Here is a 72,089-nt window from a genome sequence, read left to right on the forward strand (position 1 = left end):
CAAACAAGAAATAGATCAGTTCTGTGAAGACTGAACCCAGTCAAATTATCTCACCCCTCATTGGATCAAGTTGGCCTGCTCCTTCTCCAAAGTCCTGCCAGAAGAAAATTAAATCCCCTCTGGAGGAACATAACATAATACAGAACTGTTGTATTTTTCATATATAATTTCTGACATCCCAACACAAAATGCCAGGTTGTTAGTATACGGAGCCAAATGTTGAAAATAGAAAGTAATAGATAAAAACCTACCACAGGAGATCCAGATATTGACATTATCTGATGTAGATTTTTAAATAACTATAATTAATATATTCAAGAAAATAGATTGCAAAATGGAGAATTTCATCGAAGAACTGTAATCAAACAAAATAATCTGATGGAAATTTTAGATACAAAAAAATTGAAAAAATAATAAGTAGATCTAGCAGTGGATTAGAAACATAGTAGTAGAGATTAGTGAATTGGAAGATAAGTTAGCCCAAAATATCTAAACTGAAGCACAAAGAATAAAAAGGGTGGAATACACAGAAAAGAGCATACAAAAAATATAGGACATGGTGATAAATTCTAACATATTGGAGTTACAAAAGAGAGAAGAAAGGGAATGGAACATAACCAGCATTTGAAAAGATGTTGACTAAGGATTTTCCAATACAGATGCAAAGTTACTTAGGATCAGATGCAAGAATCTCTACAAACATCAAGGAGGATAAATACAAAGATATCTATAACTAGACACACCATAATAAAACTGCTAAAAAATGAAAGAAGAAGAGAAAAATCTAATACAGTGGAGTTTTCAATAGAAGAGGCAGGTATCAGGGCAATAGCATCTTAAAATTCTAAAAGAAATAACTAACCAACCTAAAAGTCAAAGGAATGTGAAAATGAATGTAAAATGAAATGCTTCAAAAGTACATGTGAAATATAGATGGTTTGAGACAAACAGACACAGAGAATTTGTTACCAGCAGCCCAAACTGAAAGAGAAACTGAAAGGATTCCTTTAGAGAGCATTCCAGAAGGCAGCATAAAATGGGCAGGAAAAAAATGAGTAATGGAAAGGAAAAATAGGTAAGTCTAAATGAATATTGATCATGTAATACAATAATAATATCTAGAATCTTTTTTTTTTGTTTTGTTTTTTGTTTTTTTTGTTTTTTTTGTTTTTTTTGTTTTTTGTTTTTTTTGTGTTTTTTTTGTTTGTTTGTTTTTGTTTTTTTTTTGAGGCGGAGTCTCCCTCTGTTGCCCAGGTTGGAGTGCAGTGGCGCGATCTCGGCTCACTGCAAGCTCCGCCTCCCGGGTCGGAGTCTGGCTCTGTTGTCCAGGCTGGAGTGCAGTGGCCAGATCTCAGCTCACTGCAAGCTCCGCCTCCCGGGTTTACGCCATTCTCCTGCCTCAGCCTCCCGAGTAGCTGGGACTACAGGCGCCCGCCACCTCGCCCGGCTAGTTTTTTGTATTTTTTAGTAGAGACGGGGTTTCACCATGTTAGCCAGGATGGTCTCGATCTCCTGACCTCGTGATTCGCCCGTCTCGGCCTCCCAAAGTGCTGGGATTACAGGCTTGAGCCACTGCGCCCGGCCAATATCTAGAATTTTATATAAATGATATATGCTCTTAATAACATGGACTCAAAATATATAATGACTGTTTGCCTTTTCATCACTCATTTCTCCTCTTAAATACTACCTACTTAGTTAGAGGCCTTCCCTGGCTACCCTATGAAAATACTCTATTACCTCTTACCCTACAGTCACTCTCTGTACCAACAGAGGATTCTGATTCTCACCTTCCCCCAGGAATCCTCAGTTTCCTTCCTTCAGAACTTCTTTCTCTAATTCTTCCATAGCTTCATTAGGTAACTTCTTGCATGTGATGCTGTGTTCGCCACTGCATTTAACAAGCAGCGTAAGCATAAGCCCCTGACCATAGCAGTCTGCAACATAGAATGAACAATGGCATCTGAGACTTATCTAAAAATCCAGTAAATACTTATATACTTAATTATATAGTTAAATACTTAATTTTAAAGCAAAATGTATAGTTAGTGGAAGTAATAAGATTCCAAAAATCAGGAAGATTAACACCATGACAGAGTGTACAGCACCAAGATGCTGAGAATATGAATCTTTTTATTCCTGCATTGAATTTTCTTAACATGAGTTCTGCCTCAAATCTAAAGTTCAAGAGTCCTAAAGTATAGCAGTCAATTCTTATTCTACTATTGGCCCATAAGTCCAGCAAAAACACATTATTGAGAGAGATTCTACACTATTATTAATTTTCTGTAAGCTTTGAAGCTCTTTTTCTCATTGAATCTTTAGAATATAATGCAATCATTAGTATTGTACTTTATCATTGGTAATACATTTTTACATTTTCTGACCTCGCTGGATCAAAAAAACTACCCTCAGAGGGGCACTTGGTGAGTTTTGTAGTATGAATGAGAAAACTGAGATTCAGAGAGGTTAAGGGACATGCTCAAGGTTGAATAGCATGTAAATATCAGATTTGAGGCTTTTTATCATCTACTCTGCTTTTAGATTATAACCTCTAATAGTTACATATTACATTCCAATTTATATAATTTGTTTATAAATATATGTGTGCACATACATTACAGTTGATATTTCAGGTTCTTTGACATATAGTGGCAAATAAACCACCTAAATAAGCTGGCAATTTTGGAAGGTTTGAGATATGAAAATAGAACCCCTGGGTAGATACTAGGGGTGCTGTTAAACATCCTACAATGCATGGGACAGCTTCCCAGAACAAAGAATTACTCAGCCCAAAATGTCAATAGTGCTGAGGTTACAAGACCCTAATCTAAAGTAGTTAAGGTCTCTTGAGGGGTAGGAGTACCTCACTTTCTCTGCCAAGCCACCACTACTGCACCCTGGTTCCATTTAACCAACTAGACCAATTTGCTAAAGATCCCAAACAAGCCTGAACTTAGTGAAATTAAATCCATACTTCAGTGATAAAACCATGGAGAAAGCAGCAAGGAAATTGCCATAAAAGTCAAGATGGCAATTATATTTAGGAAGGAGGGGAGGGGTTATGATTAAAAAGGTGAGTGCAGAAGACTCCCACAGTGGCCGGCAATACTGTATTTCTTGACTTGAGTGCTGGTTTCTGAGATTCATTTTGTGATAATTCATTAAACTTTTCTTTATAGTTTATGCAGTTTTCTTGATGTGAGTTGTATTTCACAATAATAAAAGGTTTTCAGAAAACGCGCTTCAGTGATTATCCTAGTTGTTTCCTGAAATAACTAGGATAAAGAAATATTACTGCCATGAATAAGCCAACTGTATTTATATTGAATAACAAAGAATCAGAAAATGGTAGAAGCCCAATACTTAAACTAGAAATCGTGGTACAACTTCCAGCTCATCTTTCCTCTAGGTTCCCAAATCTGGTTATTTACTGAACTCTATATATGCATGTAGGCACGCATGCATGCACATACACACAGACACACACACACAAACTTGAATACTAAATTATTAACAGAGATTGCAAAGTAACTGTCAAAGAGGCCAAATCCCCAATAGCTAATGATCAGTGCATTACTTCCTAAAACCCAGTGATTCCCAGCCAGAGGAGGTGAGAGCAGGTCCAGCTGGAAAGGAGATAGCAAAATAACCTGTAAAGTATTAGTATTTCTCTTTTTTTTAAGTTCTGGGATACATGTGCAGAATGTGCAGGCTTGTTACATAGGTATACATGTGCCATGGTGGTTTGCTACACCCATCAACCCGTCAACTACATTAGGTATTTCTCCTAACGCTATCCCTCACCTTGCCCACTACCCCCCGACAGACCCTAGTGTGTGATGTTCCCCTCCCTGTGCCCATATGTTCTCATCATTCAACTCCCACTTATGAGTGAGAACATGTGGTGTTTGGTTTTCTGTTCCTGTGTTACTTTGTTGAGAATGATGGTTTCCAGCTTCATCCATGTCCCTGCAAAAGACATGAACTCATTCTTTTTTATGGCTGCAGAGCATTCCATGGTGTATATGTGCCACATATTCTTTATCCAGTCTATCATTGATGGGCATTTGGGTTGGTTCCAAGTCTTTGCTATTGTGAATAGTGCTGCAATAAACATATGTGTGCATGTGTCTTCATAGCAGAATAATTTATAATCCTTTGGGTATATACCCAGTAATGGGATTGCTGGATCAAATGGTATTTCTAGTTCTAGATCCGTGAGGCATCGCCACACTGTCTTCCACAATGGTTGAACTAATTTACACCCCCACCAACAGCGCAAAAGTGTTCCTATTTCTCCACATCCTCTCCAGCATCTGTTGTTTTGTGACTTTTTAATGATCACCATTCTAACTGGTGTGAGATGGTAGCTCATTGTGGTTTTGATTTGCATTTCTCTAATGACCAGTGATGATAAGCTTTTTTTCATATATTTGTTGGCTGCATAAATGTTTTCTTTTGTGAAGTATCTGTTCATATCCTTCCCCCACTATTTGATGGGTTTTTTTTTCTTGTAAATTTGTTTAAGTTCCTTGTAGATTCTGGATATGAGCCCTGAGCCCTTTGTCAGATGGATAGATTGCAAAATTTTTCTCCCATTCTGTAGGTTGCCTGTTCATTCTTATGATTGTTTCTTTTCTTTTGCTGTGCAGAAGCTCTTTAGTTTAATTAGATCCCATTTGTCAATTTTGGCTATTGTTGCAGTTGCTTTTGGTATTTTAGTCATGAAGTCTTTGCCCATGCTTATGTCCTGAATGGTATTGCCTAGGTTTTCTTCTAGGGTTTTTATGGTCTTAGGTCTTATATTTAAATCTTTAATCCATCTTGAGTTAATTTTTGTATAAGGTGTAAGGAAGGAGTCTGGTTTCAGTTTTTTACATATGGCTAGTGAGTTTTCCCAACACCATTTATTAAATAGAGAATCCTTTCCCCATTGCTTGTTTTTGTCAGGTTTGTGAAATATCAGATGGTTGTAGATGTGTGGTGTTATTTCTGAGGCCTCTGTTCTGTTCCATTGGTCTGTATATCTGTTTTGGTACCAGTACTATGCTGTTTTGGTTACTGTAGCCTTGTATTATAGTTTGAAGTCAGGTAGCATGATGTCTCCAGCTTTGTTCTTTTTGCTTAGGATTGTCTTGGCTATACGAGTTCTTTTTTGGTTCCATATGAAATCTAAAGCAGCTTTTTCTAATTTTGTGAAGAAAGTAAATGGTAGCTTGATGAGAATAGCATTGAATCTGTAAATTACTTTGGGCAGTATGGCCATTTTCATGATATTGACTCTTCATATCCTTGAGTATGGAATATTTTTCCATTTGTTTGTGTCCTCTCTTATTTCCTTGAGCAGTTGTTTGTAGTTCTCCTTGAAGAGGTCCTTCACATCCCTTTAAGTTGTATTTCTAGGTATTTTATTCTCTTTGTAGCAGTTGTGAATGGAGTTCACTCATGATTTGGCTCTCTGTTTGTCTATTATTGGTGTATAGAAATGCTTATGATTTTTGCACATTGATTTTTGTATCCTGAGGCTGCTGAATTTGCTTATCAGCTTGAGGAATTTTGGGGTTGAGACGATGGGGTTTTCTAAATATACAATCATGTCATCTGCAAACAAAGACAATTTGACTTCCTCTCTTCCTATTTGAATACCCTTTATTTCTTTCTCTTGCCTCATTGCTCTGGCCAGAACTTCTAATACTATGTTGAATAGGAGTGGTGAGAGAGGGTGTCCCTGTGTTATGTGGGTTTTCAAAGGGAATGCTTCCAGCTTTTGTCCATTCAGTATGATATTGGCTGTGGGCGTGTCATAAATAGCTCTTACGATTTTGAGATATGTTCCATCAATGCCTAGTTTATTGAGCATTTTTAGCATGAAAGGGTGTTGAATTTTATCAAAGGACTTTTCTGCATCTATTGAGATAATTGTGTGGTTTTTGTCATTGGTTCTGTTTATGTGATGAATTATGTTTATTGATTTGTATATGTTGAACCAACCTTGCATCCCAGGGATGAAGCTGACTTGACTGTGGTGGATAAGCTTTTTAATGTGCTGTTGGATTCGATTTACAAGTATTTTATAAAGGATTTTCGCACTGATGCTCATCAGGGATGTTGGCCTGAAATTTTCTTTTTTTGTTGTGTCTTTGCCAGGTTTTGGTATCAGGATGATGCTGGCTTCATAAAATGGGTTAGGGAGGAGTCCTTCTTTTTCTATTGTTTGGAATAGCTTCAGAAAGAATGGTACCAGCTCCTCTTTGTACCTCTGGTAGAATACAGCTGGGAATTCATCTGGTCCTGGGCTTTTATTGATTGTTAGGCTATTAATTACTGCCTCAATTTCAGAACTTTTCATTGCTGTATTCAGAGATTCAACTTCTTCCTGGTTTAGTCTTGGGAGGGTGTATGTTTCCAGCAATTTATCCATTTCTTCTAGATTTTCTAGTTTATTTGCGTAGAGATGTTTATCGTATTCTGATGGTAGTTTGTATTTCTGTGGGATCAGTGGTGATATTCCCTTTATCATTTTTTATTGTGTCTATTTGATTCTTCTCTCTTTTCTGCATTATTAGTCTTGCTAGCAGTCTATCTATTTTGTTAATCTTTTCAAAAATACAGCTCCTGGATTCAATGATTTTTTGGAGGGTTTTTGTGTCTCTATCTCCTTCAGTTCTGCTCTGATCTTAGTTATTTCTTGTCTTCTGCTAGTGTTTGAATTTGTTTGCTCTTGCTTCTCTAGTTCTTTTAATTGTGATGTTAGGGTGTCGATTTTAGATCTTTCCCACTTTCTTCTTTGGGAATTTAGTGCTATAAATTTCCCTCTAAATACTGCTTTAGCCGTGTCCCAACTTCTTGTATGTTGTGTCTTTTTTCTCATTGGTTTCAAAGAACTTCTTTATTTCGGACTTAATTTCGTTATTTACCCAGTAGTCATTCAGGAGTGGGTTGTTCAGTTTCCATGTAGTTGTGCAGTTTTGAGTGAGTTTCTTAATCCTAAGTTCTATTTGATTGCACTGTGGTCTGAGAGACTGTTTGTTATAATTTTTGTTCTTCTGCATTTGCCGTGGAGTGTTGTGAAGACCGTGGGAAAAGCGTAGTACCTAAGCTGTAGTGCACCACATCGTTACTCACAGCACTGTCCCTTAAGGCTTCCCTTGGCTAGGGGAGGGAGTTCCACAGCCCCTTGCACTTCCCCCTCCCATGCCCCACCCCCCACCCCCGCCTGCCTCTCCCTCTCTCCCCCTCACTTCTCCCTCCGCCCCCCCATGCTTCTGCTCACCCTCCAGTGGGCTGCATCCACTGGTTAACCAGTCCCAGTGAAATGAACCGGCTACCTGGGTAAGAAATGCAGAAATCACTCACCTTCTGCATTGGTCTCACTGGGAGCTGCAGACTGGAGCTGTTTCTATTCTTCCATCTTTTTCCCTTGCCATATTTTTTGTTGTGCCTCAGGACACCATTCCAGAGGCCACCACTGCTAAGTCTTTTGGGTGTTTAATATTCACCCTCATATTTCTAAATAACATGCTCATATTGTAGACATTATCTCCTTAATTTCTTGTTAGGTAGATGAAAGTTTTCTGAACTTTTCTATGATAGATTTGTAACATTTTTTTTTAAATCCATAGACCACATTTATATTAATATGAAATATGAATATTCTTTATTCTTCAGCCAAGGAGTAAACTTTAATGATGACGTTTTCTAGTTCAACTTTTGTTTTTCCCTGAGTAAATATCACATTATTTTTCATTTGCTTAATTTTCTATAAATCCAATGCTTATTTATTTTTTACCAGGTGGTTCAATACAACTATCTGATGTCTATTAATATTGTCTCAAAGTATTGAAATGGATACTGTATTGCTTCCATTATTTCCTCTTGGAGACTTCACTCTTACTACCTCTTCTCTCTTCTGCTTTCTGGCATTGACACAAAGCTATTGCTTGGAACTGTTCTATACTCAGGAAAAATTCTGATGTCCTTCTTGTATGTTCAATTTTGATTTACTTCCTCACTTTGCTGGAACACATGCTCCAGCATCTAACTAAGAAAATCCTGCCACATCTAAACATGTCTTAAGTTTACTCTCAGACATGACTGGTTAGGAAATTCTGATTTGGAAATCATTTCCCTTCAGAATTTTGAAAGCGACATTTTGTCTATTAGCTTCTTGTGTTGCTGTTGAGAAGGCTGATGCATTGTTGATTCTTGATTTTTTTTACATTGTCTTTTTTTTTTCCTCTCAATACTTTGTTTGTTTGAGACGCATTCTTGCTCTGTTGCCCAGGCTGGAGTGCAATAGCACAATCTTAGCTCACTGCAAACTCCACCTCCTGGATTCAAGTGATTCTCCTGTCTCAGACTCCTGAGTAGCTGGGATTAGAGGCACACACCACCACACCCAGCTAATTTTTGTATTTTTAGTAGAGACAGGTTTCACCATGTTGGCCAGGCTGGTCTTCAATGCCTGACCTCAAGTGATCCACCCACCTCGGTCTCCCAAAGGGCTGGGATTACAGGTGTGTGCCACCACACCCGGCCTAACACTTTTAATATTACTTATTTGTCTCTAGAATTCTAAAATTTCATGGTGATGGGTCTAGGTTAGGATTTCTTTTTTGTTTTTTGTGTTGATGAATTTTGCATTGAAGAATTGGTGGGCCCTTCCATTTTGTAATAGAAACTCATGTTTAACCGTGTTAGGAAAAGTATTACTTTATTAATTTGACAGCTTTCCCTCCTCCATGTTTTTTATTTTAGTTATTTTGTCCCTCCTCAATGTAATGTATTACTAATTTTCTAATAATTATTCTCTCATATTTGTTGTCTTCTAACCCTTCTAATGCATTTTTCAGTGTAGCTATTTAATTTTCAATTTTCAATAATTCTTTCTGTTATGTGGGAGTTTTATATTTCACGAGCGGAATATTTTCTTACCTCTCTGAGAACATTAACTTTTCTTCTTCTCCTTATCTTGGTAGACATTTCCAAATTTTCTTGTTCTGTTTTTTGCCTTTTCATTTTGAAGGAATTACTCAATATCCATTCACTCATAATTAAAAGGCAAAACTACAGTTGTACCTGATTGGAAGCTCTGTCTGCATGAATGAGTCACGTCAGCTTCACCGTACGGTGACAAGGCAGCAACCTGGCTGTCTCATGTCAGTATCTGGAAGCTCTGTCTTTGTGGCATTTCAGGCTCTCCAAACAAAAAACAAAAACAAACAAAAACGAATCTAGGAATTGAAGGGGGTAGGGGGAGAGAAGATCTTCTGACTATAGGGGTTCTGGAAATAGAACTGAAGAACAGGTTGGAAAGACGGGGTATTCTACCATTGATTGTGTAGAATTTGCACACTCCTCATCTTCAGCTCCCAACTTTACTCATTTCTGTACCTCAAGTCTGAAGCTTTTCTGGCTGGATTTGTTCAGTGACTAAACTTCCCATTTTTCTTAAGATAGTAGAAAGAAATTGTGACTTCATTTTGTAGGGAAGGATTGGGGATCCAGGACAGCAACTCCTTTGTGTATAGGCTTTCAACCAACATCGATTCTTTTCATCTAAGTCTCACCTGTACTTCCCACATGACTTGGTGTCCCCCAGGTCTATTCTGCTAGGCAAGTTGTTATTGGGTGTTTTTTTCCCCTGTTTTTGCAGTATATACAAGCATACTTCAGAGATATTGTAAGGTAAATTCTAGATCACCAGAATGAAATGAATATTCCAATAAGGCAAGTCATACAAACATTTTGGTTTCCCAGTGCATATAAAAGTTATGTTTATGCTATACTTCAGTCTATTATGTGTGCAAGAGCATTATGTCTAAATAAATGATGTACATGTCTTAATTTTAAAATACTTTATTACTTAAAAATACTAACAATCTGAGCCTTTTGTGAGTTGTAAGCTTTTTGCAGGTGGAGAGTGTTGCCTTGATGTTGATGGTGCTGAACGATCATGATGGTGGTTGTTGAAGGTTGAGGAGGCCGTGGAAATTTGTTAAAACAAGACAATGAAGTTTGCCACATTAATGTATTCTTCCTTTCATGAAAGATTTCTCTGTAGTATGTGATGCTGTTTAATAGCATTTTACCCACAGTCAAACTTCTTTGAAAGTTGGGGGTCAATCCTCTCAAACCCTGCTGCTGCTTTCTCAACTTAGTTTATATAGTATTCTAAATCCATTGATGTTATTTCAACAATGTTCACAGAATCTTTACAGGGTAGATTCCATCTCAAGAAACCACTTTCTTTGCTCATTCATAAGAGGCAACTCCTCATGCATTCAAGGTTTATCATAAGATTGCAGCAATTCGGTCACATCTCCAGGCTCTACTTCCCATTCTAGTTCTCTTGCTTTTTCTACCGCATCTGTAGTTACTTCCTCCACTGGAGCCTTGAGTCCCTCCAAGTCAACCATGAGGATTGGAATCAATTTCTTCCAAACTCCTGTTAACGTTGATACTCTGACCTCCTCTCATGAATCATGAATGTTCTTAATGACATCTAGAATGGTGAATCCTTTCCAGAAAGTTTTCAGTTTACTTTGCCCGGATCTGTCACACAAATCACTCCCTGTGGCAGCTGTAGTATTATGAAACGTATTTCTTAAATTATAAGACTTGAAATTTAAAATTATTCTTTGATCTGTAGGCTGCAGAATAGATGTTGTATTAGCAGGTATAAAAACATTAATCTTCTTGTACATCTCCATTAAAGCTCTTGGGAGACTAGGTGCATTGAGAATAAGCAATAATAATTAGAAAGGAATGTTTTTTCTGAGCAATAGGTCTCAACAATGGGCTTAACATATTCAGTAAACTATGCTGTAAAAACAGATGTGCTGTCATCCAGACTTTATAATTCTAGTTATAGAGCACACACAGAATAAATTTAGCATACTTCTTAAGGGCCCTAGGATTTTTCAGAATGGGAAAAAAATCATTGGCTTTAACTTAAAGTCACCAGTTGCATTAGCCTAAGAAGAGTCAACATGTCCTTTGAAGCTTTGAAGTCAGATGTTGATTTTTCCTCTCTAACTATGTAAGTCCTAGATGGTGTCTTCCTCCAGTAGAAGACTGTTTTGTCTACATTGAACATGTTTAGTGTAGCCACTTTCATCAATGATCTGAGCGAGATCTTCCGGATAACTTGCTGCACTTTTCCATCAGCGCTTGCTGCTTCACTTTGCACCTTTATGTTATAGAGATGACTCCTTTCCTTAAACCTCTTGAACCAATCTCTGCTAGTTTCAAACTTTTCTTCTGCAGCTTCTTTACCGCTTGCAGCCGTCATAGGATTGAGAGGAGTTAGCGCCTTGCTCTGGCTTAGGCTTTGACTTAAGAAAATGTTGTGGCTGGTTTGATCTTCTATCCAGAGCACTCAAACTTTCTCCTTATTAGCAATGAGGCTATTTTACTTTTTTTTTTTTTTTTTTTTTTTAAATCATTCATGTGTTTGCAGGAGAAGCACTTTTAATTACTTTCAGAAACTTTTCCTTTGCATTCACAACTTGGCTAACTGTTTGGAGTAAGAGTCTTTGCTTTCAACCTGTCTCAGCCTTCAACACATCTTCCTGACTAAGGTTAATTGTTTCTAGCTTTTGCTGTACAGTGAGAGACTAGTGACCCTTCCTTTCACTTAAGCATGTAGAGGCCATTATAGGGATTTTAACTGGACTAATTTTAATATTGTTGTGTCTCAGAGAAGAGGGAGGCCTGAAGAGTAGGTGAGCAATGGCGAACAGCCAGTCTGTGGAGCACTCAAGAGAACACACATGTACTGATTATGTTTGCCATTGTATACGGTTGCAGTTCACGATGCCCCAAAACAATTATAGTGGAAACATCAAAGATCACTGATCACCATAACAGATATAATAATAATGAAAAGTTTGAAATAATGAGAGATTTACCAAAATATGACCAGGGACACAGAGCGAGCACAAGCTGTTGAAAAAAATGGCACCAATTAGACTTGCTCAACAGGTGCCACAAACTTTCAATTTGCAAAAAGCACAAATTTGTGAAGTGCAATGAAGTGAAGCACAATAAACAAGTTGTATCTGTACAGATTTTACTTCTTTTGGATGCTAATCACAGATTTTTAGGTTTCCTTTTAATCCCTGCATGCACTTTGGGTTCTTGCCTCTTTCTGTCTTTTAAAAATCTCTTTTCTTCACGGTGTTGTCTGCCATTCTCTTGGTCCTGGTGGCTATATACCTTCTTAAAATACCATTACTGTCACATTAGATCTGTTCTACAAAGAAGAAAAAATAAGTGTGTAGTCAATCCATCATTTCCCTGTCATTTCATTCTTCTTTTAAATTATATCTGTGAACCATCAAGAGGTAACTTGGTTTTATGGAAATATCCTGAACTTGGGCTTAAACCTACTTGTTTAAAATTCCTGCTTTGTAACTTAGTGAGTGTGTGATGTTCTGCCTGTCACTCAGCTGTCCTGCTGCATCCAGCAGAGGTGCCTAGTAAAAGGATTGACCGAAAAGCATCTATTGCATTGGGTAATTAGAAGGTCAGTGGTGACCTTCACCAGAGTAGTTTCCATAGAGTAATAAGGGCAGAAGCCAGGCTGCACTGGGATTTACTCATTAATTATGCTTCTGTCACTGACTGTTGTGCAAGTCTCCTCCAGCGCAGTTTCTAGCAAAGCTGCGAATTACTTGCACCTTTTGGTCTCTGCCTACTTTACCAGATGCTTTAGTGCTTCAAATATGGTGCCACGTGTATGCATGCTTGTCCTTCAAGGCTCATATAAGCCAGCTGTTGTAACAAGCTTCAAAATGCTTCCTGCAAACTGGCAGGAGTTGGAATGCCCTCAGAGTTGCAAAGGGACCGGGTACAAGCAATGTAGCAGGAAAATTGCTTTGGGAAGGCAATAGGGGAGAGAAGGTCTGAGGAAGGAGTAGCTCAGTACAGAAAAAAGAAAAAAGGACTTTTGCCAGTAATATTAGTGAGAGGAAGATAATAGAGAACTGGGAGAAAAAAATATGGCAGCAAGAGCAAAGAGGAAAAAGCCTCTGTTAGTCTTCCTTGCATGCTACCCTGCCAAACCTGACCTAATTAGCCTGGATCTTCTAACTCCAGTCCAAAGCAGAGAAGCCGATGGCTACAGATGTGTGAAGGATGGAAGGCAGAAAATGAATAAAGTGAATAGTTTTAGATTACTTGTAACTCTTCCTAGACAGACATGTGTTCTGGTCTTCAAGGGAAAAATTCTATAAGGGACCATTTCAGGAAGGCTTAGATTGCTAAGTTTTATAAACAGCCCCAAAGCTCCTTTTTGGGGCCCTAAGTTCTAGTCAGTGTTTTGTTACCTCAATTGCAATGTTGTTTGTTTGTTTGTTTGGTGGTTTTACTACACAACCCATTTTCATAAACTGTTGCCCAGCTGCATACACTGGTGGAAAACTAGTCGAAGCAAAAAATGCTGTTATTTATTCTGTTCAGAAACAAATTTAAAATTCTGTAGACTAGGGAATATTAAAATGAGAAACTAAAAAAATACTTTTTAGTGCAGAAGTTCAATGCCAATTTTGGGATCTTTGTACCTGAGGAATAATTCTTATGAATCTTTCGTTTTAATAGAGCAAGGACTCATATATAATGTTATCTAACTGAAGTTTATTCTACTGAATTTAAAAATAATTCTTAATATTGCTTATACAATTCTCCTAGAAAGTGCTCATTTTAATCATCAGTCAGCATTTTATTATATTATAATCCTTAATTGATTGACGTTTAATCACAGTCTTTGTATTTTACTATCCCTCGTCTCATAAGAGGCAATTTTCTCTTTACTGTAGTTTAACAGCTGATGAAAAAGATTTAAGGAAACCTATAAACTTAAGATTGGTTAATGGTCCCTTATAAAAGAATATTACACTTCTAGGATCCATTGCACAGATGTGATACTCAATTGTAGAAATGTGCATGGGGTTTATTAAATTACAGCACAAATCTTCAGGCTTCTGAGTTATTGTCCATGTTGGTATTGTTAGGCAAATGGGGAGACACATTATTGCTTCCAGTTGTTCACATTACTGTGGTGTAATGCAGTCGGAGACAGCTGGCACTTCGCTGTAGGCAAACGCAGAGCTGTAGCAGCTGCCGAGAATTGGACCCCAAGTGAAGGTCCAGCTCCCCTGAGTCAGTGCTGGGTGGCTCATCAAAGGTGTCCAGAACATGGAAAATAAATAAATGAACCAAGCTGGCTATCAGAGCAGGAGGGAGTGGCATGAGAGAGGGGAAAAGAGAGAGGGAGGGAGGGGGAGAGGGAGAGAGAGAGAAAGAGAGAGAGAGAGAGAGAGATTGCCTTAAACATATATAGATCTACTTTTCTATTGTCTTATTTCTTGGACACACTGAGAACCTTTGCAAAATTGGTTGCTTAAAAACAGACTCTGGACTTCTTTGTTGGACAGTGCTTAGTTCTGGTTGGTGATATTTCTCACCCAAGTTAAGAAGGTGCTGTTGTGTTTTGTTTTGCTTTGTTTTTGTTTTTTTGGTACTTGTGGTGCTGCTATATTTGAATGTAAGGAAAAATAACATGAAAATAGAAACTCATGGACTTGGGGATCTGAAAAGATGCAAAATTCCCTCCTAACCACTAATTATCTCTGTAATATTGGAAGACATGTATATAACTTCCTAGTGCCTCACTTTTCTCCACTTGATCTTAGCCAAAAGGCCGAGAAGCGATCTCACTTTTCTCATCTGTATATGGGGACAATGATATTTATCCTACATAGAACAGAGTAAATGGATGTAAATGCCTGGCACAGTGTATGGGATCCAGTAAGTGAACAGTAACTGATAGTTCTTTCATTATTGTATCTGTGACTTTTTTGATAATAGAACTAAGGTTCATAACAGTTTGAATAGAAACTTGAGTGAAGCATTCTCCTGCCCACATCATTAAAAATTGTATCTCAAAGATGAGCACAGAGCAAAACGTCACATTCTTGAGTCACACGTGGCTTTAAATGTGACAAGTGTAAATCTTCTCCAAGTCTTAGTTTTCTCATCTGTAGAATGAGACTAATAATGTTACTTATCTAATAAGATTGCTCTGAAAATTAAAGTAGTCCATATAAGTACATCATTTAGCACAGTTTCTATAAAAACTAAGCATTTAATAAATGTTAGTCACTCTTCTTAGAGTAATAAATCTGTGTATGAACTCAGTTCCTAAAAGTAACAAGTCTAAACTTTGTTCTTTTATGCTTCTCCTTTATAAATTTTTTATTATATTTCTCAAGACTTATGTGTGTTTAAAATCTCCCTTCTATATACCCAAGTCTTAGGCTATTCTTTAGTTGGGCCTGAAAATTTTAGCTAATTTTAGAAAAGAAAAATGAGGCAAATATTGTTATCTGATAAATATTTATTCCTCCAACATTTATTAACTGAGTCACTCCTATATTCCAGAAACTGTGTTGAGGTCTCAGGATACAACAATGAATATGACAAAATCCTTCACTCAAAGATTGTATGGTTTGGTAGGGGGCAGAGATCCAAGTAAATAAATTAATGCTGCACATGTCATTGCTGTGGAAGATACTTATGTAAGACATCATGGGGTCCAACAACAAAATTCAAGTCTACATGGGCTGGGGTAAAGGACCAGGAAATTTGTATATTTAGGCAACATTTATTAAATGACTACTATGTATTAGACAATGGAGGTACAAAAATGGTACAAAGATGAATGAAACAGAATGCCTGTCTTTTTATTTTCTGCATTCTCCCCCCAGGAAAAGCCTTTTTTCCCATCATTCCATCCAAATATACTTATTAAGGTCTTCATTGGCTTCCCCCTTGCCAAAGTTCACAAGCAGATGGCAGTTGATAAACCTGGGCAGTCTTTTCTTCTTCACACACTTTCTTTTCTGGAATACTCCTACCTAATGGGCAGTACTCCTCAATTTCCTCTGAAGCCTCTTCTTCTTCTGTTTCACCTCTGAGTGCCTAAGTACTCTATCACAACACTTGATATTTGAAATTATCATTTATTGTTTACTTGTTTACTATTTTCTCCCTTTATCTGTGTATTTTTTGTACTTGGAATATGGCCAGGCACATAACTGCTTAATGAACGTGAGTTGAATTTATGAGGGAAAATAAGGGAGTCACTCTTGCAGACTCAGTTACAGATATGAATAATTATGATATAATAATTACCATAAATGTCAGGGAAAAGTTTTGTGAGCAGAAACTAGAACTAAATGGCTCAATAGAGGTTTACATGTGGAACAGTGTGAAGATTTCCAGATCCAGGGACCATGAAGGAAGCATGAACCAGGATGCCTCAGGAGAGAAAGCACAAAAAGGTAGTGGTTGTAGCCAAGCTGGCCACACTACTTCTGATTTTTTATTTTTATTTTATTCTTATACACTTACATTATTCTCAAGTCTATTATTTCCAGTGAGCTCCTCTGACATTATAAAATGCAGATGCCATCACTGTGAGTTAATGGGAATATCTCATGAACCACTTTGAGTTAGTGTGTATACAGTGTGTATTCAGATGCATGCAAATCGTACGTGACAGCTCACATTTCCCCCTTCTCCTCTCCCAGTCACTGCGCTATCTGCAGAAGAGAAGGTGATGGCAAAGATCTTCAGGCATTCACTCTAAACCTTCGTGTTGCTCAGCAAATATTTTACCTCTTAACTGCCATTTGTCTTTGTGTTTTAGGGATGAGGAACTGAAATACAAAAGATAGAAACAACTTGGTTAATTTAGTTATTTTGTTTGAAAGATCAATCATTTCCTATGAGAAATTTTCCGGGATGGGAACCAAAGTACCTGGGATGCAAAAGCAGCATCGCCACCACTGGCTCTGACGGTGATGCTGCATTAGCTGTCTGCGGTAATCACACTTACATCCTCTTTCCAGGCCTCCAGCTATGAGGGACGCCATTACACTCTCCCTGTCTAGTCGCAAAGCACTCGACAACAAACGCCCAAGCAGACAAGGCTGAGCGGCTCTTGAGCCTGTCCCTGGCACGGGGACCTCTCCAGCAGGTGTGCACTAACTGAGTCATGCTGCACTTGGCGCAGGCCATCAGGACCCATAATTGGGCACCCCCATAAGGAATTTGTCTCCATTCCAATCTGAACTGCAAACTCCACTTCAGGACAGCAAGCCACTGTTGAAACTGGAGAAGTCTCTTAATTAGTGAATGGCGGGAGTATCTACCACCTCTGCTTCTGTTTAAGCGGCCAGTCATGATTCTTAAGAAAAGTTACTTTGCCTTAGTCTTTCAAAGTAACATCTGTATACATGCATACAAGGTTAGGCTCTGGTGCTTTTTGCTTTTCTCCTTTAAATATTTTAGTGACATAGCCAAGTATTCATTCACAATAAACTCCCTCAAGGAAGCATGAACAAGCTCAGAACGTGTTGGGTTAACTATTTTTCCTCAGGCTTTTGATTTACGGAATGTATCTCCACTGCTCATTTTCAAATATGAATAGCTATGGCGTCGCAGCAAGCCTTGAGCAGGAATTCCTTATTAAAAAGGACTTCCAGGTACCTTTGGGCTCAAGGAGGGCCTCAGGCCAGGGTAATTAAAATGTAGCCTTGAACAACATGGCCAGATGATATGTGGCCCCATAATGAGAGATTATCAATTTAATTACAGAAAAAAGCTAAACACTTCCAAAATGATTAATTGCCTCAGACTCCACATTTTATTGAACGGGTGACTATCTAAGGGGTTAATTTTCATCTGGAAAAACTCCTATTCACTCTTGAATACCCTTTTCCATTATTACTTAATTTGTGAAGTTTTTCCAGGTCAGAGTTTATCATTTTTTCATTTTTACTCCTATTAAATTATATTTACAAGTTTCTTTGGAGTTATTAACAAACATGTAGAAATACTCTTCTCCTGACCTCCACCCAAAATTATACTCTTTCCCATTTGTTTTGAAAGAGGCAGGAAGCACTCTTGATCCTTCTTGTATTTTCTCATCTTTGACTTTGACACGAAAATGGAGAACGATTTCTTTACTGTATGAAAAGAAGAGTCCAAGTGTAATAATTACTGTGGATATAAAAGGAAGTTGTGGGGATTGTGGAGAAATGGAGAAGACATGATCCAACAAAAAGCAGCAGCTGCTCCTAGAATGAGCAAATTGTTACTGTTAGAAATGCGGGTGAAGTCATCTGTGTCTTTGAGAAGAGCCAAAAATGAAGATGAAAAGCCAAAATGAAGATTTTACAGATATATAACATAAATATAATACATATATTTTTATGTTAACATATATATTTAGGTTATTTATATAGAATATAAATATATTACATATATTTTATGTTAACATATATATGTTATTTATACATAAGTATATACACATATCCAAACTAGTTATTAAATGTCAGTTCACATTTCTTTGTATAATACTATGCCAAATACATAGTGTTTGTACAATACCAAATACAACCCATCCACAAGCACAATTTGACCCATAGGCTGCCAACGTCCAAGCCTTTGCTGACACTGTGAATCTTCACCCTCACTCAGTCTCCTTTATCACCAGCATCATGTGTGGCACCATGGAGCAGAGATGACGAAGCATATCTAAGAAAAAGAGTGGACCCTGCTACCCCAAGTCCCACTGGGCCATTGTATGTCTTGGAATCAGTCTGGTCTTCCTAACCTCCCCAGTCTTTGCATGTCTTGTTTCCTATGCCTCAAAAGACCTCCCTAACTTCGTCTGACCTCCTATTCGTGAAACAAGGTCTAAATGTCTCAGATACTTATCCCTTTCTCCTCTGTATTCATTTACCACTTTGTTAAGATGTACATTTCAGCAGTTAAACTACTGAAATTCCTTACTTATCTCACTATTTCCAACTGTGAGGTGCCTCAGCATCACCTGGAGAACTTGTTAAAACAAACTGCTGAGTTCTACCTCTGGAGTTTCTAATTCAGTGGTCTGAGGTGGGGCCCAAGAATTTGCATTTCGAATGTCACCAGATGCTGCTGGTCCAGGAACCACACTCAGAGAATCCTTGGTTTATACTCTGACCTATGTATAGCTTATCTGTGGCTCTCCAGAGTTGGCATAGATAATAATTCTTTTATTAAGAATATTAGTGACAGTCACTTTGGCTTCCCTATTGTATTAGTCAAGTTTCTCTAGAGGGACAGAACGAATAGGATAGATGCATACATAAAGGAGAGTTTATTAAGGAGTTTTGACTCACATGATCACAAAGTGAGGTCCCACAATAGGCCGTCTGCAAGCTGAGGAACAAGGAAGACAGTCTGAGTCCTAAAAGCTCAAAAGTAGGGAAGTCAACAGTGCAGTGTTCAGTCTGTGGTCAAAGGTCCAAGAGTCCCAAAACTGAAGAATTTGGAGTCCAATGTTTGAGGGCAGGAAGCATCCAGTATGGGAGAAAGATGTAGGCCAGGAGACTGAGCCAGTGTGCTCCTTCCACATTTTTCTGCCTGCTTTTATGCCAGCCACACTAGCAGCTGATTAGATGGTGCCCACATAGATTGAGGGTGGGTCTGCCTCTCCAAGTCCAATAACTCAAATGTTAATCTCCTTTGGCAACACCCTCACAGACACACCCAGGAACAATACTTTGCATCCTTCAATCCAATCAGGTTGACACTCAATATTAACCATCACACCTACCAAACCAATCCAATGAACCTCTATCTGCTTAATGTCAGTGGGAAGGTAGTGGTAGATCCATATGACCCCCTCCAGGAAACTGCCATACACCTGTAGAACCAAAGAGCTTGAGGAGTCCTTCATGGTCATGATCATTTAGTTAAATCTGAACATTTTAAAAATGGGTAAGAAGAGGCTGTTTGTCTCAGGTAAGCCCCTTCATTTTCCAGTTACACTCTATTTTCCACGTCCTACTTTCTAATACCAACTACATTCATGATATTCTTCCTATAAAATACAGAAAATGCATGATACATTTTTGAGACTTCCTGCTGAAATCCGTGGAGCTGGTTAAAATGCTGAACACTGTATAGAGCAAAATATTTTTGTGAAGTTTATTGCATTAGCTATATATTTACATTTTTCCCCCATCACTAATTTCACATGCCTAGGAATCATGCCAGATCTGGACCAAAAAAAAAAAAAGGTGAAAAAAATATACCTAATTACTTCTGCTGAAGCTACTTACTTATTATCTTTTAATAATGCAACATTTTATTTGCAAAACTGAGGATGACACAAATGATACTTGCAAACCCTGTGAATGGGTTGCTTTGACCTCCAGCTCTAACATAAAATATACAGCATATTTTAATATAGATTCCCTAAAAAAATTTAAATTCAGCAACAACTCCTTAGCATATCATATTTCAGTCTTTTCTCTCAAATAGTAAAATTATCTTTTCTTCAACTCATCAGGTGACACTGACACCTCACTCTCACCCTGACTCCCACCATTATCCTAGAGAATTTTAGGTTTAATGATGATAATTCAACATATCTAACAAGTATTTACCAGGTGTCTATTGCATGCTGAGTACTGTTTTATAAGTTATGGATATGGTAGCCAAACAAGATAGTTTTAAATTCTTGCTTTTGAGGAGTTTCTGGTCTAGTGTGGGCTACAGCAGAGAAATAAACAAGCAAACAAATAACATAGTTTCAGAAAGTGATAAGCACTAGGGAAAAAGCAGAATAAAGGCAAAGATAATAATGACAGAGGAGGTCCATTTTTTACAGAGACAAACAGGTGACATTTGAGTTTGACCTGTGTAAGATGGAGAAGGTGTGTGGAATTCTGGGCAGACAAGAGCAAGTGTAACAGCCTGAAATAGGAATGAGCGTGTAATTTTTAAGAAATGGCAGGAAGGCCAGGAAAGAGGAGGAGATGGTTATGGCAAAGGTGGAAGGGGGGACGGGCAGAGTCAAATCATGGGGGCCTGTGTAGGCCAGAGTCCTAATGGAAATGTCAAGCCTTTGAAGGCTTATAGCAAAGAAGTAATGCAAGCTGACTTGTGTTTTATAAAGCTCACTTTGTCTGATGTGTAGAGAATTGACTCTAATAGGTATGAGTGATAGTCAAGTGTATAAGGCTAGTGGTGGTGATCCTGGTGAGGGAAGATGGTGGTATGAATAAGCTGCTAGGATAGAAGACGTGAGTAACAGCCCCAAAAAGAAGGCATTTCAGCTGTGTTTAATAGTTTCAGTAGGCGAGTAGAAGTCAGAGGATTAGATTTATCTGAAGGTGGAGGGAAGTTGTTTTAAGGACAGATATAAGGAAGAAAATGGATTGAGAGGTTTGTGAGTGCCCAGGAAGAAAGACTGAATTGAAAGACCAGTGTTCAGGATGGGAACAAAACAAAAGTTAAACCAGAATGGACTGATCAATTAGGAACAATTGATGGGAATAAAATTCATAGAATTAAAAGAATTGATGCAGATGAATAGCAAGCACAATAATAGCAAAGGATAGTAGATTACAGGAGGAGCATGGAATATTGTGATTTGCTTTTGAGGTGCAGCAATCCTGAGTTGCTCATTCCAATCTGTTATTTGTAAGCATCCATCCTCACTCTGTGAGTTGCACAGTAGCTGATGTAGAAAGAATGACCAGCTAGATGCCCATGGGTCCTCATTTTGTACCTCCTCACTTGTCAGTCTTCCCTCCTCACTCCTCAGTTTTATACTCCTGATCTGATTTAATTCAGTTGGTTAACTCATCATTGATTTGTGTTTCCAATCTAAACACCATCAGTTTAATGGCTGGTTAATTTCCTTCTAAAGAACCCAAGTCTCCTTATTAACTATTGCTTTCTTCTTTTCTCTATGACTCTCTGAATAAACTTGAGGATAATATCTCCATGTTTTCATCCAACCTCTGTACCTCTCATCCTTAGGTTTTCCCCAGTGGGCCTACCTCATCCTCTCCAAAAGGACTCACAACTGGATAACCACAGGGTGTAGGGTGTGGCTTGACATTGAAAGTGGTGGGTTGTAGATGTGGGTTGACATTGAAAGCCACTAGAGGACAAGAAGACAAGAAAGTATTGAGCTAGAAGATTGGATGAAATTGATTTTCAGGTTAGCACTACATAAAGTGGCTCCCCCAACATTGCTTCTCAATTCTACAATCTTTCACTGGAATGTTAACTTACTTTCTTATCAAGATACTTTTTGTACATTTCTCTTTTTGAGATTTCAACTCTTCCTCTTTTGATTCTCGGCTAATAATTCACATATTATGTCACCGGGAAAAACAGAAAATCAGAGAGAACTAGCTCTTCTTACTACCAGCAAATCTACCAACTGACCTTTATCTTTGGGCACAAACTCTATCCTCTTTACTTTTAAATGTTTGTCAATCTTCATTCCCCCTGATTATTGCCCTTTTTCTAACTTTCCTCCACAACCAAACTGAACAGTCCACACCCATCCCCACTTTTCCACTCCCCGTTCACCCCTCATCCCACTGCAGTTTCTGGCCCTATGCTCCATTAAATATGTGTAAGCCTCAAATAGTTTCCTCAGAGCCATGTCCAGTAAATAATTTTCAGGCTTTAAATTTCACTTGGGGCTTCTCCTAGTACCCCAAAACTTATTCCTTCTTGGAACCTCTGGTGCAGCCATGGTGAAGTACGTCCCTTACAGTCTATCTCTCCTACTATGACTAAAGTCTTTATTTGAAGTACAAAAAGCAACTACTTGAGGACTCTGAAAAATAAACCAAAGCAGGTAGATTGGGGAAGGATGTCAAGACATTTAAAAATGATCTATATGTAAGTTAATTTCCCTTTTATTTTCTCTTTTTTCTATCATAGACTTGAGCCAACACAGGCTTCCAGTGAATCTGACACAACATCACTATGGGCATCTAACATGTTGAGATAATTCTGTCTTTCTCTCTAGAAGGCTAAGATATAGGCCTCTATGAGCAAGAGAACATGAGGGGAATCACCATTTATTTTTTTCTCTTGTGGCTTGATAAGAGTGGAAATGACACTTCCAGTGGTGCCTATATCGTGGGCAGTGCTATAAAGCTTAAACTCCAGTAGAACCCATATCCTTTTGGCTTGATGAATAGGTTATACGGAACTCTTCAGTCAGGAGAGTATTAGGATGAGTCCCATTTTCTTTCTGTCTTTATTCTTGCCTGAGATGGCCACAATCATTGGAGTTATTCAGTATGCAAAGGCAGCAAGGAATTTAACCCCAAGTTAAAATCCATATTTTTGGCCTGAAGATCAGGGAAAGAGGTCCCTTCCAACGGAGAAGTGTGGGGGAAATCCTGGAGGTGAGAGATTTAGAGAAAGGAGTCCCCTAATTCTGCGAATAAACAAGTTTAGCTTCTGGGCTTACTCTTGAAGTGTACTTATGCAGGATAGATCCAAAAGTGCACAGCAAAAGTTTTGATAGTGGAACCTTAATTTTAAAATATCACCCAGGTCTTACACTAACCCCTGAGTGGTACATACTCACAGTAGACCCCAAATGGCATATCAAAGGCTTTGCCAATTGAACTGACATTGGAACAATCATTTCCATAAAGTGAGACAGAAATTGCCATCTGAACCTAACTTGGTGAATGCCAAACAAACCACCACAACCACCAAAAAACATGTACATTTTCCTGAGGATTTTAATATAACCTAGAATGTAAAGAATGTAAAGAACATATTTATTTTATTTTATTTTTTTATTTTTTTACAATAAGGTTCATAGCAGCTTTATTCATGACAACTCACAAATGGAAACAACACAAATTAGAATAAATGTGATACGCAGTGAAATACTATGCAGTACTGAAAAAAAATAAACCACAGCTACACAAAAGAGCTTGGATGCATCTTTCAGACATATGTCAAAAAAAAAAAATTTACACAAGAGTGCATACTATATCACTTTAGAAGTTCACAAACAGGTAACTTGTCTATGGTGATAGAACTAGATAGAATAGTGGTCACCTATATAATCAATGTTCACAATTTGGAAAAGTAAAGAACATATTTAAAATGTCTAGGTTACAATACAAAAGTATTCAATTTACAAAGTACTCAAAAAATGTGACAAATTCCAAAGGGAAAGATTATCAATAAGTGCCAATCTTGAGATAATCCAGATGTTAGAATTATCAAAGACTTTAAAGCAGCTATTATAAGTATGTTCCATCAGATAAAGGCAAACACTCCTGAATAGAAATATGAAAGTTCTCAATAGAGAAATAGAAATCATAAGTAAAAAATATTGCAACTATCTGAAATAAATCTTATAACTTATTTTTTTAATTCTAACAATTTGCTTTCTACAGTGCAATTCCTCTCACATTTTCAATCTGAATCTGATAGATCCTTCTCTGTCTTCCTTACTGATTTTTCTTCTTCCACCAAGATCTCATTTTTGTCATTGATTTCTTCTCATTTTACTATATATTTTCATATGTAAGCTTATACACAACTTATCTACTCCTACTATCTTTTCTCTATACCTACCATTCATTCTTTATACTATGGCTTTTATGCTTTTTGCTTTCAACAATCCACAGAAGTTGCTCTAATTCAGTTAGTCAGTGAAACTCCTTATGGCTAAATGCAATGCACAATTTTTAGTTCATATTATTAATATTCTTAATGTGTTTCTGGTGGCCACAGTACCGAGTAGAGTTAGATGTTCAATACATTTATTATTTAAATTAGTGAATGGCTACTCCCTTAGCTCCCACAAAAACAAAATTTTTCTTTTTAAGAAATGCAAATCCTTTTGGCCATTTTTCTAGGTTTCCCATACGGGTTCCTCTTGCTTTCCCCACCCATTAATTGTTGGTGTTCACCAGAGTTTTATAATCAGCCTACTGGTCTTCCTTTTCAACAGAATCTCCTGAATATTACTTACTCTCCTAATTTGGCTTAAAGGCTATATGCTATTGACATTTAAATTATTTATATGTAGGTCAAAAAATTTTCAAATCCTCATTTCCACTTAAAAGTCTTAACAGCACTAACACCCCTAAACCTGATTCTCTTTTTGCATTATAAAATGCACCCTTGGTGGTACTATCATGCTCCTGAGACCCTAGGAAAAAACTTGATGAAATCATCCCTCATTCTTACCCTGGCCCTATCTTGTCACATAGATTTGCTGGTTTTACTTCCTAAGTATTTCTCAATTCACTGTTTCTGTCTGTTGCACTCTTATTGTTTATTCAATCTTAATCCATTTCTGACCTACAAAATTGCAATATACTCCTACTATCAGCTTCCTTTCTTTTTCCCCTACAATTCCAAACAGTTCCTATGTAGAGTTCTTAGCAATAGAAATATGATTACTATTCTTTTCTTAAAACTTATAATTGCTGCTACTTTCTGTGAAATAAGTTCCAGCTCTGTGTTATTTCCTCTCTGGCAGTCCTTCCAGGCTCCTTTCTTGTCACTCCCTGCCTCACATTTTAAACTCTAACAGTAGTAAACTACTTACAATTATCCAAATAACCCTGTGGTTATGATTTCATAAACATTTGTTTTATGTCTGTTGTCTGTAATAGCCTTCCCCCATCCTGCCTCTACAAATAATAATTATAATAGTTGATGTTTATTGAGCACTTACTATGTCTAGCAATAGCTTTGTCTTGATAGGGACCCTTTCATTTAATCCTCAGGACCACGTTGAGATAGGTATTGTAGAACTACTATAATCACCATTTTAGAGATTAGAAAACCAAGGAACAGAAAGGTTTAAGTGACTTACAAAAGAAAATAATAAGCCCAAAACCTACATCCATAAATTATAACTCCAGAAACTGCAAATTACTATACTTCATAGTATCCAGAGATCTTCTATCCAACTTTCCACACTCAGCTCAGAAATCACTTTTAAGAAAACATCCTTGAATAATAAACACAATCACCCTTCTAAGCTCAGTTCGAGGTCTCTCTACTGATCTCCCAGAGTACTCTGCACATCTTATAATAGAGGCCACCTTGCAGTATCATTACCTGATTGATATCTGTTGTACTTCCACTAAATGTAATTCCTCAGTGGCATGGGTTACGTTTTACCTAACTTTGTATCCAAAGCACCTTGCAAAGTACCTCATACAGTGGTCACTCGATAAATACTTGTTCAACTAAATGTAAATAGCTCTTAGCCCAGACCTCTGTGCTTTTAGACATCTACTGGACACCACTGTTTAAATCCTCCCATCAGTACTTAAGGACTTGGATAAAATTAGATTCCTGTATTTTCCTTTCTATTGCTCGAGATTGTCCTTGACTCTGCCATTCCTTTCTTGACTAATGTACTAATGTCTGTCTGATTAACCAAATCAGAAGTCTGGGAATCATCAAAGATTTGTGTCTTGTTTCCAGTAACTAATTGGTCATCAAGTGCTTTAAGTTCTATCCTCTCTATATTTCTTAAGTCTTTCATCTTTCCCATAATCCCATTGCTTCTGGTGCTTCCCTCCATCTCAGAAATTATTTTGAGGCATTGCCCCTTCTTATATGCATATAATTACCTCTTTCCTCATCACTGGCCTGCAAGATTCTTGAGAAAAAGGATAATCTTTTCATCTTTGTACTTCTCAGTCATGCATATGTCCTCTTGAGTCATGAGTAGAGACACGAGTCAAGCAGCTCATCTCATTGCTGGTAGCTATTAACTTATACTCTGCAATAACCTAAAGAGAAAATTTCTCTCTCAAAGGGTTATGCCTATAATAACCCCCAGAATTGTTCATAAATATTGCAGCTATACTCTCTTTCCAAGTGTATTGTAAGATTGCACTTCCTTGCCCATTTCAAAGTTAGGTGGGCATGACATGATTCAGTCAATGAAATAGAAAGGATTGGATGATCTCTGGACAGAAGCTTTAAAAAATAGTTCATAATTTGACACATCCCCTTCTTCTTGCTGCAGTGATTAAGGAAGGATGTGTGAATGAAAAATTTGTCGCATAAAATGTGAGAAATAAACTTTTGTTATATTAAGGCACTGATGTCTTAGGATTATTTGTTACTGCAACATAACTTAGCCCATCCTAACCAGTATAATGTCCTTGGGTTCCAGTATTATTTCTCTTCTAGAAGAGTGATGTTCAGGGCAAATCATGCTGCATGTCCCTTTCTTGTCCCACAGACATTTTTATCTAAATGAATTCAGGTTAAAATTAGCATCAAGGGAAGCCTTGAAATGGAATTCAAAGTCCCAATTTGGCAATATTCAACCTAAGAATTATGTGTGGAATGAAAAGGGTAATCGTATTTGCTTTGAAGGATAATTATGAGCTAATTGTGTGCAAGAATAATGTAACCACTTTTATTCATAACTCTTCTTTTCTCTCTGCTGAGTGTGTAGCACACAGGCTGACCCAGTCAGGGATAATATACCTTCTGGAATACTGGTAGAGTGATCAAAATAATACATGCCACAGATATTTTATTGGGGTTTCATAAGTAGGACATTAAGTAAAAAGTTTATCCACCAAATAATTCAACATGGGAAACATGATAGCATTATAATCACGCTTACTATGCATTTAGAGTTTGCAATGAACCACTGATTTTATATAGTCTATATCCTGGGAGAAAACTATCTAGGGGTGTGTGTGTGTATATATATATATATGCATGTGCATATGTGTGTGTGTATATGTGTGTGTGTGTATATATATATACACACCCATGTATTTTTGATCATCAGTTCCTCCTTGCTAGAAGAAGTAGGAAGCTGAGTCTAAATCAGCCTTCATTAACCACAATGCTCACCCTCTGCAAGGAATCAAATGTCAGATAATCCCAGAGATTTAAGGCATTTCTAAAAGTCATTATGAGCCCACTTGTCATTTTCTAAATTTCCTTTCATGCATATGTTCAGTGTCCTGGAGCTTCTTGTTCTTTTATATTTTCTAATATTAGTATTCTCTGTCATATCAACACTGACCATTTCTTTTCTTTTTTTTTTTTTTTTTTTTTTGTTGTTGTTGTTGGTCTACTATTCCTTAATTCCTGTTTTTACTTAGAGGATTGAACTATTTTTCTCCCCTAAGAAAACTGCCATTGATCAGAAAACAGTTGGCTTTTGGTTTCAGTTCAGATGACCTCTTTCCCTCAGAAAGCAAACCAAACTTTGTAGGGTCCTTTATGTTTGGGAATCACAGAACACACCAGCTCTAGGGACACCTCCCTCATTAAGCGTCCCTTTATTCCCTGGGACAAAACTACCTCCTTACATTAGACAGTACTTTGTTCTGTTTTCTATAATAATACCACACTGCTGTACTGTGATCTGCCCTCTTAAATGTCTTTCTCCTACACGAGACATGAAACTCCCTAAGGGCAGAAAATGTGTTTTTTCCATCTTTCCACCGCTGGTTGTTCAGAGTCTTGTACATTATTTTTAGAATAGAGCCCGATAAGTCACACTCAACATTAAAAAACAGAAGTCTCAAATTGCAGTCTTTGGGACCAGCAGGCATATTCTGTTCAACTCAAAAAATTGCCCATCACAGGGCTTTAATATTTTCAAATAATTGACAACTTTAGGAATTGACAGATTTATCATTTTTCAAAATCCAGATTCCTAGCTCAATATTTAACAAACAAACAGAACAACAATTAGGAGATGAGACAACACCGAGTTCACGTTTCAACATGGAAGCAGCTACTGAAGTTTAGTGATGGCCGCCATCTTTGAAATGGACACCATGCGTTCTCCTTAGTTTACCACAGTTTGCCACAAATGTCATGTACAGCTCATAAGCCATCAGAATAGCACCTAAACATTATAGCCCTTTGGGAAGAATTTTCAGGTCAGTGGTTTCAGAATGGAGCAGTCTTCTGATTGTCAGACCAAATATGAGGAATGAATGTTGACATACCTGGACCCTCTGACCAGGGAAGCCCTGGACTGGCTTCTTCTGGCCTCCAGGGTGAGGTAGCTTTGAATGGCTGCTTCAAACCAGAGCATACTTTGCACACTTTCTGCTACTCTGAAAACTCTACTCAGAGTTCAGCTTAACTGTAAGGATTTAAATAACAAGAGAGCAAAGTAGTAACATAGTCACTTTTTAATGCAGATGCCTTGGGAAGTCCAGGGTCTTGGTAAATTTTGGGGTATGACTCTGGAAAATTACTTACATCAAAGCCTTCAGTGTCAGTCTGCCTCTGTGTCTTTTTCTCTTTTGTTCCTAACTCTTCTCTTTTCCCTCCTATGTTTCATAATTAAATGTATTTCTGCCCTATTCATGCAAATGATCTCCAGTAATTTTCTCATCATCCTAATATTCAATTTTATTCACTTTTATTTTTTATCTCTGCATATTTCTTGTGTCTTAAGTGTGAGGAGTTAGAAAAAGTAAGACCACAACAAAAAAAATCAACGACTTTTTAAACTATGAAGGTAAAAGAAATTTCTTTTGGAATTTTCAAAAAATAAAGTAACAGAAAATCAAAATGGTTCAGTCCACTCTCTAACTTTTCTTTGTGATTATATATTTCATAACAGAAATCACGTTGCACATGGTTCTATTAACCTTATCTTATGATCATTTTTCAAAATTATTTGAAAACATTATTTTTAATGTTTTCATAGATGGAAATATATTCCACCTATTAATGTATTTATTCCATGTATAAACATTGAAATTACATCTGACTTATTTTTCATTTTATAAAAAAGTCTTTGCCCCAAAATGTAATTAATTCTCTGGAGTTTGTCTCTCAAAGTGAAATTACTGGCTCAAAAATTAAGAATATTAAAAATACATCCGACAACATGTATTGCCAAATAGCTTTTAGAAAGTCCATTTCTGGCCTTGGGTGGTGGTTCACACCTGTAATCCCAGCACTTTGGGAGGCCAAGGCAGGAGGATCATCTGAGGTCAGGAGTTCAAGACCAGTAAGGCCAACGTGGTGAAACCCCATCTCTACTAAAAATACAAAAAACAAAACAAAAAAAATTAGCCAGGCATGATGGTGCACACCTGTAGTCCCAGCTACTCAGGAGGCTGAGCCAAAAGAATCACTTGAACCTAGGAGGCAGAGGTTGCAGTGAGCCAAGATCACTCCACTGCACTCCAGCCTGGGAGACAGAGCAAGACTCCATCTCAAAACAAAAAACAACCACCGCCACAAAAATGAAAGTCTATTTCTGTTGCATTCTTATCTGCTGAACATTAGAACACAGGGCTGTCTCAACGTACATTATGAAATTGAAAAATCTTTAATAACCGTAATTGAAAAAATCATTTTAACTTGTATTTATTTGATGACTACTGACTAATTTTTATATCTTTATTGTCCATTGTATTAACTGTTTTTTATCTTAATTATTAATAGTTGTTGCCTACTTTTCTATTGGCACATTGAGGATTTTCTAACTAGCCTCAAATATTCCTTATTCATTTAGGATGGTGGTTCTGTGTCTGTTACATTCACTGCAAATATTTCTCCCAATTTGACAATGGTCTTTTTTATTTTTTATGACTCTTTTATATACAAGAGTTAATTTTTTTCACTTAAAATATCCATTTTCCTTTCCTTCCTTTTGTGCTTAAAAGTCCTTTATATAATCGAGATCAATTAAATAGTTACTGTATTTTCTTAGCTTGTTTTGGTTTCAGGTTTTACATTTAAATCACCAGTTTATTTTATACTTATTGTGGCTCATAGTGCCAGTTGAGTATTAACTAAAATGATTTCATCTGTAAAAGGAAAGGCTAATTGAAAGTAAAATCAGGAGGGACCTCAAACAGTAGAGGGAGTATCACACCAGTGAAGTTGCATCTCCTCACCTGCAAACCAAAAGATACGACTACCTGACAGTGGGGAAGAAATAAGATTTCATGTAATGCTTTACAGAATAGTGAGTGACATAAAAGGACACCGAGGTCTTTCCAAACAATTGTTTTTAAACACCATTTGGTATTTGATACTTTCTTATTACTCAAAGAAGTTATACTAGGTCTGTTGAAAGACTGTATATTCAATTTGCTGATTTTTCTTGTAATTCTTCCTCTACTGCTCCTGTTTTATTAGTCTGTTTTATAACAAGTAAAAGAAGTCCCCTGAAGACCAGCCTGGCCAACATGGCGCGACCCCATCTCTACTAAAAATGCAAAAATTAGCTGGGCCTGGTGGTGCACATCTGTAATCCCAGCTGCTCAGGAGGCTGAGGCAGGAGAATCTCTTGAACCCGGGAGGTGGAGGTTGCAGTGAGCCAAGATCCGGCCACTGCACTCCAGACTGAATGACAGAGCGAGACATTTTTTGTGTCAAAAAAAAACAAACAAAACCTGAATCCTTTTTATTTTTTGAAGTGTTCTTAATTATTGGTTTTATTCTTTTGAATGAATTTAATACTTGTATTAATTTATCTCCCTCCACTCCATATCCCACTGGGATCTTTGTTGTAATTTCATTAAATCTAAAAATTAAATTGTAAAGATGTGTCATCTTTATCATATTGATTTACCCATAAGGAAAGAAAAATAATGGCTAAGTTTTGTGAGGGCTTGCCATGTGCCATGTGCCAATACCAGGTATTTTCACTACCAAACTCATATTATCTCCATGACAGTTTTCAGAAGAAAGTACACATTTACAAATGAGGGCACTCAAGCACAATGCGGAAAGCAATCCTTAAAAAAATCACTGGCCTGACTAATTGTGTGTTTGTTTTTCTTTGGTACACATTATCACAGCCTACTCTCTCTCTACCTCTTTCCCACTTTCTTGTCCTCACATTTTTTTCTGTTTTCCATTCCTTTCCAAATTCTCCTTTTTTTATGAGACAGTCTCACTTTGTCATCCAGGTTGGAGTGCAGTGGTGTGATCTCAGTTCACTGCAACCTCTGGCTCCAAGGTTCAAGCAATTCTCCTGCCTCAGTCTCCTGAATAGCTAGGATTACAGGCACAGGCCACCACACCCAGCTAACTTTTGTATTTTTTAGAAGAGACAGGGTTTCACCATGTTGGCCAGGCTGGTCTTGAACTCCGGACCTCAAGTGATCCTGCCGCCTTGGCCTCCCAAAGTGCTGGGATTACAGGTGTGAGCTGCTGCACCTGGCCCCAAATTCTCCTTTCTGTGTCTACTTTGTCTTCCTCATTTTTCACCTACATAATTGATTATATTATACTACTAAGAAGTTTAAATGTAATTGATTTGAATTATTATGCTTTATTAAGGAAACAGCGTAAGGCCTCTCCTGACTTTTGTTGCAGGCCAGCCTTCTTTATCACACCCTCAACAACATCTCCACAAAGGGAATCTACAACTTCTGATGTAGACTCTGGAGCTAAATAGAAAATCAGAATCTGTAAGACACAGGGAAGAGAGAAGAGGGAGCAGAAGGAAAGTTTCAGGATGAATTTCTACCACCTACGTTTAACTTCATGGAACCTGAGACCTTATTTGTTCACTTTAACATTATTTAGCACCTACCGTATACTGGCATGAGACTCCTGAGGCTTTATTGTTTATCTGTTAGACCTACTACAGTGTTATTCAGTTGGAGAGGAGGAAAACCTCCTGGTTCCTAAAACACCCAGACTGTGTCAGGGAGGAGTGGAGCACTGTCTCCACTTGGCCCCTATGGAAGTAAATCGTCTTCACTTCACCATTTATCCTTGAGCAGAAGAGGGCTGTAGTTGATTCACATGAGAGGATGACAATTCAATCTCAATTAGCGTAGCTTCTTGAAACATTTCCAGGTTGAAGTAGCTATTCTCAGCCCTCCCTAGGCTGGACTGTCCTCCCCAGAGGACTTCTTAGAATTCACTTCTGGTCCACAAGACCAATACCAGATCTAAGCCTAACTGGGAGTACCTGAAGCCTCAGCATGCCCCAGTGTAACATGCAGGCGCTTGGCCATATGGTGTCCCCTGAGCTTGCTGTTCTCTGATTTATGCCAGAATGGGCATATGCTGGGATATTTCAGGACCCTGAGGGGAGAGTCAAAATGTCACAGAGCCAGTATGAGGTTAAGCTTCCATTTCTCTGGTTTATGGCATAAGTAGAAATAGAACCGCAGGGGACAAAAAATGCCGTTATTGATTCTAAAGCCTAGAAGGTTGAGGTTAGGGCATATAAGATAAAACGTTTAGGTTCTCTGAGGTATGACCTATTTATACCTGTAAAATAGCCTTTAAAAATGTCCAACAATGAAAAACATTGTATATTGGTAAACTTTACCCACTTGGCTTCACTTAAGCCTACTTTCTTCGTATTCTGAAAAGAGAAATATCTAGAATCTGGTTTTTGGGTGGTGCCTTTGTTTTTTTTTAAAGGGGGACTTAGTAGGGAAGGATGCTCATAGGAATGAGCCATCACTTCAGGATTTGTGCTTATTGAAAAGTAAATGTAGACTTTTCTCTGTGTTGCTATTTGAACTCCCCATGACTAAGTGATGGTTTAGTTCAACCAATGTTAGACGCTGCCTGTATGTAGGGGCTAAGTATGCTTCCCAGTTGGAGAGGGTTGCCCTCCCAATAAGCTTTCTGACAGGCATATTGGACTAAGGACAGAGGATATCATGTGGGGGCAGGAAGGCTGCCAGATGGCAGAGGCAGAAGGAGGGAATGCCTAGAAGGCCAAGTGAAAGGAACGATTTACAGGGAAATACCCCATTTGTGGAGAGATGTGAGCATGGAAGCATGGAGGGGTACTATGGAAGGGAGCTGTCCCAAATATTAGAAAACAGGAGGTCCATTTGCAATCTAACCTTCCACCTAAATGACCCAGAAAGAAATGATAAATACAATAATTCACATTAGGGAAATTGGTTTTATTCACAATTGAAGGGTAACTAATTTTAAAGAGTTTACTTGGTGGCCATGAGAAGTGTACTTTTTGGGTATAAAAATGATGCCAATTGTGAGCACTCACAGGTTGTGATGAAATGTTGTCAGCTTGTCTACACATTGTTCACTTCTGTCATTAAGGTCTCTCATGAATCTTCATATAGCCAGTTTCATAAAAGACAAAGGCATGCTCTCTTTTCTCTTAAAGAAAGAAAAATACTAGTGAATTCATGGCCTTTTCTTTATAATGGAACCTGCAATATAAATCTAATGTGTAACACATCAGAAATTTATAATGTCCTTTTGAATTATACGCATGCACACCACTCAATACTAGTAATTCATTTTGTTAATTTTGACCAAAGAGTTAATTACTATTTGAATGAAACTCTACTAATGAATGAATATAGAATTAAGGTCTTCTTCTCATGATGCAAGTGGTTACGAATAAGACATAAGAAAGATGCAAATCATGAGGCTTCATTTAGGTTTCATTAACCAAATGCTTCTAACAGGAAGATAAATACAGAGCTGTATTCAAGTCCTCTGAAGCTTAACCAAAACAATATTAATTGTATAGGTGAGGAGGGGAGAGGGGATAAAAAGAAAATGGAAACAAGCAAAGAGTTCTCAGGTTTCAGGCGTAGGAAGAGGTTTGTTTCTATGTAGTTGAGGAAAGACACAAATGCATAAATGCATGTATGTAGTGCAATCAGCAGTTACCTTCACAAATAAATCTGCTTGGATTCAAGAGTAGAGCTGACAGACCTCGGTCAGTGTTAAGACCGTGCCACCTTCTGGTTGCCATGTGTATGACAGGTGCTCATACTGTTTACAGACTAGCATTTCTGTTTTATGCAAAACTTATATTGAAGGGAAACAGCAGATCCGTTCCTGGTGCTGTTCACTATCTCCCCTGGGGACTGTATTGGAATGAGAACATGATCCATAAATGTACTCCAGTGACTGCTGTGCTTGAAAATCTGAGTTTGCTTTTTAAGCTTGATCAACTGTAATGGTATATGATAGTCCAGACACAAGCTCAGACAGCACTGCAGTTGTGAAAACAGGAGATTTGGTTGCCTGTCTTTTCCCTGGTTGCCACTTTCTGAATTTCTTAGAGCCAGAGAAATGGAGCTCCAGCAACCGAAACAAGGCCTCTGTCAGTCAGAGAAATCAGATGGGGGAATATACTGTTGTGTCTACAAAGCTGCAAAATACCAAATACACGTGTAAGCTAATTTCTGTGCAACTGTTAACATGCAATTGTGGCCAAAAGATGATTTGAGGAATTATGTTCTGCTTAAATTCCTCCACAGTCTCAGTTGGAGCAATTATTGGATCATAGCTTTTGGAGTCCTGGCTGGATGCTAACATACCTTTGTCACGAAGCTGACCATCCTAGCTGAAGGACTTCCAGAGGACCATGGCCACTAATTTAATAAATGTATCTGCTGTAATTTGCATTTGAAACACTGGAGTTTGAAACAGTAGTCACAAAGGAAAGGTATTGTTTTTTTCAAGTGCATTGCTTAGGGGTTTGTGTCTTAAAATTAGCCCTGGAAACCTTAAAAATCCTGTAACATTTTAAATGTGTCTAGATAGGCAAATAGATTTACAGAGACAGAGTAATCTGAATTGAGTAATTGTTCTTTACACTTTATCAATGTAGCCTGCTAAGGTTCTTGGGTAGGGTAGGTGGCCCTCTCCCACACTACCTTATCCGTCTTCTCCTATTCTATCTGATGCCCACACGCCCACCCTCTGCACCCACACATACACTCTTAGCCCTGAAAACAAACAGAAAACCAAGAATACTTTTACCCACAGAAAGAAGTGGTACTTTACTGTAATGATCGAGATGATTTCTTCGACTTTCTATTTCACCTTGCCTATGATGATCGAAACTCAAATGTTTTGCAAATTCAGTCATTTCTGAATCTACAAATAAAGTGATCAAGAATGAAATAATCAGAAAAAAAAAATCAAAATGCAGGTTTGCTTTAAAACATGAAATTCAGCTGCTGTTACTGTCCTACATTATCATCCTAAATTGATATTGGGATTGGCATTATGTAAAATTTGATTATGAAGAATAAAATCTTCAAAGACAAGGTTTTAAGAGTATCCCAATTTTTGATTACTTATCCTTCTTCATTGAAGGGTACACATGGCTGCTTTGCAGTGTTTACAAAACTAAAAGAACAACAAGATCAAAGTGTGAGGTTGGTAGGGATGTGAATATAAGATGCAAAGAAAACCACTTGAAAATGGATTAAAAATCAGTGAAATGTGTCCAGGTATGGTGGTTCACACCTGTAATCCCAGCACTTTGGGAGGCCAAGGCAGGCGGATCACGTGAAGACAGGAGTTTGAGACCAGCCTGGCCAGCATAGTGAAACCCCGTCTCTACTAAAAATACAAAAATTATCTGGGCATGGTGGCAGGCACCTGTAATCCTAGCTACTTGGGAGGCTAAGGCAGGAGAATTGCTTGAACCTGGGAGGCAGAGATTGCAGTGAGCCGAGATCATGCCATTGCACTCCATCCTGGGTGACACAGTGAGGCTCTGTCTCAAAATAAAATGAAATAAATGAAATTTAGGAGCCAGCCTGAGGGGCCCTCACTGGACAAGTCTGGGACCGTTTGGAATCAAAATACATAATAACAGTAAAAGTTTGTAACCCACTGAATAGGGTAAAACTCCATGAGTTCATGTTAATATAAACACATAAACAAATGAATGAGAAGGAAGAGAGTTTTCTAACAATAGGAAGGCAGTATTTGTAATAAATGTGAAAGAAATTATGAAATTAGAAAAATCACCATTTGGCAGCCTTAATAATAATAATTGATTCAGGAAAGTATAATTAATGGACTACAACCTGTGGATAAAAGTTTGAGAAGAATTATTGATATCATATCATAGTATCTCTCCACTTTTAAAGACTTGAAAGTAGAGGATGGTGGTAAATCTCCCTTTAACCAAGTGCTCAAAGTTAATGTCAACAACAAATGCACAAATCTAGTTTATGCCTCCTGAGATAAAGCACTGAGAATTAAGTATTGCTTCTGTTATTCCCACCAAAAGCCCAAATCCTAAATCTAACTTCATGAAGAAACATTTGACCAACCCTATAATTGACTTATACTAATAAAATGTCACTGTTGTGAGCCACAAAGAAATAGTAAATACTGTTCTAGATTTTAAAAGACTAAAGACCCAGTGGTTAAGTGTAGCACATGACCTTGTTTTTTCTTTCTTAGAAAAGACATCAAGTCAATTAGCAAAATCTGAATAAAGGTTGGTTGTTTAGGTAATTGTATTGTCTCAATGTTAGTCTCTTGACTTTATTTATTGTATTGTGGTTACATAAGAGAATTTTTTGTTTTTAAGAATTACAAACTGAAGTATTTAAAGGGAATGCATTTTCATCCCTACAATTCTTACATTATTTAGTGAAAAAAAGATAAATTTTAATATTAGGATATAAGTATTATTTGTATTATTCTTGCAAGTTTTCTACAAGTCTAACATTTGCAGAAAGTAAAATAAAATAATCAGTAAAAACAGGATGACACTGCCACATCTTTTGGCTCATAATGAGTAACTGTTACTTTGCCAAATAACAGGTAACTAATTTTTTATTTAAAAAGCAAGTTGTTTTAGTCTTATGCAGACTCGACTTGAAACACTGAAGACAGAATTTGGAAATCATGTCTTTTCAGAGTACCCTCTTTGCATATCCAGCTGTACATCAGTTCCTGTCCTATTTGAGTCTCACATTTTCTCTTTTCTTTCCCACACTTTCTTCTTTTATTCAAAAATCTTTTTATTGTGCCCCATTTGCAACCAGACCCTGTGAATTTCTGGGAATTCAAAGATAAGTCAGACTCAGCTCCCAGGTGAAAACACACATAGCTAATTCTAGGAGAGTATGTATGTTTCATAAGTGTAACAAAGGTAGAAAAACCAAGGGGGAACATTGTAAGGGTTGACATTAAGGAGGAGTCTTGGCAAGGGAACAGAAGTATATTATGCAGGCAGAAGTTGGTGGGAAGCAGTGGGGAGATTGAAAACACTGAGGGGTAGCAGGTGGGCAGTTTATGGAGGGCTCTCCCAGTGACCCACTATTGCTGGAGCACTGGGTCAGTGGCCAGGGATGCAGCTGCACAGGAGGTAGGCTCTATGTCAGAAACTGTTTGCCCAACTACAGAATTTGAATTCTATTGCTTGGTGATGGGAAACCATGAGGGTTTTAAGCAAGACTGTGATGTACTTAGATTTATTAGAAGGTTCTATGCTGCTCAGTCTCCCTGTCTAGTTGTTTTGTTTATCTACTGTTTCCTCACTAAATGACCATTTTAGGTCAGATGCTGCACAAATTTGAGGTACATATGACCAAAAATATATGGTTTCCGTCTTTATAGAATATTCTCATTCTGGAGTCTCTGTGGCTTTTTTGGTTTGTTTGTTTCCCAGTTGTTTCTACCACATAAAATTGGGCCACATTTAAAGACCACTGTAAGCTGTAGTTGGTCTGCCCTTTTATTTATTTGTGCTTCTTAACCTCTCCCTAGAAATCTTAAACCTGCTGTCTTTATTAAGCTAGAGGAAGAACGTACTTGATATAAACTACCATGCAACATAAGGCAAACTTTGCCTTTCCCTAGCCAACCCTAAAGTAGCCAATTTAAACTATCCTCAAAGCTTTATGCTCAATTCTAGCAAGTAATATTGAAATTATAGAATTCCCTAAAATTCATCTTTTTAATTCATTTACTTAACAATATTCCTATCACCTTAACATTTATAAGATAATTGTATCTTTTGTATAATTCTGAAATGTGGCTAACCATTATTTTCAATTATTTTTTCACAATATAACCATTTATATTTCCTGCTTAGTATACTAATTAGGTTAGTAGCCTCTGGTTCTACATTCTGTAGTATTTTATTTTATAATGTTTGACAGCTATCTTGTATGGAATATAATTTTCACAGTATAAATTCACATATTAGCATTATTTTTAAGGTATATTTTTTATTATAAGTCAGCAAGGAGGAAATACTCATACTCAGGTGCAGTCATGGACCACATAATGATGTTTTGGTACCATAAGATTATAACAGAGCAGGAAAATTCCTATCACTTAGTGACAGAAATATGAGTTGTCATAATGTTGTAGTGCAATGCATTACCTTTTCTGTGTTTAGATATGTTTAGATTCATACATACAGTATTCAGTACAGTAACATGCTGTGCAGGTTTGTAGCCCAGGAGCAATAGGCTATAGCTTGGGGTGTAGGAGGCTATCCCATCTAGGTTTGTTTAAGTCCACTCTATGATACTAGAAAAATGAAATCACCTAACAATGCATTTCTCATGACATATTGCATCATTAAGCGACACGTAACTATAGTTTTGATTTTCTCAAAAAACATTATTTCACTCAACCAAAGCACCTACTATGCATAAAATATTTGGTTAGGAGCTCTCAGAGGACACTGAAGAAAGAGAATTAGACAGAGGGAGGTAAGAACAAAGGTGGCTTCCCTAGGAAAATATATTTGGTAATTAGAGAACTAATACAGGTTTCTCTAATAGATATTTCCACAAGTTTTGGACTGGAATTTGAATCTTCATGCTGGTGTAAGTTCGGCCAAGTTACTTAACTACTGTGAAGCTCCATTCTTTGTGTATGAAATGGAGATCATAATGATACATCACTGCCTCTTGATCTTCTTCTGTTCACTCCTAGGCTCAGAAAACAACAAAGATTTTAAAAGCTGAAGAAAAGGGTATACACTGTCCTTGCTGCAGCTCTGGCTCCTTGTGAGTGTGGCAGTCCATGGATTTTTCCTTCCCCTTTAATCCAAAACCCAGAAGCTTCTGGTCTTCTTGAAATCTCATTTAGAATTGTAGATATTCTAGCAATCACTTTAAAATAGCTTCTGCTAACATCAGATTTCTGCCCCAATTGTCAGTGCATAAAATAATGACATTTATGTTACGACTAGTATTCCGTTAAATTTTTAAATAAGCAATTAGTTTTAAAATCCAAGTTTCGGCTACATCACTTTCATCAGAGATGCTTTACTAGCAAATAAAAAAACTTTAAATTGTGCCTATTTGGATTTTTTCTCCTCTCCTGTTACTTCGTCTCATGTAAATACTATTGAGAGAGGGTTGATTAAAGATTTGTCAGCAGGAGGAAAAAGTTGGAGGAGGAACAGCACTTCCTCATGTGCTGGCTCCATGTTGGCAGATGGTGGGAACAGGACACCATCTTTCTTGCCATGGTTGCAAGTCATTCCTGAGGCAATGAAGAGAGAGGGTCCTGTTGAGCCCTCTTCATGGAAAACACAAAGTATCCTGGCATCTTGTGCATGTCATATTGGTGTTTCTGGTACCCTGACATAGTGTGCATGGAATGCTACTGTATTACAGGTGAAATGGTGTGAGCCACTTTTGGACTGGTGCTACTCTTCCCATTCCAGTTAACTTGGCCATGGTCATTAACTACTTGTGGATATGGGCCTCTAAGTTAGAGAAGAAAAGTCCAATCTCTAATTCAGGGTTTACTCAGTCACAGAAAAGAAATTGGTTACAGTGGTCCAACCTCGAGTCAGACAACCAGCACGTGGTGTAGCCTCAGGATGCTGGCCCCTCTACTCCTCTCCTTTCTCGCTGCGTGACCGTGGGACAGTTACCTAGCCTCCCTGAGTTTTGGCTTCCACACTTGTCAGTTGGGAATGACAAAACTAACTTTGTAATAGTGGTGAGTTTTAGGAATAATCTTTTACTGAGAACCTGACAAATGTTGGCTCTTTAATAAATGCCACTTATAATCTTAAATAGTTTTAAGGTTATATCAAATAGAACTATTTCTAGTCGTGTATTTTAGCAATTTGGTTTTAAGCCATATAATAAATTAATGACTTTTTTCAATTTTAAATATAAGCGGCACTATTGAGTCCATTAACATTTTAGAAAAATTTATTTTCAAGATAATTTCTTCACTGGCCTATAACAATAAAGTGGAAACTGATGCTTTTTTGGGGGGGGGGGGCTGTAAAGTCATTCCTGAGGCAATGAGAGAGGGTCCTGTTGAGCCCTCTTCATGGAAAACATAATACCTGCCAGAGCAGGTATCATGAAACATCAAAATGGTCAGAAAAAATTGGCAAGTGAATTTTTAAAGTCTGGTTTTTTGTCTCAAAGATTTTTCTTTTCCCCAAAAGAAATATATATTTTGCATGTCTAGAGATATAATTTCTGTACAGACATTTTAGGGGGATATATCGTGTTAGGGGTATTCTGGTAATAGCAAATGACTGAGCCTCAGCTCCTACACTGGACAAGTTTTTAGATGAAATTCTTCTATATTATATCATATCATGTCATATTTATATTATATTTTAGTATGATGAGTTCCAGCGGAGTGTAGCCACACCTAAGGCAGAAGGATGAATTTAATGATCCCTTGATTTCTATTCCAATTGAATGGTTCTGTAATGGAGAATAAGGTATCAAGATACCATCATTTTTGGAGGCCATTCCCTGCTATAACAGGACAGAGTATCATGTGCTGATGGGAAAGGATAACTAGAATAAAACAATTGTCAAGCACTTTCATTTTTGCAAATGGTTAGCGGTGCAAATACTTCCATTTTTCAATGAATTGTTACTCCTTAATGATAATGAAAAATTTATCACTCTTTGTAGGCTACTTTTTTCCACTATTCAAATTATAATCATTAATTCTCATTCATTTAAATAAAAGAAACACAGGCAGGCAACCTAGAAAAGCGACTCTTGAATTTGCTTTTCTTCCCTGGTGGAGATAGGGGTTTGGGCTGTCAGGTAGACTGAATCTAAGGGACTTAAACAAACGAGGATTTGGGAAGCCACCTCCAAAGGCAGGCTCTGAAACAGAGACTCAGGCCTTTTACATTCTGCCAAAACTAGAGTCGTTCTCAAGCTGTTTAACTTGTGATTATTTTCTCTTGTTGCCTTTTCTTTGAAAATTAATTGTGGATGTGAAATGGCCATGTTTAAATAATTCATAAAAAATAAATCCAGAGGAAAGTGGCAAAGGTATAGAGAAACGCGGTGAAGTACAAAGCAGGGGTCGAGTCCGTTGTAGTTCTCTGAGAGGTTTTCTTCCTCTGGAGTGCTTAATTAGGCCTGTCTGCCTGTTTGGCCCTAGGTTGGTTTTGTTCTTTCAAGAGAGCTGTTGACCTACTACTACATTAAAACACACTGAGCAGTAGCTTCTCATGGTTCGTAAAAACATTTGTAAATACTGTTATTTTGGCACTGGAAAAAAAAAATCAGCACCTTCTGACTGCGGGAAATTCATACATTTATAATTTTATTTTTTAATGTTACGGAATAGCCTTTTAGCTCTACCAATTATGCAAACCAGTTAGACAACATTGTTTAATGTAAGCAACTAAATGCCCGGAAGATCCTTAACTATAAAAACAAGAGCTACTGCAAGTTTTGGAGATTCTTCCAATCAGACAATTAATTTAACTAACTCAGCGAAGGCTTTATAAGGTTTATAGCTCCTGGAACTATTGCTATGCTTACAGAAGCATTTTAAATGTTACATCCTTAAAACTTCTAGATCAATTAGTTTGTGATAGAAGGCAATCTTTAGGTCTAAAATTACTTTTTTGTGCTGATATAGGATTTCAGTAATAAGCTTTTTTTTTTTTTTTTTTTTTTTTTTTAAATAAAAAGGAACTAATTAGTAACTCATACCCTAGAGAAAGTACGTGAGACTGGTTAGACTTTCACCATCATGCTGCCTGAGAACTTTTACTATGCTCTTCATAGCCCCTCCTCAAATATAAGTGAGTAGCTAGAATAGTAAGAGCGAAGTGTTTCAATGGCGCTTTGAGGAGATGAGTTAGGTTTCCAACTACTATTAAGTTTTCTGAACACCCCAAGATTTTAAAACCAAAGCTGTTCAAATATGCACTGCTTCAATTATTCAATATGCCCGCTTTAATTTCCCATAAAAAAATACCACGGTGTTTCCTCTTTCACATAGTACCAAATATGTTTTCATCTAATATTCTCTTATTGAAAAGAGGTCTTCAAAAAGTTCAAAAAAATCCATCTGGCTACTTAAATGCTATCATGTCTTTTTTTGTTTCCCCGAGTCTCTGATGACGAGATATTTGTCATTTAATTGCTACCGAGGATCACAGATGATGGTTTATAGGTTTAGGCAAATTGTGGGCAGCACTTTGTTAACAAACGGAAGAACACACTGGTACTTCATAATTATCCTATAGAGCTCAATTGGCCCTTAACGGCACCTGCTCGAACAGCATCAGGGAGCCTTGTTTCAACACAAAACCTCCTTCTTGTTAATTAACCTGTGTGCACTTGTTACAAATAAAAGCTACTTGTTTCCCGTTAATATATTTGCTGCTACTTTAAATATTCATTTATTATTATGCTTGTTAAGTGAAGGGTGGCGGAAAATAGTTTGCATTACTTCCATCAGAGTGCACTGAGCTTTAAGAGACCAACAAATAGACTTATATTAGTGAATTGTGTTGCTATGTGCTTAGTAGACCCCCAAATTTGCTTAAGAAAAATGAGTATCTCTCAACCATGAAAGCAATACAAGGGGCAATTGAAAACTAAGGCATCCATGACAGTAATCAGTGAATTTTCATTAAAGGAGAATTTTCCATGCAATTAATGTGAAGCTTGATTTCATTTCTCAATCTGCCTCATGGCTGTTTTACATGCAAGGGCATAAAGGACTGGACACGTGCAAGTAGATGTGTCTTGATTTTCCCTTTGGTTAGTTTCAACTGAATGAAAATAAATCATTTGCTTGCTCTTTGTGACACTTTTAGCAAAAGCAACTTGAACATTAAAAAGAAATTAAGGTATAGATACCATAATATGTCAAGATATGCTAAATGAAAAAGCAGTAGAAACAATAAATATGTATTTAGCATATTTTATATAAAACCTGGAATTAAAGTAGTGATTCTTGTAGAGATTAACAAAATTATCACTCAAAATTCTACATCCTTAAATTTTGCATTCTTACATTCTTCTTTTACATTCTTAAGGTTCTGGCAGTCTAAAATTGGTCTTACATATTTGTATTTCTTATTCAAAACTCACTTCGGAAACTTTTCTAAAATATATTTTCTTAAGGTGAGAAATAGCCTACTTTACAAATTATTTTCCAAGATAAAAAATTATTTTATACTAATGTCAGCAAGGACTTTTCATTTTTATTTGAATAAAATATTAAAGAGATGTAGCTTTAAACTTTTTCCTTCAGAATATTTTCCTATTTTCATTGCATCAACAATCATGTGTAGGTGTCTTCAATTAGGTTTGCTTAACTGTATATAGAGAATTCAAAATACATGTAAATATTGATGGGAGGACAATCCCACCACCATCAATCAATTACTTTGATTCTTCTGTTTTAAAATTGGTCCAATAATGCATTTTAGAATAGGTCAATACTGCCTGCTACATAGAGTAATATGTGTCATTTGTTTCTATTCATCATGATCACATAGTTAAGAACAATATGCTTAAAATCTCAACTTGTCACTGTGAAGAATGATATGTAAAATTGACAAAAGAATTTCTAAAATTGCTATACGGGCATAAGATTTGTAAAAGATACATGTTCTTGCCTCCTGGTTTACCATGGACATGTAATACCTTGGATGTATTATTCATTTGTATCAATTTGTTGGAACAGCACACCTGCACGCTATGTTCTATATTTACCAACACAAAAGAGACTTTCTCTGTGCCTAGGCTGAAAAATGTCTCACTGTCTCCTGCAGCACCATTCAGAAAAGAAGTTATTAGAGAAGAAGAGAATGGTTTTCATTCACGCCTCACCAAATCACTTCTCTTTTGAATATGAATTCTTCATAAGCAGCACCAGAAAATATTTATTGAGTATCTGTATGTGAAAAGTATTGTGGAGCTGTTATGAGAAAAACTAATAACACCCAATATCATTATACTATTTTAAATTCAACTATCACCCCTCATGGATGGTTAGCATAGAGGGGCCCAAGGGGAAAACATGGAGGTACATCCTCCTGCCAATGTCCTCTATGAACTTTGCCCATTAAAACATTTAAATGCATTATGCAACATCCTCAAACAAAACAAAACAAAAAACACTGCCTTGGGAATCAGGAACCCTCTCTGTTTCCCTTGTGAAAGTAACACATATCCTCATGCCTCAGTTTATCCTTTTATTCTTTCTTAGTATAACTGGAAAGCCAAGGGGAAAAAAAAAACCAACAGATTATTTCACTTGAGTACTGGTGTATATTGAACTCACATAGGGATGCTTTAATCCTTTTAGAGCAGAAGGGTTATATTTAGCACTATAATTAGTATAAAATTATTCACTTTCATACTAATTATTCACCCATAATTAATTATTCACCCTCATATTAAGTGGGTATTCTTATATCCTTAGAGGTTGCTTTAGTAGCAGAAAAGAACTTTAAAATCCATAGTAATCTATCTGAACTCCTTATCTGAACTCCTATATTACCTGTTATCCATGTCGTTCTGATTAACACATATGCTGCAAAAGATTGCATTTATTTATATAATACTTTGAATTACTACAAAAGATTGCATTTATTTATATAATAAATGCTGTAAATATATATAATTTATGCATATGTTCTGTCAGCCATTAATAGAAATAAACTATATAAATCTAGCACTCACATATAAACTGAGCAATCACATAGCATTATGAATAAAAATTATAACACTAAGTCCCTGTGCCTTTCAGTAATAGTCTTGTTACTGATCTGAGCCCATTTAGGCATTTGCAATTACTAAGTTCTTCTGAGTAGATACACAAAGCTTCTAATAGTTAGAGGTAGGTGCAAGCTAAAATTTTTCTCCCTCAACATTGCTATCTGATGATTTTTTACAATGGAAGCAATAATTAATCTTGCAACACTTCTCAATATCTATCAGTAAGCAGGAACAAACACACACACAATCTGTTCTGTGAAAACCTCATTATAGAACTTATTATACAAATAAATATGTGTCTACCAATTGAAGCAGTACATATTGTATCTTTTGCTGTGGAACAGTTGTGGTAATGGAGAAAACAACCACAAAAGAAGTTAAACTTGAACCTGAGTCCCAAAGAAAGTCAGCAAAGACATTCTAAGCAGGGAGGAACAAACAAAAGTCCAGAGGTGAAAACACTTTAGGCACACTCACTGTTTGTGGAATTGGACTTTTCCTTCTTCAAGCCATCAAAGTTGGAACAACATTTTGAACATAAGGAATATTATTATCAAATTATAGGTGTCTTAGCAGCCATACCACCAAAATTAATTTATTCTAATAGGCCACATAGGCATAAATATTGTAGATTTTCTATCTTATATGGGCAACTTGACTTTCAGTTCAAATATTTTATAACCTATTTCCTTAAACATGAAGGGCTATGAAATCACCACCTATAATCCTGTTAGCAGCTCAGTGTGTTCCTGCTACTAATAATGCTGAGGAGGCAATAGTCTTTTCCTCATGTTTATTCATTCATTTATGCATGTGTAATCAGGAATCAGGGTTAAACAGGTATGAGGTATCCGGCTTTATGCTAAACCATCAGCAGCTCCAATGAGTGGAGGGGAATGGTACTTGGTATCCCTTATCACCTAGTAACTATGATGATAGTTAATGGACTAAGGTAATCATCCAAGGCTATGACCAATGAGTGGTAGATGATAGTAACAAGGAGACAGCAGGGTACATTCACTGACCAAATAACTACCCCCTCCTGAGCCCCTTACCCTGCAAAGATTGTTAAATATTTTCCCATTGGTAATATGAAAAACTAAGACTTCTTTTAAGGGTGGCCAGAGTGCTGACTCATTTTGACAATTTCTAAGAGGTAGGCCTACCTAGGACTCTCAAACTGAATTTAAAATAGAATTCTGATGTACAAAGTAGAAGGTCAGCGAGGTGACTCTATCTTCATAGTATTTGTACTTATTTTGTAAGGGCATCAGGAGAATCAGCAGGATTGCCACCTGCCCTTCTGTCTGCACTATAAGAAAGCCGAGCTTCTGATTTTGAGGTACACTACTAGGCTGATTATATGCCCAGATTTGACCAAAACAGTCCCAGTTTTTGTCAGTTGCCCAGGTGTATAATTATTAATAGCACCTTACTTTCTTCTTAAAAGCGCCCCACTGACACAATGAATTATACGGTCACATTAATACTAGCTGACTTCACCCTTGGATAATAGCTATCTAATATTATCAACTATTTTGGAAAGAAGACTTCTGATAGGTTAAAATGCTTCTAACTGAGGAGAACTGCTATAAGGGTTTCTGGAGCTAATTATGTGATACTAAACACAGTTTGATTGGCAGAGCTATTAATAAATCCGGGAAATGAATTACCATAGCCCAGTGGTCAAGAGCACAGACTCTGGGGCCAGGCTGTCAGGTTCACATTCCAGTGCTGCCACTTTCTGCTCTTTGTGACCTTGTCCTCCCTAGTCTCAGTTTCCTCATCTGTAAAGTGGAAATGATAAGAGTACCTATCTCATACTGTACCAGTACATTTTCACACTGCTGATAAAGACATACCCAAAACTGAGCAACTTACAAAAGAAGAGGTTTAATTGGACTTGCAGTTCCATGTGGCTGGGGAAGCCTCACAATCATTGCAGAAGGCAAGGAAGAGCAAGTCACGTCTTACATGGATGGCAGCAGGCAAAGAGAGAGAACTTGTGCAGGGGAACTCCTCTTTTTAAAACCATTGGATCTCATGAGACTTATTCACTATCATAAAAACAGCATGGAAAAGACTTGCCCCCATGACTCAATTACCTCATACCAGGTCCCTCCCACAACATGTGGGAATTCAAGATGATATTTGGGTGGGGACACAGCCAAACCATATCATTCTGCCCCTGACCCCTCCCAAATCTCACATCCTCACATTTCAAAACCAATCATGCCTTCCTAACGGTCCCCCAAAGTCTTAACTCATTTCAGCATTAACACAAAAGTAAACAGTCCAAGGTCTCATCTGAGACAAGGCAAGTCCCTTCCACCTATGATCCTGTAAAATCAAAAGCAGGTTAGTTACTTCCTAGATAACAGTGGGAGTACAGGCATTGGGTAAATTCAGACATTCCAAATGGGAGAAATTGGCCAAAACAAAGGGGCTACAGGCCCCATGCAAGTCCAAAGTCCAGCAGAGCAGTGAAATCTTAAAGTTCCAAAATGATCTCCTTTGACTCCAGGTCTTATATCCAGGTGATGCTGATGCAAGAGGTGGGTTCCCATGGTCTTGGGTAGCTCCGCCCCTGTGGCTTTGCAGGGTTCAGCCTACCTCCTGGCTGCTTTCATGGGTTAGCATTGAGTATCTGCAACTTTTCCAGGCACACAGTGCAAGCTGTCAGTGGATATGCCATTCTGGTGTCTGGAAGACTGTGGCCCTTTTCTCACAGCTCCACTAGGCAATGCCCCAGTAGGGACTCTGTGTTGGGGGCTCTGAGCCCACATTTCCCTTCTGTACTGCCCTAGCAGAGGCTCTCCATGAGAGTCCTGCCCTTGCAACATACTTCTTCCTGGACATCCAGGTGTTTCCAAACATCTTCTGAAATCTAGGCAGAGGTTCCCAAACCTCAATTCTTGACTTCTGTGCACTGGCAGACTCAAAACCATGTGGAAGTTGCCAAGCCTTGAGGCTTGCACCCCTTGAAGCCACAGCCTGGGCTCTACATTGGCCCCTTTCAGCCACAGCCAGAGCAGCTGGGATGCAGGGCACCAAGGTCCAAGGACCCTCTATCCAGACCATGAAACCACTTTTTCCTCGTAGGCCTTGGGCCTGTGATGGGAGGGGCTGCCACGAAAACCTCTGACATGACCTAGAGACATTTTCCCTGTTGTCTTGGGGATCAACATTCGACTCCTCATTACTTATGTAAATATCTGCTGCTGTCTTGAATTCTCCTCACAGAAAGAGATTTTCTTTTCTATCGCATTTTCAGGATTCAAATTTTCCAAATATTTATGCTGTTTTCCTTATAAAATTGAATACTTTTAACAGCATCCAAATCACCTCTTGACTGCTTTGCTGCTTAGAAATTTCTTTCACCAGATACCCTAAACCATCTCTCTCACGTTCAAAGGTCCACAAATCTCCACAGCAGGGGCAAAATGCCACCAATCTCTTTGCTAAAACATAACAAGAGTCACCTTTGCTCCAGTTCCCAACAAGTTCCTCATCTCCATCTGGGACCACCTTAGCCGGGACCTTACTGTTCATATCAGTATCAGCAATTTTGTCAAAGCCCTTCAACAAGTCTCTAGTAAGTTCCAAACTTTCCCACATTTTTCTGTCTTCTTCTGAGCCCTCCAAACTGTTCCAGCCTCTGCCTGTTACCCAGTTCAAAAGCTGCTTTCACATTCTCGGGTATCTTTTCAGCAATGCCCCACTCTCAGTACCAATTTACTGTATTACTCTGTTTTCACGCTGCTGATGAAGACATACTGGGCAATTTACAAGAGGAAGAGGTTTAATTGGACTTAAAGTTCCACGTGGCTGGGGAAGCCTCACAATCATGGTGGAAGGCAAGGAAGAGCCAGTCATGTCTTACATGGATGGCAGCAGGCAAAGGGAGAGAGCTTGCACGGGGGATCTCCTCCTTTTAAAACCATCAGATCTTGTGAGACTTATTCACTATCACAAGAACAGCATGAGAAAGACTTGCCCTATGATTCAATTACTTCCCACTGGGTCCATCCCACAACACATGGGAATTCAAGATGAGATGTGGATGGGGACACAGTTAAACCATATCACATACCCTCAATAGGGTTTCAATGAGGATTACATGAATTAATATGTGTAAAGTGCCTAGAACAGTGCCTGACATGCTGTCAATCATATAATAAGGGGTTCTTCTCACTACATTATCAATTAAAAAGATAGACATGCATAAATTAACAGTCCTACTATAGATGCAGCCTTCATTAAGCAATGTCAAACATAACTTCAATAGACTACAGCCAATTTAATAGTCTACAAAACAAATGACAGGTTGCTATAAGCTATAATTAAGATATCTGAGATCTATATCATAATAAAAATAAAGGTTTTGTTTACAGTAACACTTCCAGCTTATGTGAAGTGAAACTTTCTGTCTTTTTTTCTTAATCTCGCTGACCAATACAAAAATGTTATTGTGCTATTGTGCTCCATTTTATTATTCTCAAGATAAAAACGATTCTAGTATCTTAATGTTACATAGCATATTAACATTTTTGATCTTCTAATATTCTAAACCCTCACTTATGTCTCCCCAGCTCTGCATAAAAGCTTCCATATATATTTTTGATTTGGATATGCCACTAAACCAGATTTATTATACACTTTAGAGAAAATACATGTATAATTTGAAAAAGAATCACTGATGAATAATAGGATACATTAAATAGATAATATTTGACTGTTGGTTGTTGAACTGGGGATTAAGATATCAGACAGTTCCCCAAAGTAAATACCTTGATTGAATGATCACAATGGAATTTATAAATTAAATACAAAAGATTATGTTAATGTGATATAAATGGGAACATGAGAAAATATCAAAGTTGAAGTTTTTGTTGGAAAATGAATTTGAAATGATCTCTTATGCATATGCAACTTTTTAATACATACTCTCTGAGGTACATTTATACTCACATTTAGAAGTCTAATTAGTAATAAAAAGGGAAGAGTTTGTACTGATAGCACCCTGCTCTTAGGGTCCTTATTACAGATTCTGAAAACAAATTCATTAATATCTTAATCTACATTATATCATTTTCAATACTCAAATACTTCAGCATAGAAGATGTAAACTTTATTTATCTACATTTAACCTGTAAGGCTGAAGCCTAGGGACCTTGTTTCTTTCACAAATCAGGCTTTTGACATTTTTCTCCTGCAAAACAAAAGATTTAAAAAAGAAGTAGCCAACATGCTTTAAAATATGTCCCTGTTTCTGGTATGTGCTGTTTCTTGAGAAGGCTAAGAGGCATTTAGGTAGAGAACCATCAAAAACATCACTCCTAATGCTTCTCTTTTAGGCTATTACTGGTAGAATCCCTCTTAACCCTTGAGGCAACTCAACAATTGAGTTAAGGAGATTTTCCTGTATCGGTTTTGCCTGTCATATGGTTGACTTAACTTCAGAATGTACTTTGCAGCGGAAGGTTCATTTCCCTCAATTTGTTAAGTGGCTAATTATAAAGGTTCACAAAAGAATTGACACAAGGGAAAGAGAGGAGCCTGACTTCTATCAGCTGCCCCAAGAGACCTGTACAAGTGTCATCTGTAAAAACAGAGCACAAATTAAACAATGGCCATAATAAGCTGCCAGGAGCAGGGGTGTATTGAAAGGGGAATTCTTATGTAGATGCAAAGCAGGCACTAAATGGTTGGGACTTTTGTTTATTTTTTTCACATTGACAGCTAAGGTCTAATGTAAGTAGTTGTATTTAAGCTTCTGCTGCAAAAATAAAATTTTAAACCCGAGTTGACCAAAACAAGCAAAATAAGAAGACAACCTTTTATTTTGTATCTGCAGCTGACATATACATATTTTTCTCTCTACAATATATTGGAAATACTTTTTAAATCCAAGAAAAACCTGGCCATAATTTCTGAATAAGCAGATATTTTAAATAAAGTTATAAAAATAGTGACCAGAAATATGGTTATGAGATGAAACATCTATTTTGCATCAGATCAGAAACAAATATTTTCCATCAGATAACTTGATTTTCTCTTTACAGGCAGTACCATAAATTCTAAATATCTGCATTTTTAACATTTGAAAAAGCATAAACAACAAAGAAAACTCTCTTTACTTGGAGCTAAGATAGCTAATGAAACGAAATGAAAATTGCTGCATGGTTTCTACCTTTCATCAAAACATCTCGGTGCATAGTATTTGCATCATTATGTAAGACATTTGCAAATATGTATAATGGTTTTGCCTATGGGAAAAGCCTCCTACCCTAATGTATTCCTGAAAGATGAATGAACAATTCTTTAGGTATGATAAAAAGATTCAGAGGGTTGGATAGAGCAGTGATATTAAAACTACGAGCTCATCATTTAAGTTTTTTTTTTTTTAAATGTCAGTTGCTAACACTGCAGGTCTGTATTTTACCTAATTTTTTTTCTCTGCAAACTCACCACCTCTTTTCCAATTTTTTTTCTGATTCAAGATACGCAACATCCTGTGTGCCGGAGCTGCCTGCTTTGATACGTCAGCAGGGATCTTGTGAAGTTAAAAGTATTTGGTTTCAGATCTCATATCTGAATTTTTGCCTGAACTCTGAGTTTTCAGTTGTCTTGAAACAATGGCTGAAATTTGGCCATCAGCAGATATCCAATCCATTGCATTGTTTGTTCATTGAATTTAGTAATCAGAGCAAGACCTGATTTTTAGAGCATATTACCCACTGATATTGAAATTATAAAAATGTGAAGAGAGATTTTATCAAATTTTTTTAAGATAGGAAGTAGATGGAGGGTGATGGATTTAACCCACGGGGTAACAGACTTACTAGAGTGGAAGTAGAGTAGGGTAGAGCAGAGTAGAAGTAGAACATACCTGCTGGCACAGGTGGGGCAGCAACACAGATGAGCTACATTGTCCAATAAACCCCTAAGAGGTTCTGCAGTTGGAAACATCAGGCATCTGATGGGTACAAAGCCAAGAAGACATGCTTGGGCTAAAATTGTATGTATGGTCATTGAATCTCCCAAGGAGACTAGAATTTTATTTTTTGGGGAGAAATTGGGCAGAGTGTTCCCAGATTCAGGTACAACAGAAACAAAGGCGGTCAGGATTGGGGTATGGAGCTGATAACAGAATAATTCCATTAAGAGAAAGCAGGCTTATAGAATACTCCCACCAACCAGCAGAACGCTGAAGGAGTCTTCTGTGGAGGAACTGGTCTTTTAGCGATCTTCCAGTGAAAGGGTCATCTTGCTTCCTGTTGAGCCCACAGTCAAGCCCTTCCGTGCACAAGTCTCATCCACACATTTGGAGCCTCCAATCTGCTTTTAATGCCTCATTCATAAACCTTAACAAGCAACAAGGGATCATAGGGCATTGGGTTGAAGCTTCCATTGTGAAAATATTATAAAACAATAATACAAGAAAAGAATTCAGAGCAGAAAGACAATACAGAGAACAGAAGAATCAAAAATATCTTTGGAGAGTCAAGAACAGATATTGTGTTCATAAAACAAGAACAGGGTGCTGTGAAAAGAAACTATCAGAGAACCACAAAGAGCTATTATAAATTAAGAAAAAGAAAGGCAAAAATGACAATTTGACAGAAAGGTTGATAAAGGTAAGAAAAAGTCTTCAAAGTATATAAAAAAAAAACCACAAAGAAATGGAAAGTGTACAAATTTTAAAAATTAGTCAATTGAGAAGACACAACATTTTATTAATAGAAGGTCTAGAGAGAATAAGGGAAATAGAGCAAATGAAATTACCTAAGAAATAAAAGAGGAAAAACATTGAGAACTGAAAGACATTTGTCTCCTGGTTATAAGAATATTTCAAGTACCCAGCCCAGTTAATAAAAAAGAGAGACCAAACCAATGCACTATCAAGGCACATTATCATGAATTTTCAGAACATTGAAGATAAACACAATATCTTAAATACGTCAAGAAAGAAAGAAAGGAAAGAAAAAAATGGGATAAGAAAAGAACCTAAGACAAAACAATAGATTGCATATAGAGAATAAAGAATTAGAATGGCATTGAATTTCCCAAAAGCAACACTGGAAACTAGAAGAGGAAAAATTGCTTCCAAAATTCTAAGGCAAAATGACCATAAACCCTACATTTTATATTATTAGTATTCTCAATTGAGTCTGAGAGTAGAATAAATATATATTTAAACATATTAGGACTCCAAAAATGTTACCTACCATCACATTTTTTTTGGAACCCACTGCAGGTTATATAATTCAGAAAAAGTAGGAAATAAATCAAGAGAGAATATAAATATAGAATATAAATACTCTAATGTTAGAGTGAAAAGATGTCTCGGTTTATTTGAACACTCTTGGTTTAGCACTAGTGTTTGGACGTAATTGTTAGTAGCACTCCTTTCATTCTCAAAAGTGTCCTACTTATTTCTAAAAGGTGTATACTAATCTCATATTTTATGATGTTCAAGATTCTTAATCAGATTTCCTCATTTTGGTTCAATGTGAAAAAACATGATGAAACCAATGACTCAATTTATATAAATTCTGGGAAATGAATTAGAAAATATGCATGATTATCTTGTAACTACAAGATAATTATGCTGGGAGTAAACCTCTCACTAGCAGATGCAAGTTTCCTTCAAGTAAAGTTAGTAATGAAATAAGACAAAAATATATAAAAATATGTTTTCAACATTCATAAACTTTATTCAGATATTCTACTCATTTTTGCTTCTCATATAGGTCAACAGAAAATGCTTATCCAAAGATTCCTCTCATAATACATAATTTGAGGGTGATCATAAGATGCTAATATGTCAATCCCAATGATGTAACTTTTAAGTTCTTTGGTTTTATTGCCAGTTGCCTTTGCAGTAGCTAAAATATTGATCCCTTTATTTGGAGTCTAAAAAGGAAAATGTCTAAAGCATTTATTTCTTTTTAAAGATAGCCTAAACATAAAAATTAGCTCATTCAGAGATCTGAGGTATGCACCCATCCAAGCCACTGTGTTAAGTGCTTTCCATACACCCAGGGAGATAGATGGTTCCATTCATGAACTCCAGAAGGTCTGGTTGACAGTGATTCAAATTATGATTATGCCTCTTATTAGCTGCGTGACCTCTGGGAAATTTACAAAACCCTCTATGTTTTAGTTTCTCTATCTACAATTTCTCACAATTTGGTGTTTTACATTTTTTTGCCAATCTGTTTTGATATATATCAACATTTCCCAAATATGGTTATATTACTAAGCCTTTACTGGAGTCATGTTGATAGGTTCATCTTCTTTCCCCCAACATTGAAAGAAACTATGCTGCATAGTTTAAAATATTAGTGCGTGTTGTAATATCACAACCGAGCAGTAATTAATATAAAATGAAAGATACTGTGATTGTCGCCACACTTCCCTACCCCCGCCTCCCTTACAGGGTGAACAAGCAGTTAACTTGATGACCTCGCCGGGCTGCTGAGAGAAGCCATGGATTCCAGGTACTTCCCTGTTGATAGAGTTAAATATAGCAACCAAAAAGCCAAGAACCTAGAAAATGTGAGGAGGAGAAATAACTCACCTGGCACACTATGATTATAGTTGGTATGTGTTGGTTTTGAAACCGTCACATGAGGTTATGTGGTCAAACAGCAAACTGAGTTACATAACCAGATGATGAGTTTATGTTGGCAAAGTTTCTTTACAAAGATGAAAGAACTAACTTTCTAACTACTTATCACCATCTTTTAAATGGGTAGCTATGTGATAATTTAAGCATAATTTTGATGACATCATTTCTTTTAAGATTTTAGGATAAAATATATGGTTTGTTGTTTTCTGGGCTTTTCTTTTTTTAATTCTTATTTTATTTTCATGCAGCAAGTGATGATTAAAGAATTAAAGTTTTCTGGTGAATGAAACAGCCAGACCACTTTTCATGACAAAGTTGGTAATTAGAAGGCCAATTTAATGGTGAATCAGGCAGAAATATTCAAACCATGACAAATGACTTTAATAATGCAGCTTGCAATGCTTGAACAGAAATAAATTTCACTTCCTCAAACTCTCGCCTTTTTCTGCCTGCCTGGAAGATAGAACTGTCCAGGAGGTATTTTGTCCCCTTTATTCAGTAAAGCTTTTACTAGATTTTAAGCGACGAAATAGCTTGCAAATGCAAAACATCATTCAACTTCATATGATTTTTTTTTTTTCCTGAAGGTAGACCGTGTTCAGAATTCTGAGTAAGTCAAGATTTATTTTTCTTCAGTTCTGCTTAGCCTTGCAATAGTGTTTTATTGTTGCCACTCTCTGACTTGAGGTATTAAAGGGAGCTACATTGGCCTCAAAATTGAAAGCTAATTTTGGTGTTTGTCATAAGTTTGTTAAGACCACATGCATTCCACAGTTTGAAAAATTTCATTATTCTGTCCATGCTGGGGCTTCGTAATTGGATAGTAAGGATGTTCAAAGACTAATTTAGTGAATTGCACAATATTTTAAATGGAATTATGCAGGTTTATGGGTCCTTGGGGGATTCAGCTAGGAGCCTCTCGAGAAAATCTGTTTATCAGTAAATGATATTAGCAGCTTTCACCTAGCTTTTGTCTTCATTAAATTGCTGCTCTCCCAATTGAGGGTCACATCTGAGGCCTGCTTTGATAATTTGTCATTATTGTCTTGTTTATTGGAGCATAAAGTTGATACAGGCTGGGCTGTGCTGTTTATACACCATGTGCAAAGAAGTTTTTATTAACAATTCCACCAGTGCTAAATCAAAGTAGAATTTTTTAGGGTTCAAGAAAGGGAATCATTTGTAGCATTCTAATTTCCTCTAAAACTCTCTGAGTCCATGCCATGCCCCCTTCTCTAATATGTATAACACATAATGGCATTGCTAGAGCCAATTCTCCACAGGCATTTTTTAAAAATCCATTTTTGTCTCTAAAAATAAGGTTAAATTTTGAAATTCTTTTCATAGTATTGGCCTGTCATATAAAACCGAATTCATGCGATAGAATTCCCTTAAAGTATAACATTTACAAAGAATTACCATTAACTATTTATCTTAAGAGACTTGGGGGTATAGTTGAGATATTAAAATTGTTAAGAAACATACTATTTATTGCAGTGCAGTCAAGCATACTTTTCATTGCACTTACATGTTTTAAGTGGTAAAGGAGAATTCTTTAAAAGTGTGTTCATGACATATTTGAGAGTATCACTGAGTATGTTTAAAATCATACCCACATAAATGCACAGTTCGTTTCTGACTATGCTTTACATGTGGATTTCCATGATGTGTTCTTTCCCAGTGATGATGTGGAGCCTAGAACTGGGAAACAGGGCAAGTAGACTCTATTTTCAAACAAGTCTCCGGTTCAATTTGCACATCTGGGCAGTTTGCACATGTCATGACTGCCTCTGTTTCCTAGTAGAACCATCTGGTGGACACTCATCTTCCCTTTGCATATGAGCTGAGGTTCATTCATCTCATTGATAGGTTCAGACAAATCTGCCTTTCACCTCCATCTTTCGTGTCTTCACCCTCCATCCTCAGTCCCTTATCCACACCCACCCCACTATGAAGCAATAATGTTTATTTCTCTAAGAGGGACTGGGCGTAGCAGTAAGGAGAATACAATTTCAGCAGTCGACACATACCGTGCTTTCATGATACAAGTTAGGAGGAAAGAATGCTGATTCCCAGCAACACCAGTGGGGAATTCCTTGGAGTCCACCTGGGCTAGCTGCCATTCTGCAGGGATTTTATTTTCACAGCCAGTATTCCCACTTTCTGAACTGCTCTTAGTCCTACTCTCCCTGAGAGGGGGGTTAAGAAGAGCCAGTACTCACTTGCAGACCTAACTGTATCCTACACAGTGTCCATAGCGGTGGAGAAGATGCCAGAAAGGAAAAGACTAACCCTTCAAGTATAAGGACAAGAAGAAATAGTAAGTTTCAACCTCTCAAGGGCTCAGAATAATGGCTTAGATTTTCCTTATGGTGGCTCACACCTGTAATCCCAACACTTTGGGAGTCCGAGGTGAGCGGATCACCTGTGGTCAGGAGTTGGAGACCAGCTTGGCTAACATGGTGAAACCCCAACTCTACTAAAAATACAAAAATTAGCCAGGCATGGCGGCAAGTGACTGTAATCCCAGCTACTTCGGAGGCTAAGGCAGGAGAATCACTTGAACCCTGGAGGCAGAGGTTGCAGTGAGCTGAGACTGTGCCATTGCACTCTCCAGCCTAGGCAACAAGAGCAAAACTCCGTCTCAAAAAAAAAAAAAAAAAGAAAAGAAAAGTAAAAGAAAGTTCTCACACAGGCCAGAAACCCAACCAATCTCATTTTTATATACTATTACCTAGCACATCTTTTCAAAGATTTATGGTTATTATCGCCATCTACTCACCCACATAATCACTAGCCTTTCACTTTAAAATGGTTAAAAATTGTCTCATGGATTGCAGACCATTAATGTAAATTAGACTATTTCTATATTTGATTTCTTAATTTTTAAAAGGAAAAGAACAGCTCACTCTCACACACATACACACACACACTCTCTTTTTTTACTTGAAAATTTTAAATGGCTCTCCAGACACCTCTTTCAATAACTCTTACCCTCCAAAGCTGGGCTGCCTTTTAATTTCACTTTAAAATAGCTACATTGGGACCATAATATGATTAGAACTAATGAATATTGTGGAGAGAAGCAAAAAATTTTATTTAAAATCTTTAAAAAGTATAAATACTTCATGTGAGTAAGAACCTGCGGTTTATCCCAGCCCAGTCAAGGACTCAATTTTGATTCTAAGGATAAATCACTGAGCTCATCAGACCTCATTTTCTTCTGCTCAAAAGGATCATGGCTCCAGAGGTTTCTTCACAGAATGGTAGAAAGCAATCATATTAAAATAAGTTGCCATCTCTAAATAATAATTATAATAATGATGAGAATTTTTTAGGTGTCAAAGCGGCCAAAACTACTCACATATTGGATCTAATAAAATTGTGCTTGTTTTCTTTCTAGACACCAAGAACATTAGCAGAATGGCATCAAAGAGAAATTATTTAAAAATTACCAACATATAATGAACATTCTAAATTTAGCTAGTAAGTTTTTTTTTTTCCTTCAGAAAAATTCTTTATTCTTGATTAGTTTCTTCTTCTTAAACTGATATCCCAAGCTTAATCTAGACCATCTGGAACTTGGGTGGTAGTCTCTAAATCGAAGATGGCTTTATCAGAAAGAGTTGTCAAAAAGCTGTACTTCTTAAGGAAGTTGCCTTTGGAAATAACTGTTGTTCCTGAAACATCGTTCACCTCCCTAAGACCTTTGCAAGCCTTAGCAAGCCCTGCTGCAGTGGAGATCTTTCTTTTTCAGGCTTGGGCACTATTCCCAGCTCCTCTGTTATAAGGCAAGAGACAACTTCTCCATGCTTCCTCTCATCACCCATATTCTAAACATTTTGAGGCAATTTCTTCATGAAGCATGTTAACATCCTTAGGTCAGGTATTTTGAATAGAGATAGCAAGAACTGTCTTCTGAAAATCAGCAGGATTAGTACCTTCTACAGAGTTTTGAGAGGCACCATCACAAAGAAGCCTGAACATAACTATTAATCTAGATGTCAGGGACCTGAAGACAAATTGTGATTCTGCAACCTTAGGCAATCATCCCCACAACCTGGCTTCATTGCCCTCTGTCATGGAATGACGAGGTATTGGCTTTGGTTTATTGGCTATTCGCCATGATGACCCATAAGCCACCTCAGTTGTTCAAAGAGAAGGACAGCTGAGATTTCCCTCATGATTTAAACAAGGCGGGGGTGCTCAGCTCTGCAACAGTTCAGCGACTGAGTATGGAGATTCCAGTGCAACTGCTGGAAGCCTCCAGCTTCGTAGGAACACTGACCTAAAGAGAGAACTACAAATTGGCTTGTCAGCAGAAACAAACTAAGCTACATTCATTTTTCTTCTTCTAGCTTCGGCATTCTGATTTTCTGCTTAGTCTTGAGATTGTTTAATTCTGCTATAGAATTTTAAAAGCTAGGCATTTCTGTGGCAGTTCTTATATTTGGTGAGAAATGATGAATACACAAAATGCTTCTGGCTTTAAAAACATTAGATGTTTTGAAGTGGCAGATTATATAGACAGACTCTTAAATTGGGGGCAAAGAAGATCTACAAGTTCATTCATTCATTGCCTTGAATGAAGTTCTATTCATTTTTTTTTTTTTTTTTTTTGGTTGGAGGTTTATTTGCATTCTTGTTCATGTGACGATATTAGATACAATTGTTACAAATCCATTGATGCTATGTTTCAGGAGCTGGAAGCAGGAGCAGGAAAATCAGGGAAAGTCTAGGAAGAGACAATGTGGAAAGAAAGGAGTCAAGGCTTAGAAGACAGCTGATACAGTAATTGTTAATAGAGGTTTCAAAAATAAATAAAATTATAAATATTTAAATAAATGAATAAAACAGGTTCTATTGTTATATTAAGCATTTTAATTACATGGCTTTTCAAGTTATTCAGGTTAATCTACAAATGATAAAGAAGTACAATTTATAGGCATGTTTCCTATACCAAGATAAACCACTTTAATGAGAATTCTGATTGGTAATGGATGTATCTGGTTCTGGAGGGAAAGGGAGTCTTGTTAAGCATGCCCCAGAGAGAAGAGGTCTGTGCTCTCCTGCAGGGTAACATGCCATCTAAGCAGGATGGATGCCTCCGGGGCCACATTTCTTCCCTAGTGAACTGCCCTTCCAAGGCAAGTCACAATTCCCAAAGCTGCTTTGTCACAGGAGAATAAAACTTCTAAGACCTTCATGCTCCTCACAATTTTCACAATGTGGGAGCATCTCTTAATCGCTCATCACCCTTGAAAACTGACCAGGCAACCTGCAAGAGCACAGGTGGAGGCAGTTAACCTCTGTTCTCCCTTGAATTTCTGTACGCTAGTCTGAGAGTTTTTCAAAACTATTCATAGTGTCAGTTCACATTGAATTTTTATTTTTCTATATTGCTGCCATCTCTATTATGGTTCTCTTTTATAGTAGGTTCAAATGGTAGGTATTGCAGATCATTTTTAAGGACTGCTTTCATTTGAAATTGAGCAATTTAAATGTTTGGCCAAGTATGCTCCATAGAACATCACTCCCACAAAATTCCCCTAAAGTAAATAGTTGGAAAAATAAGGTTGGTAAATGCCACCAATTTTCTATCTCTTTTGGTTAGCCACAATGCACATTAGTAATTAAAGCTCTGAGAAAAGCACCTATTTTATTGTTTAAATAAATTTAAACAATTAAACTTATTAGTAAGTTTAAATGATAACTTATCATTTTTGGAGTAGCATCTATTTTCTTGCTGTGTAACCAGTTTTGTGAGGCATACCCTTTGGCAAATCCCATCTGAGGTACTCCATAAATGAAAGAAACTAACATTTGAGATAGAACAGTGCAGTAAACAAGGACCAAGAACAATTTGTGGAGACAATAGATATAGCCACCCATTTTTTAACCCCACTTAATGTCCCACCTACCACCTGCCCAGAATTGGCCAACAGAAAAATTGGTATTCCTAACATTACTGCCTAGAAATGTTGGGACAAGATTAGCAACAACAGTTAAACATAAGTGTGTTTTGCAGCAAAACAAAATTCCCCCAAGCTACCTAATCCTTAAATCAGGCAGTAGAATTTATGATATCATCATTCTCAATACCCAAACTGCTATAACTCAAATTATTATTCATATTTTTAAAGCCATTGAAAGCTGTTTCAGAGGCTGTCAAGTTGATTCGTCATGTAAGTGTACTCCAAATTGACCTGACTCTTAGGGTTCATACTTCATGCTTTAGTTTCTTACAAGAACAAAATTATAAAAATGCAACCTTCAAATCAATGAGGTGACATATTTTTAAAAAAATCAAGTTCTTCTAGCCAAGGAGACTCCTCTGGTGACTGTTTTATAATAGTGACACCCTCTATGCACCACACACACACCCAGCAAGATGGGAGAAGTTGACAGAAAATGTAGATATTTTTAGTCCTGCATTACAGCTGAAGACCTGACCACACAATGATGTTATATTCTGTGAGACTGAATTTTCTTTCTTTTTCAAAGCTACCTTGCTTAGTGAAATTGGACAATTTATCATACAATGGCCTGCAGCAAGTTTAGTATATGCAAGTGATTAGTTTGTCTCTTCCCCAAGCAGCTTTGATGCAGTTGGATGAGAGTGGCAGCAGAAAGGGAAGGTCACTTATAACACAAACTCTCTGGGGAACTGCTAATGGGCTATTGACCCTCCTCACTTTAGGTTGATGTGTCATATTTGATTCTGGTTTCTTGAGATGCAATTTCCAAGTGGTGACGTTTCAAAGTCTACATGAGTTGGGTTGTTTTATCAAGTTTTAAGTGTGGTATTATTCACACCGTGAATGGCAGATGCCAGTTGATTGGACTGGAGATAATTTTACCATTGCCAGCTAGCCCCAAGGCAAAAGGAAATACACTATTGACAACATTGGTTAAGTTAATAACCAAGTGTAAATTATATCTTCACCCTTGTACTTAACACCCTTACTCCCTTCCCATTTAGTCTGTTTCCATGAGGTCTAGAAAACCAAGTCAACATTTTTGATATGTCACTTGGGTCTATTATTTAAAGCAAATTTAACAGCACTCTTTCCTGCCAACTAATAACTTTTATTGCATTTCCATCAAAAAGTCTGTGCAGGATGTAAAACTGTTGCAGATAAAATGCTAGGTTCAGACAGTAATCCCTGAAGGTGCAGATAATCCAAAATGCCAAATGGAACAATTGGCCATACTGTTTAAATTAAAGTGTAATATATTTTTACCCCTGGTAGATTTATCTTTATAATTACACATTTCAAGAACAAATATTAGGGTGCAGTGGCTCACACCTGTAATCCCAGCACTTTGAGAGGCCAAGGTGGGTGGATTACTTGAGCCCAAGAATTTGAGACCAGTCAATATGGCAAAACCCCATCTCTACATTTTTTTAAATTCAACAAAACAAGTATTAAATTTGATAAGCATTTGTGAAGCACACTCACGTCAAGGTAATATCCCTATAGCTCATTTCCTCTAACAGTGGAGGAGAAACCAAAGAACACTCTGGTGGGGAGGTTGGAGGAAGCGAGTGTGGTAACAAAATGCTTTCTTGGCTCAATTGTACACTGACAATTAAGAAATTGTTTTAGGGAGAATCTTTCAGAGGTGTAATGGTTGAGATGGGAGAAAAGAAAGAGAGGAAGAAACAGTAGAGGAAGAGGACAAAGTAGGTAAAAGGAAAAGTCTCAATGGCTCAACAAATGTGGAATTACACCTTGTCCCTCACACTGTATTGCATGCAGCAGAGATCACAAAAGACACAGATTTTTCTTGTGCTCCCAATGTGTACCATAGAGCTGTGGAGGCATGCCCTGCAAACACAAGGACATGAACATGGGGAAACCACAATAAGAGTTGAAAATCAAAAGTTTTCTCAAATTTTCACAACCTCAGGCCATGGTAGTAGATTTAGAAAGTGGGTATATAGCAATCTCTCCATGTCTTGTTGCAGTAAACTTATTTTGAAATCATTTAGAAAGAAAGATGGTTTAGCTTTCCAAGACCCACTAAATTAATGAACCAGGCCAATTTATGGTCTTCCACGTGTTGCTGCAAAGAAAATTCTCCCTGCAGGTAAATCGTCTATCTAGAGTCAGAGATAATAGCAGCAATTTTATGAGCAGGATCATTAATTATGACCTATGAAATTTTAATAGGTGCCTTCTTCGGATCTTTTGTAGAAGCTCAGATGAAAGTGGCTCCAAACCATTGACACAAACTTGGTTATCAGGAAGTCTGATGAGCTTTCAAAGATTTGAAATATCTATGTATTCTTTTATTTCCTTTGCTGATATTTTGTTAAAGGCAGCATTATATATAAATATATATGTATAATCAGCTCACATAGAATTTTATTTATTTACTTCTGGTGATTGTACCAGACCTCATCTGTTTCATACATTTATATTTCTAAGAGAAGATATTTTTTTAAATTATAATTAAGAGAAGGCATGGTATTGTTGAAAGAAAAATGAACATGAAATGACCTACATTTATTCCAGGCCTGTCATATAACAAAAGCAAGCCCTTAGGCAACTGACTTAAGTGGTCTGGACCTCAGTGTCTTATTTGTGCAAGACACTGGTGTCTAATTCATTCTCATTTGTGTGAGACACTGGTATGGCATAAGAGCTAACTGGAAAACAGGGCAACATGTTTGCTAACACGTCGTTCAGATCTAAAATCCTGTGGATTCCAGGAAGACAGAGATAATAACAGTACCTACCTCATAAGTTTGTGAAGACAGATAAGATAATCCGTGAAAAGCAACTCAAAGGATACCTAGGACACAGTACACAGTACACATTCTATAGGTGTTCATTCTTCTCTTATCATCTTTATTATTTCTGCTACATAGGAAAAACTAGGCACTTATACAGAAAACCTGGTTCAAAATTCTCTAACAAAATGGAATAAATAAAATTAAAGATCAATTACCTGGTGCACTGGGAGCTTCTAATGTCATGTAGTAACTCGACTAGATAGTGTACGTGTTACAAGTGTATAAGACCTTGCTCCTATTATTCCAGAATTTATACTTTTTTGTCTGTGTGCATGGAGAATGGAAGCTCTTCAAGTAAACAGAAATAGAGAAAAACAACAAAAAAAGCAAAAACCAACCAACCAACAAACAAAAAACCTAGGTATTCTTAAATGCCTCTCTCAGGATCCTGCCAAAATTGACTGACAGGACATAGGACTTAAGGGAGAAATTGAAATCATGGGACTGGCCTGGCCTGGCCAGTTTTCTACACAACTAGGCTGGTCAGATGAACAGTTAAGTCGAATGAGCTTCTATATATGACAGAAGTAATCAGGAATTATTTTATTGTTCATTTAATTCTTGAGTCCAGCTTGGAACATTTCTTACTACTTATCTAGGAAAATTTTCCTATGTCCTAAACCCTGTAAAAATTACAAATTATTATCAAAATTATTTAGCCATCTGGTTAAAATTATTTTTTATTTTCTTTAAATAAATGGCCTACCAATCAGGCATTGTTTTCCAGCTACCTGTTTCACATCTCAGCAGTGCGCCAAATCGATGACTAGTGTACTTTGTCAGACTGGGATTTCCAGTCTGGCTCAAAAGCTACCCTGTATGGGTGCTGTGATATTCAATCTCTGTCTTCTCTATACACCACTGGCACTATGGATGACCTTCATCTATAGTCTAGGTCCCTTGAGTTCACGTTCATCCTGACCCTGTCGGAAGGTCAGCAGCAGTTCAGCCCACACTGGCAGGAAAGGGGCCCTGCTGCCACTGACTTCATCTCCACTATTTCTTTCTCTGCTCCCCTCTCTTTTGCACTAGACCGCAGACAGGATTACAAACTTGATTTCCCTCCAGGACTCCAGTTGCAGCTGGAATTGAAACTCTATTCTAATCTCTGAGCTGTTTGAATGAATTTCCATATCCTGGCCAGTGGCTGGGTCCTGGCTGTGAAGGAACTGACCAGCCACCTGCCAGGCTTTGATATCACCTGCTCCCTGGATAATAAGTGCAGATCTGCATGTCTAGACTTATTCAGATACAGGGCAAGCTCAAGAACACCACACCCCTTTGCATCTTGTATGCAAAGACCAGTCTCTGAAACTAGTTTTATTTCTCCAAGCCCTTTTCTTACCTTATCCAGCATCTTCCTCACCACCCAGCAGGGTTACTGATGCCACCACTGGCTCAGTCAGATGACTAATACTATTCTCCTGTGAACCTTTTGCTTCTTCTCTGCACCATCTAAATCACCACCAGCAGATATGAGGATATCACTAGAGTTCCCATTCTGTATTAGTCCGTTCTCATGGTGTTGTAAAGAACTTCCCAAGACTGGGTAATTTATAAAGGAAAGAGGTTTAATTGACTCACAGTTCTGCATGGCTGGGGATGCCTCAGGAAACTTAAAACCATGGCAGACAGGGAAGTAAATACGTCCTTCATATGATGGCAGGGAGGAGAAGTACAGAGCGAAAACCTCTTATAAAACCATCAAATCTTGTGAAAACTCACTCACTATCTTGAGAATCATGAGAACAGCATAGGGGAACTATGCCTATGATCTAATCGCCTCTCATGAGGTTCCTTCCCCAACACATGGGGATTATAATTCAAGTTACAATTCAAGATGAGATTTTGAGTAGGGACACAGCCAAACCATATTACTTTCCTTTCTGCAACAGTAACATAAAATGTCAAGAACTCATTGTTTTATACTTATTACCTCTATGCCCATTTCTGTTTATGGGCATAGCCACCCCTTGGTCTTACTACATTCCTATCTCTCATGATGCTTTTGTGACCCTGCTCTATATCCCTCACAGCCTCTTGGAAATGCACTCCAGGGAAAATGAAATGTCAAGTAGGTGGCAAGTATGTGGCATTTCACTGACTTCTTGGATGAATTGAATCAATGAATATTCAAGGATGGTATTTCATAGCTGTCTATATTTTCCTGTAAAGGAAAGGTCTTTGACTTGCTTACCTTGCAGGCTATTGAGTGGACCAAATAAGATTGAGTACATAAAACCACTTGTCAACTCTCAAGTGCCATACAAACATAGTTACTCAATATGGTTGAATAATGTTCATTCATTACTAATTTTAGTTTCTAATATGACATTGGATTTATTTATTCTGCTTATGTAGTGGGTACACATTTCTCAGAATTTAGATATGCAAAAAAAGAAAATGTAATTTTATTTTTCTACTATTCAACCTAATCTCTACATTAAGCCTCATTTTACCTAGTAGCAGAGAACTTAATTTTTGTCAAACTGGTGCTTTCTGACATTCCAGGATTTCCCCTTCACCATTCTCCCCAGAGTTAATTCAAGTTCTGGGAAACTTGTATCACAGCTAGGCTACCAGGAGTGAGGGCAGGAGAGACTTCCGGTTTTGGGCTCACATTGCTCTTTGGTTTAGCCACTCACTGCTGATGTCTGAGTTTTCATCAGCCTCCAGCTGATAGTGCACCCTGCATTCCTCACCCTAGGCCCACAGGCTGTCTCTTTGGTACCCTTTCCTCTTTTGGAGTGATGAGATATTTTGGGATGCTCTCACATACCACTCCTAAGACGACCAGAGGTTTGAGAAACTGATCATCTGTACTGAAAAACACCATATCACTTTTTCTACCATCCTCCTACTCCATAATACTGGCGCAAACTGGCTAATTCTTACTATTTCTGATTCAGCTTCTTCTCTGCAGCCCAAGAAATGCTTTAAGCAAGACTAAGAGAGGAAAAGATTCCTATAGAAAGCTCATTCAGCATTTTTCACAAGCCTTTTGGATGGCTAATTGGAGCTTTGGCTCTCATACTCCAATGCCCAAACTTCTGAACCTAAACTCTCTTCCAAAACCAATATCCTCAGTTAAGATTTAAAAAACTCTATTTAGAGTTTATATTTTGTTCCTACTTTTCTCAATGCAGTTTCTATGTCTGCTTCAGATGCTGCCTGCAATGAGAGAAAATGGTTCTTAGTTAAAAAGAAATAGTCTACATCTTGACTGTGAGGATTACATAGGTACATGTATCCTCAAATCTCATTGAACTCCATACTTAACATATGTACATTTTCTTACATGTAAGTTATATGTCACTCAAGTTGATTTAAAATATTCAGCCAAATTCATGCATGCATGCACACACATACACACAGTCACACATAAGAGGCCATTAAAATATTATTCCCATTACACTTATCTGATCAACTTTTCCTTCTTTCCTAATCAGCAAATCCTAGCTACTGCAACATTGGAATAGGCCTTTTACAACTTGAACATTTTTTTTTCTTATGGCATTCCTTTAATCTTGATTTGTTTTTTCACTTTAGAACCACATCAAATTTACTCATTTTTTTTCTTTCCACAATTTTGATTATATTAGTTTATATTAGTTTCTTTCTGTTCTGGGTATAAAATATATGTTGTTATAGTTTATTCCATAGACATTTGTGTTGAGCTAGGTAAATGACAGTGTACTCTGGAAACTACTGAAATATTCCAAATGTAATAATTAAGATCCTTGGACCAAAGAAAAATGCAATTATACAGCTACATCTCTCTGTCTAACCCCCATGTAGGCATCAGATATTAAATTTTCTATAGCAGTGGCTGTCTTTCCATCTTGGTGCCTCTTTTTCCCAATCAAATTTTATTTTGCTCTAGTTTTGTTTGTGTTATTTTTAACTTTTATTTTAGATTTGGAGATGCACATGCAGGTTTGTTACCTGGGTATATTTGATCCTTTCACCCAGGTACTGAGCATAGTACCCAACAGTTAGTTTTTCAACCATTGCCTGCTTCCTCCTTCCCTATCTAGTAGTCTCCAGTTTCTATTGTTACCATCTTTATGCTCATGAGTACCCAGTGTTTAGCTTCCACTTCTAAGGGAGAATATGCAGTATTTGGTTTTCTATTCCTACATTAATTCACTTAGGATAATGTCCTTCAGTTGCATCTAAGTTGCTTCAAAGGACATGATATTCTCTTTCATGGCCAGGTGATATTCCATGCTGTATATGTACCACATTTTCTTTATCCAGTCCACTGTTGATGGGCACCTGGATTGATTCCCTCTCTTTCCTATTGTGAATAGTGCTGCGATGAATATCCATTTCTTTTGGATATATACCCAGTAATGGGATTTCTGAGTCAAATGGCAACTCTGCTTTTAGTTCTTTAAGGAATCACCACAGAGCTTTCCACAGTGGCTGAATCAATTTGCATTCCACCCAACAATGTATAAGCATTTCCTTTTCTCCACAGCCTCTCCAGCATCTGTTGTCTTTTCACCTTCTAATAATCACCATTTTGACTGATGTGAGATGGTATCTAACTGTGGTTTTGATTTGCATTTCTCTGATGATTAGTGACGTGCAGCATTTTTTCATATGTTTGCTGGCCACTTGTATGTCTTCTTTGGAAAAATAAGTTTATGTTCTTGTTCATGTCTTTTGCCCATTTCTTAATTATTTATTAAGAAAATAAATTTATTTATTTATTTGCTTGTTCAGTTGTTTAAGTTCCTTACAGATTCTGGATATCAAACCTTTGTAAGATGCATAATGTCTTAATATTTTCTCCCATTCTGTAGGTTGTCAGTTTACTCTGTTGATAGTTTCTGTTGCCTTACAGAAGTTCTTTAGTTTAGTTAGGTCCTAATTGTCAATTTTTGTTTTTGTTGCAATTGCTTTTCAGAACTTAGTCATAAACTTTTTTCCCAGGGCTAACATCCAGAATGATGTTTCCTAAGTTTACTTCTAGGATTCTTATAGTTTGAGGTCTTACATTTAAATCTTTAATCCATCTTGAGTTAATCTTTGCATATAGTGAAAGCTAGGGGGTCCAGTTTATTCTTCTGCATATAGCTACCCAGCTATGCCAGCACCATTTATTGAATAGGAAGCCCTTTCCCCATTGCTCATTTTTGTCAACTTTGTCAAAGATCAGATGGCTGTAGGTGTGCAACTTTATTTCTGGGTTCTCTATTCTGTTCCATTGGTCTATGTCTCTGTTTTGGTACCAGTATCATGCTGTTTTGGCTATTGGATCCTTATAGTATGGTTTAAAATCAGGTAATGTAACACCTTCAGCTTTGTTCTTTTGTTTATAATTACTTTGACTATCTAGGCTCTTTTCTGGTTCCATATGAATTTTAAAATAGCTTTTTCTAGTTCTGTGAAGAATGATGTTGGTAGTCTGATAGGAATAGTGTTAAAGCTGCAGATTGCTTTGGGCAGTATGGCCATTTTAACGCTATTGATTCTTCCAATCCATGAGTATAAAATGTTTTTCCATTTGTGTCATTTCTGATTTCTTTCAGCAGGGCTTTATAGTTTTCCTCGTAGAGATCTTTCATCTTCTTGATTAGATGTATTCCTAGGTACTTTTTGTGGCTATCATAAGTGGGATTATTTTCTTGATTTGGCTCTCAGATTGAATGTTATAGGTGTATAGAAATGCTGCTGATTTTTTGTACATTGATTCTGGATCCTGAAACTTTACTGAAGTTGTTTATCATTTCCAGGAGCCTTCTGTCAGTCTTTAAGGTTTTCTGGGTATAGAATCATATCATCCATGATATGAGAGATAATTTGACTTTTTCTTTTCCTATTTGGATGCCTTTGATTTCTTTCTCCTGCCCGATGAGACTTGCTAGCACCTCCAGTACTATGTTGCATAGGAGTGGTGAGAGTAGGCATTCTTATCTTGTTCTAATTCTCAGTGGGAATGCTTCCAGTTTTTGTCCATTCAGTATGATGTTGACAGTGGGTTTGTCATAGATGGCTGTTACTATTTTGAGGTATGTTTCTTCAGTTCCTAGTTTATTCAGGGTTTCTAATCATGAAGGATTGTTGGATTTTATCAAAAGTTTTTGCACATTTGTTGAGATGATCATATGGTTTTTGTTTGTAATTCTGTTTATGTGGTGAACCACATTTATTAATTTGTTTATGTGGAAGCAACCTTCAGTCTCAGGAATGAAGTCTATTTGATTGTGGTGAATTAACTTTTTGATGCACTGCTGGATTCAGTTAACTAGCATTTCTTTGACGATCTCTGTATCTATGTTCATCACAGGTATTGACCTGTAGTTTTCTTTTCTGTTGTGTCTTTGGCAGGTTTTGGTATCAGGGTGATGCTGGCTTCACAGAATGAGTTAGGGAGGAGCCCCTCATCCTCAATTTTTTGGAATGTAGAATTAATACCAGCTCTTCTTTGTACATCTGGTAGAATTATCTGTGAATCCATCTGGTCTGGGGCTTTATTTTGGTTGATTAGTTTTCAATTATTCATTGATTTTTGGAACTCAATATTGGTCTGTTCAGGGTTTTCATTTCTTCCCAACTTAATATTTGGAAGTTGTGTGTTTCTGGGAATTTATCCATTTCCTCTAGATTTTCTAGTTTGTGTGCATAGAGATGTTCCTAATAATCTGAGGATCTTTCTCCTGGGCTGGATACTTCCTGTCCTTGAACATCAGATTCCAAGTTCTTCAGTCTGGGGACTCAGACTGGATCTCCTTGCTCCTCAGCTTTCTGATAGCCTTTTATGGAATCTTGTGATCATGTAAGTGAATACTTAATAAACTCCCCTTTGTATTAGTCCTGTCCCTCTAGAGAACCCTGACTAATATAGTGTGCAAATGAGAAGGATGTATATACCCTAGTTGATGGGTGAAGTGTTCAATACTTGTCTACTAGGTTCAGTTGGTTAAGTATTAAGCTTAAGTCCAGAATTTTTTTGTTAGTTTTCCGCCTCAATAATCTACTAACGCTATTATTGGGGTGGGGTGTTGAAGCCCCCCACTACTATTATGTGGATGTTTAAGTCTTTTTCATATGTTTAGACAAATTTGTTTCATGAATCTGGGTGTTCCAATGTTGGGTGGGTATATATTTCGAATATTTAAGTCTTCTTATTGAATTAAACCCTTTATTATAATGTAATGTTCTTTTTTGTCCTTTTTTTTAAACTGTTATTGGTTTAAAGTCTGTTTTATCCTATATAAGAATAGTGACTTCTGCTCTTTTTTTTTTCTGTTTGCATGGTAGCTATTTCTTCAACCTCTTACTTTGAGCCTACGAGCATCATTACATGTGGGATGAGTCTCTTGATAACAGCAAACAGATGGGTCTCGCCTCTTTATCCAACTTGCACGCTGTGTCTTTTAAGTAGGGCATTTAGACCATTTATATTCAAGATTAATATTGATATGTGAGGTTTTGATCCTATCATGAAGTTGTTAGCTGGTGGCTTTGTTGTTTTTATTGTGTGGTTGTTTAATAGGGTCTGTGGGCTATGTACTTACATATGTTTTTGTAGCAGCAGGTATTATTCTTTCATTTCATGTTTAGAACATTCATTAGGATCTCTTGTAAATCTAGTCTAGTGGTAACAAATTCCCCTAGCACTTGCTTGTTGGGAAAAGATTTTATTTCACTTTCACTAATGAAGCTTAGTTTGGTGGGATGTTAGTTTGGTGGGAAGTGAAATTCTTGGTTAGAATTTATTTTTATTTAAGAATGCTGGGAATAGGAACAGCTCCAGTCTCCAACTCCCAGCGCGAGCTACACAGAAGACCGGTGATTTCTGCATTTTCAACTGAGGTACTGGGTTCATCTCACTGGGGAGTGCCGGACGATCGGTGCTGGTCAGCTGCTGCAGCCCGACCAGCAAGAGCTGAAGCAGGGCGAGGCATCGCCTCACCTGGGAAGCGCAAGGGGGAAGGGAATCCCTTTTCCTAGCCAGGGGAACTGAGACACACAACACCTGGAAAATCGGGTAACACCCACCCCAATATTGTGCTTTAAGCAAACAGGCACACCAGGAGATCATATCCCACAC

This window comes from Theropithecus gelada, chromosome 17 (genome assembly GCF_003255815.1).
Source record: "Theropithecus gelada isolate Dixy chromosome 17, Tgel_1.0, whole genome shotgun sequence".
NCBI classification, from domain to species: domain Eukaryota; kingdom Metazoa; phylum Chordata; class Mammalia; order Primates; family Cercopithecidae; genus Theropithecus; species Theropithecus gelada.